This window comes from Pelecanus crispus, chromosome Z, assembly GCF_030463565.1.
Source record: "Pelecanus crispus isolate bPelCri1 chromosome Z, bPelCri1.pri, whole genome shotgun sequence".
Lineage (NCBI taxonomy): Eukaryota > Metazoa > Chordata > Aves > Pelecaniformes > Pelecanidae > Pelecanus > Pelecanus crispus.
In genome coordinates, this window is record NC_134676.1 from 50359979 (window position 1) to 50432067 (window position 72089).

The 72089-nt window shown below is 39.7% G+C and overlaps 1 protein-coding gene across 2 annotated transcripts; it reads right to left on the minus strand.

The window, feature by feature from the left end:
* Positions 1-15140: 15140 nt before the first annotated feature.
* SPTLC1 (serine palmitoyltransferase long chain base subunit 1) lies at positions 15141-56234 on the minus strand. Of its 2 annotated transcripts, XM_075726442.1 has the most exons (15): positions 56208-56234; positions 54161-54268; positions 44777-44871; positions 39078-39171; positions 38538-38610; positions 31968-32100; positions 30100-30229; positions 28436-28525; positions 27600-27707; positions 26095-26190; positions 25697-25793; positions 24333-24387; positions 18425-18542; positions 17464-17537; positions 15141-16980 (listed from the first exon to the last, which is right to left on the minus strand). In XM_075726442.1, exons 1-15 carry the CDS (start codon positions 56226-56228, stop codon positions 16887-16889), a joined length of 1386 nt encoding a protein of 461 aa, XP_075582557.1. In that variant the 5' UTR covers positions 56229-56234; the 3' UTR covers positions 15141-16886. The 2 variants fall into 2 exon arrangements, with proteins under 2 accessions (XP_075582557.1, XP_075582558.1); XM_075726443.1 differs by lacking the exon at positions 26095-26190.
* Between the last annotated feature and the right edge of the window lie 15855 nt (positions 56235-72089).

A 72089-nucleotide genomic window follows, 5' to 3' on the forward strand; every position in this document is an offset into this window, starting at 1 on the left:
GAGGTTCTCTTCTATTAAAAGCAGCATAGTGCTAACAGGTAAAATTATTTTAAGACAGACTTTTTTGTTATATACAATTACAAGGTTGCACTGTGTCTGAATGAGCTATCAAATGGTTTTGATCTTGCAGTGCTACTACTGGTCCCATAAATACATACTTTACAAAAAATAGAAGAGTCAAATACTTGTATTCACTTAAAGATGCTCTCTACCTCTTCTCATTCCCTTTACTGGACTTGGAACAATCTGAACGGTTATTTTGTACACAACTACGAAAAGGAGTCTACACCTTTTTTGTCCCTCTTCTAGAAGGTCTTTGTTTTTATTAAAGTGGATTTTTAAACATCTAATTATCCCATCTCTTCTGTGCAGTTATCTTATTTAAATTCTACAAGTAGAAAAACCGTGTCTAAATATATTTTTCCCTTCAAGATCTTATTATCATCCCTTTTACATTCTATGTCTTTCATTCATGAAAGAGACACAACAAGACTGGAGACTAGCAATAATTAGAAAAATGATTCATGTTTTGTCTTAGGTTTAAATTGCAAGCTCAGTCTGATCTGCCAAGGGAGGTAATTGCCTCAAGCTAGGGACAGATTAGATCACTCTCCTGAATGAAAAGGTCTTATCTCCATACACAACACAGGGAGAAGAAAAGGGACTGGAGGCAAGTGAGTTGTTTCACCTTTTATTAGGGAATCAACATTTTTGTACCTGGTCAGCTACATTGGTGGCACCATGTCCTCTTTCACTTCAGGAATCGTAAGAATATACTTCCTGGTTTGAGTCTCATTTATGCAGTTGAATTTCTGCTTAACCTGAGGCTCTGCTTACAGGGATCAGTACCCTTCACCTGGTATCAGTCAGCATTCCCCACTTTGAGCAAACAGGCAAGGCTGGATTATCAGATCAGTCACTACTGTTGTCCCCTCACAGCTGTAATTTGACCAAGATTAAACAGGAGAAAAAACTTACTTTGGTTCCTGTGCTGTTCAGAAATTGCTGAGCCACAGGTTTTGATGGAAGTTTATCTCACTTGCATAACACCAGCTGCTGTGCTACACAAGTGTGTACCTGCCTTATGTGAAAGAATCTTAAATGAACACTTCTTGATATCTTTCTTTCCCAACCAACCATAGCAGCAGCAGTCAACTTCTTACAACAAATCTAATTAAATTAAATAGCACAGTTAAATTAGACTCAGATGCTCGGAGCTATTGCATAGACTTGATGATATCTCTGAGACACCAGTGTCATTTTTGTGGAGAAGAGTTCATCTAAAAGGCCCCAGCATGTGCCAGTTGCTGCCTTGTGCAACAGCTAACGTTACGCAATGCTGGCCTGGTGAAATTCAGACCCTGAGCACAACTGTCCTCTGTCAGGTTCTCAGCAACTACCAAGCAGCATGGGAATCAACGCAGCTAAGAAAAATAGGAAGTGGGGAAATGGGACAGTTTGTTTCCAACTCCCAGCTGAAGCCCTCTGGGAATGTCAAGGATAAATGGGGAAAGTCTGAACAGCACTTTTTCTCTTGCCTGTAAATTGTGGATTATAGGGAAAGCAAAGACAATGGAAGATAATATTATTTCTCTGTGTGGTTGGTTCTGAAATACTCAATATTTAATAGCAGTTAAGTCAGACAAGAAGGCATAGACTGATTTGGCAGAAAAGCTGCTTTTTAGTCTGTAACATAACACATACAAAGGTGGTCTATTTAAACTACGCATTTCTACACTTGGATAGCTTTTAATTCAACAGGAAGCGGGGAAAGACAGCATAGATAATTGTACTTTTGAAAGGGTAGGAAAGGAATCAGGAGACTTTTGTTACATAGTGACTTACAGTGTACAGGGCTGCTTGCACTGAAATGAACCTGAATGGAGCAGACCACTTCTGAGCCACACATTGCACTGGAAATAAAACCAACTAAATAAATACATCTGGGTGGAAGGAACCATGAGAAATCGGTTCTTTCCACTGTAAAATAGGGGGAAAAACTGGAGTATTTTTTAGCAAAACTGTTGCCAGTGAGGTTGAATGTGAAACCTACAGCTTGCCATGGATGCTAACCTCATTGAGGAAGTTTCTTTGTGAACAAGAGTTTGAGTTCCTAGGACATGGAGATTGTATACTGGGTATATGCATATTTTATTAGTGATGTACCACAGACATGGTTTTATACTGATGTGTGTATATTATTGAAACAAAGAACGTTACAAGATCTTCTAATGCAACCAACCACCATTATCCCAAACCCACAGTTTTTTTCCTTTTTGTTTAAATTCTTTGGAAACCATGCCATTAAAGTAAAATGAAGAAGACCAAATTAACAGTGCAATAAGGAGAAGACAACTTAAACCAGAGTTCTGCATATATTCATTCTACTTCCAGTTTCTGTTTACATTTGCAATTTCATAAAATTATCTGTTATTGTATTCTCAGGCAATAAAATTCCAACAAAAAATTAGCTAAAACATGAATATATTCCTCATATACAACATGACCAAGTTAATGGTAACACTACTCTTGGAAATTTAGCTTTTTCTGTTTACTTTTAGTTTACACCTTCAACATTTTAAATAGCAAAAAAGAAGCAACTATTGCTAAGAATTCCAGACCAAAGCCTAATCAAAAATATCTTGTCTTTAGCATTGATAATAATGCCTAAGGACTGTGATGCTTAAGATCTTAAAGTTAGCTTTCCTATCACCTACAATAAAGTCCACACGGTTCATTTTGTTTATTTAGTAGTATATAAGGTCAAGGTGACTTCTAGGACTACTTGAAGCCATAGCTTTTTCAACTTTCATAGCATTAATGGGAATCACATTCATGCATCAGTGGCAGGATAAACTCTAAAAGAATCCATTTTTAAATAAAAAAGCAGATTTAAAGACAGATTTCTATCAGTCCATTTTACATGACTATGCAAGGATTTTGATTTGATCCACACTCAGCAGGGGTGCCTGTTATTCAAACCATGTGGTATCCGCTTGGTATGCAGGGTATAATACTGCTGCTGTCAGCATTTGCTTTAAAATCTGATGCAATATATTACAAAGAAGATTTGAACAATCATAACTAAAATTTGTTGGGAAGACTTGAAACAAAGGATTGAATGAAGTTGAAAACTTATGGAAACAATAAAATCTGAAATGTTATAAAAAGAAACTTAGTATCCACATGGGAACTATTCTACAACCTTCTTGGCAAATTTTAATCAGGCATGCCTAACAAAAGTAATACAACTAACTTCTATATAAACAAAAACATGCATACCTTCCAACAAAGGGATTAAACATTACAGTTAACATTTTTTTAGGACTACCATATATAGGAATACTTGGTGCAATCTGATGGCACTGAGCTTAGAGAAAAATGCATAGCTGATTAGCAAAATAATTTCCAATATATATCCATTTATCAGGTCATCTTTCACTATTTTCCATATTTAAGTTAACATTTATACAATGTAATTCTACGAGTTCTATTCCATCTAGGTTTATTTGCTTTTATTAAACCTTAGGAGAGACTTTTCTGTCCAAAACACATACACTGATAACCATAACCTTCACAAGCTGCCATATTTAAACTTATTTAAAGGTTTACTCCCAATGTTGCTTAATTTGGTAGACAGGTCTGTCAGAAGTTATGAAGGAGTTCAGATGAAACAGTTGTTTCCCAAAGAGATCTAAAGCTTTACTGAAAATTACACAGCACAGAGGCAGAAGACACAAGACTTGAAAACAGAGTTTGCCTCATAATAAATACTTTGTGCTACACAACTTACTGGTTCAGAGGTTTTCAAAGTCTTATGGAAACATAAATATATGCAACCCGAAGTTAAAGAAGCTGTGTTCACCTCTAAAAAGTTGTTAAGAAACTAAAATCATGGGGAGATTGATCAAAATTTTATAGAAATTGTGACAGTATGAGAAATAAAACCTCCATCTCAGGTCAGGATATGAAAACACATACCAGTTTGACTTTCAGTCTGTGCTTTAGAAGACTGGCCTTCACCTACATGAAAAAATCCTTCCTTCCCGACTCAAGCACTCAAGTCTTCTCTGCCACTTATTACTTGCATTACTTCTAACATCTTGAGAGCTAAAAAGTGATGTGGAAGCGTAAGACCACACCTTAATATACAACATACAGTGTTTCCAAACATGGGAAGAACTACAAGAAGGATATTTCAGATAGTAAAATGTATTTTGCATTATTTATAGTGACATTAAGTAAAGGAAATGAGACCAGCACTACAGGATTTGACTATAAAAGTGGTCTGGTGTTGAGTCTTTTTGTATGTTTAAGATCATCAAGACCTTAAGAAACAGAAAGGATGCTCTTAACTGAGGTAAAGCCGTCTTACGGGTGTTCTCTAGTCTGCTGTAGACAGCAATCTGACAAGTTCCTGGGTAGACAGACCTTGATCCAGTATGGTTAATCTTTTACTAACGGTGTCAGTGGAAGTCTTCTAGTATCAGGAAGACTAGACTCTACCACCAACTATTGATAGGTACTTGGTTTTACTTCGCAACAGATTACAGGGCACTTTGAGATCCTTTCCGAGATAACTTTTTTAAAAACAGCAAGATGGGTATGTGTTACTATTAAAATACATAAAGTATTAAAAAAAAAAAAAAAACACCTGTGACCACAATGAAGTTTTAAATTCTACCACAACAGGCAAGTATTTCTCACTGGCATGAACAAACACTGAAGTATCCAAAATTGTTTATGAAGATGAATACAAAGTTGAGACTGAACTGAGGACTTAAAAAATAGAGACATAATTTTTTGCTGTTGGTATACAGTCAGTATTATTTTTCAGAGTATAGATTCTATCACAAATCATGAAAATCACTTTTTTTAAGGGACATATTATTAACGAAGGATAAAGGTTCTGGTGACAGTATGCTCAATTGTTCTGCTGGCAGAAGAAAAATGTGTCTGAATTGTGCTTTTGTCACTTTATCTATCCTACTGATTGGCATACATTTACTTATTTCTTCTTCTTTTTGGCTTCAACATAGCCACTTGTACTTGCCAAGTCTGTGGTATAACCCTATGGAGATGTACACAAAAGGAATACATCAGAATAGAAAACTCAAATATTTTCCTCAGTTTAACCAACAACAAAGATTCTACAGAAACTTTTCAATTTCAACTCTTCCCCTTCCATTTGTATGGATTATTTATCATTTTAAGAAAGAAAAAGATGGTTTATTGAAAAGTAATGATGGAGCAACAATAAGAAAACAACAATGTATTAACAGTAAACTCAACTATGCTTTATTCAATGCTTCATTCTCAGCTTAGGAAGCTAGCTTTCAAAGCACAAAAGGACCAGCAAGATGTGGGGATTTTGGACTTTCTCTTAAGAAATATTTCCCCCACCTACTGTACATCTAGAACACTTATATAATATAGCAGACATTTAGTTTTGTGTTAGACAGATAAATGGCAGTATTAGAGCACAAGGTTTCTTAAAAAGCAGTGTTGTAGGGACTTGGTTGATCATGAAACACAGAACCATCAGACACAGTACCAGAACGCACAGGTCATGCATGTGTCTGGCAGTAGCTTTCTAGTCTTTGTGACTACTGATCAACACACCACTGTGTGGCAAGAAAGGCGCACAAAGAGTTCTTGCTGTAAGACAATATATCCAAAAGCAGTCTCTGAATTTAAAGATATAGCCTCCATAAGCAGCCATTACTATCTAGAGTACAGTGCAAACGCTACAAAGAAAGTTTTTATTATATGAACAGAATATTCCTAAAGTATGTAAAACTTACCTTATCTCAGTTACCCATTCTGCTCCAGTAACACACTTTCTCTCATTTCCTTGTTTTGATGGACCTACACCATCAGTTTTATCCTTAATACATGACACCTCATATTTCACTACATCATTCCTTGCATCCCAGCCCTCAGTATTCCATTATCATTTCTGAAGACCACAATAACTCACCTAGGGATAACTATCGTACCCATAGGAGGACAAAATTTGAGATCCAGTTTCAAAGTCTATTAAGTACTTCAGAATACCAGTTTGACGAGTATAAGCAGGGAGTTCAGACAGGGGAGACCTATATCCAGGGGGATTCTGAGGGTACGTGCAGTGGACTGGTTGAATCTCCAGCTCAACAATACTCCACACTCAGATAGGTACTGTACATTCCCAAACACTACCACCAACCCCAGATCCCTAAATAAGTGTAAAAGTTAGTATTAGGCACACATTGTCTACTAATGTGATCTGTGTATACTTCAATGAGGCCATCATTTTATTTTTACCACTACAGATCTTCTTTCAATTCAGGGCCCTCAGAAGCTGTGGTGGTGGTGGTAAAAGCTGTTCTTTAGGTTTTTTTTAAATCACAAGCATTGGGGAAAAAATACAATTGAAGCCATAGTTTGGGTATAAATAATGACTCAGACAACTGGTTTTTATTTTCATTTTTGTTTTCACTGACTGAGAATGTAAATTGAACTTTAGTGCTATTGTGCTTTGTTCTCCATCTCTGTGAAAATGTGTTCTGCATTAAATTGCATGGATAAACTAGAACAGCTCCAAATATCACCCTTCAGCTTTTGTATAACACAAGAGCCAAGAAAAGATAGAGAATGTGGTTTTATGACCAACAGATGGTGTAATTGGTATCATAGATGTTTTTATGTCAGGAGGTCGTAGGTTCAGCCTCCATCTGGAACCTTCTCAGATCTGCTGTGTAGCTAAATGATTAAAGAAGCTATAGTGGGTCAAAAACACAACCACCTGCCTGAGGGTAAAAGTACTGCTTTCTTGATCTAGCTGTTATACTACAGTTGCCTCCCATACTACAGTTCTCAAGCCAACCAATGCACCAGTTAATACCAATAGCATTCAACAAAATATTCAACACCAATTTGCTCATATCCTTCAAGGCTCTCAGTAACTTTTGACAAATCTCATAAACATAAGTCTAGTTTTGCTTACTTGAGTGAAAAGCTATTTTAACTCAGACTGACAAGTAATTGCAACAGGCCAAAACCCAAGGAAAAGGAAACAAGTATGCTGGGCAGACCTTTAGGGATTCAGCATTGGTCAGTTGGCCAAGATGGTTCACATCTCCCAATCAGAATTAGACACATTTGCATTCTGATAGTAAAAAGCAACATTAATACTCAACACAATTGATCTTAGCTACAGTTTCTGGATAAGGATCAGAATATCAACAAAAAATGCTCTAATCTTACAGCGTTAGGGTTATATATGGCTTACCTAGCTAAAAGGGTGTACAGACAGATCAAAGCCAGTAATTTATGCCCACAAGGTCACAAGTTTACTTCTCTTCGGGGAGAGTATTAGCAGTAATGAATGCACAAAGTCAGTGAAACCATTACTTCAGTGGAAACCAATACTTCTACATACTTGTAGTATTATTACATGGTGCACCAAACTTGCCTGAGATACCTCATGATTTCAGTACTCTATAATACTGATGCCAGAGACCTTACCTGGCTAACACTGGAAACAAGTAAAATGTTTCTGTCTAATAAAAAAACCCCATGTAAATTACCATAGTTTCATGCAGTTCTTCCACAAAGCATCCTATTACTATTCGCAAACTCTGGATAGCAGTACTCCTATGCCAGACAGAAACAGTGGTCCAGGATCTGAACTTTAGAGATAACACAGGTATGAGTCAAATGCTTTCCATTATCACATTCCATGTGCTCATACCTAAAAGAACAGTAAAGTCAAACTCTCTTTCAAAATGTCAAAATGCTCCTGTATACTGTGTTTAAAAGATTCTCCCATGCTAATGAAAAACTTGGTATTTATTAGTACTTTAAAATAAGCTTTAATACAAATTAAAAGCTAACAATAAATAGACTGGTTTATTTTCAAAATTTAAACACAAACCCTATAATTTTCAGTGAACATAAATATGAAGAAAACAACACGTGATCTCATTACTAGCTTTAAAAGTTTCTCCTTCCTTATATGACTGAACTGACAGCCTGCTAGATCTCTGCAATCACTTGCTAAAGATTCCTCTGGCAAACCTACATACCTGAGGCTGAGCTGCAAAATCAGAAATTTCAGCTGTTGATAACATGGAAGATTATGTGTCTCTTTTTGCAGATCCCTAAACAAAATATATATATACACACATAGGTCTTCAGAAAGCAGTTGCTTATTAATTGCAGATGAAGTTTTAACTGCACTTTCTTCAATGCTAAACATGTTTTTGCATAGGATGTCATTCATATTATATGTGTTTACTGGTACAAGAAAAACTGGAGACACAAGTGAGGAAAAAAAAGGTGTATTTTCTCTCTCATATACACAGAAAATATGCAGTTCTATTTATTTTTATTTACCAGAAGCAGTGAAATATTTTCCTTTAACAAAGGAAATACATTCTCTCTGCTGCAGATCACTTTTCCTAATCGCCTGTACTGTGGGAAGTATAACAAACACCACATCAATGTAATAACATATATTTCCATTCCACTCATCTCTGAATAGTTGAGACATTTCAAGTAGATGCAGGATTTATGAAAATGACTAATTTTAGCTGACCGCACCAAAATATTTATACTAGCTGCCAAGCATATTGCCTAGACATTTGAGTGCTTCTAAGTGGGAAAGATCAACATAATTATTCAGCAGCCAAGAAAACAAGTTTGTTAATTTAAGTACTTCTGTGTGAACTCATGTAGCCCGTCTTCATGGGTATATTATGTCCCTTGATTACTGCTCAGGAACATCCCACAGTTTCACGTTGTTCTTGGAGAAAAATCCATATTGAAAACACTTTACAAAAATAAATAGGCAGAGAACTGCAAGTAATGAGGATGTCATACATCCTGAGACTGTTGTGAAACACAGCATGATGCTCCTATGCTATCTGAGAAACCTAGTCTGCTCTTGCATGAACTTCATTTCATAATGTCAAGGCAGTGGATAATTTCACAGGAAAAGTGATAATCAGAAGAGAAGACCCACACGTGGATCTTAAAAAAAAAAAAAAAAACCAAAACCAAAAAAAAACCCCAAACCTGAAAATTAACCCTCTTTCACTTCTAGGTTCTTTGGGTAAAGACATGATCACTTAGAGTGACCCATTGGTCTAGAAGTTGCTGTTCCAGTGTCATCTGTAACACAGATGTTTCAAAGTTCTCTCTTTGCCATTAATGTCTGGCAAAAGCAATACTATGATGTCTGTGAAGAGTAAGAGAGCAGGATTAATCAGTGGCCTTCCAGACTGTGTTCTATCAAAGACAGACACAGCAGCTAGAACAGAGTCTGCTTTCACAAGATGCTCTTCCTCCGCTTGTCTCCTCAAATCCACCAATACTACCTTCAGGGATGACAAACTAACACACAAAGGTGTGTACTAGCAGCCTAAGACTCTTCTCAGGCTACTCCTGTTTTCTGGAAGTAAAGGGCTGTGTCAGTCCCTTCAGTCACCAAGAAGGTACTCAAATGCTAAACAGATTGGGCATTATCATTATTATATTATTATTACATATTTTTATATATTTTAATATTATTATATATTATTATATTATTATTTCATGCTGCCCATCAACAGTTCCACAGTAAACTACCTCAAAGGCAAATGTTGCTGCCATTTTTCCACTTGTGACAACAAGAATTCCTTCACCCGTGAGTTAGCTTACTACACCCTTCTGCCCTGCTGGCTGCACAAAGAATCTCTGTGGCCAAAGCAGTATACATATGCTGAACTTTTTTTTTTTTTTAAAAATTTTAAGGATTGAAGTAGCCAAAACTTGTTCAAATGTTGCCCTTTGATACCGTCTCTTAGCTCTGCTCAAAACTGTGAAGAGGGGCTTTATTTCACCTAGCTGTTTTCAACTCCTTCCTTAGCCCAGCATAACAAGTGTATTTATAGAAAGATGTGTGGATACATAATAAATTCCCTTTGTTATCACACATCGAACTCTTCCCTCAGGTTGCACAGGGTATAACTTCATTCATTTGCTAGTTTCTATATGATTTTGCGGTTGCATCTAATTTTGCTGTGAGGTTAGTCACTATCACTATTTTTTCTTGCAAACACAAACAGTTTCTGATATGCAACAATTTCCAGTACTCAGAACCAAGCTCACCATTCCCCAGTGTGCACTGCTACTCCCTAGACTTGGGTGGACCAACAACAGGTGAGCAACAACTCTGGTGACAACTAACTTCTGTAACCTAGTCTTATTACTAATGATAGCTAGGATCCTGCTATCCATTTTCTGCATTGCAGCTCCACTGCAGCACTTTGCATTCTTATATCCCATTACTCTCAACCAGCACTTAATGAGCGCTTTATGTTTCATGTTCAGACTGAGGGCCCCTCAAATACTATCAAATTCCACCTTTGTAACATCACTATCTTGCTGTCTTCACCTCATAGCATTCAAAAAATGTTTCCATTTTTGACCTGTAACTCCAGCATGTCTGATACCGCAGCTGTGATATCTTACCCACACTTCATTCTATGATTTCAAATAGCAAAAATTACTAAAATGGCAAAACTGGCTTTCTGTGCTTAGAGGTTATCACTGATGCATTTCTACAGATTTCAACTTATGCTTCAAACCTCAAATATGCATGTATTGTAAACTGCACAGCATTGACCAGCACTATGTACCAAGGAACAGATGAGCACTGGAACTAGACTGAAACTGAGTCATTACATTTTCACTGGAATCATCACCTAATAAATCAAATTCATTTGTACCACCATATTAAACCCCCAATTTAACGGAACTTTCTGCACATCCCTTGCCTCCCACTAGTCAGACAACAGCAACATGCCTCTGAATTTAGGAAATGTGGATATAATCACTAAAACAAGGTCTACTGTATACCAAACACTTTTCATGGCTTAAGTAATTTTTAAGCAACTAACAATGCATTTACTTTTGGTGGCTATCCTGGAAAATGAAGGAAAGAAAACAGGAAGATGACTGGAAAACAAAGGTGCAGGAAATAGCAAAAGCTTCAAGAAACAAGAGAGCAACTTATTCAAAAGTTCTGATCTTTTAAAATCCTTAAACATTTTAAAATTCTTATTCTCAAGATAGCAGTCTAGACATAAAAAATTGAAGTATTTAAAATTTGCTTCATACAAAGTTTGAAAATCAGCACATTTCAGTAAAGCAGTCTGTATACAATCATGCCTATGGCTGAACTTCTTCCATGTAGTTCTTTTACCCAGGAAAAGTCAGGAAATTTATTATTGCAAATGCTGATTACTCTTTGCTAGCAATTCTTTGTGTGTAGCTTGACCACAGGAATCTAAGGATGGATCAAAATTAGATCTATATTCTTTCACCAATAAAATAGTCTATCTGAACAGTGATAAATAGGAATTTTGTTACCATCAAGTATTCCATAATATCAGCTACTTTAAAGGCCACTTAAATACTGCCAGATTTTAAACCTAAAGGCTGCATACAAAGGCAAGGCGTATCATAGTCTGTTTAGATTCTGTGACAAAAGTTCACATTCACCATTGACACCAAGGCAAAACTTTACTCAGTACAAACATGATAAACGCAACTGAAGCTAGCTTATAAAAAAAAATTATCCTGGACAAAGTTAAAACAAAAAATTTAATATTTGATCTTTGAGCAATTAACTGTACAGAACAGCCATTTCATTATCTTGTTATGTGAAAGAACAGAAAAAGTCCAAACCACTGAAAAATGATAGGAAGTCAAAACTAATTCTCAGATTATCACGAAGTGCTGGTGTTACATCACCTTTTTTATCCTCTCTCTTTAGCATCAGTCTAACACATACTTATTGTAATGCACTGCATTTAAATTCTTTCTCTTCATTCCCCCCAACACCTACTGTGATGTTCTTTAGTAATCAACAAAGGGCTTGCTCCAAAAGAAACCAATTTTGAATAGTACAAGTGTCAAAAATTATTGCCATTTCCTGTCTTCAGTTATAATCATAGAACTACAGAATCGCAGAACAGCCCAGGTTGGAAGGGACCTCAAAAGATTGTCTGATCCAACCTTTCATGGGAAAGGGAGCCTAGATGAGATTACCCAGCACCCTGTCCAGTTGCGTCTTGAAAACCTCCTGTGATGAGGACTCCACCACACCCCTAGGGAGTTTGTTTTCCGGTGATTGACTGTTCTTACTGCAAAAAAATTACATTATGTCAAGATGAAACCTTTCCTGGGGCAACTTGCACTCATTGCCCCTTCTCTTCTCCATGTGGCTCCTTGTGAGGAGAGAGCCTCTGGCCTCTTTGTGGATGCCCTTTAAGGACAAGAAAACTGTGATAAGGTCCCACCTGAGCCTTCTCTTCTCTAGGAAGACCTGAATCCTTCAGTCTTTCCTCACAGGACAGGTTATCCAGCCCTTTGGTCATCTTCATGGCCTTCCTTTGGACCTTCTCCAGTCTGTCATTGCCTTTCTTGAGTTGTGGGGACCAGAAATGGACACAGAACTCCAAGTACAGTCTGACAAGTGCAGAGTAGAGTGGGATGATCACACCGCTATCTCTGCTCATAATGCCCCCAAATGTTCTCATTTTTGGTCTGCATCAAATATAAGTTAATCAGTAGATCATACATTTCCAATTCTACTTTAAGTTTTTCCTCTGACTGATACTTGTTGTTTTTTGCCGATACTGGATCCCCTGTTGTAAAATGCAGCTCAGTTATCCAAAAAGCATGCAAAGTCAGGTGGGAGCGCCTCTAATAGCAGGAGTAAATAGAGAAATCTTATCCATATAACATGGTAGGCAAAATTGCAGTATTTTCTTCTGTAAAGATCTTTCAAAGCTCGGGCATATTTCACCTGGACTGAAGAGTTTGTTGATACATCAGAAATTCTATACAGAGCCACAGCAAAATTGTTATTTGGCCCAGTGTCTAGTTTCCAACAGCAGTTTTCTGTAAGTATCTGCTACCTAAGTATTAGAAATTGGTCACGTAGAGAACTGTCCTTCCCTGATAGATACTTTCAGCAATCTGCAGCTCAGCTGATTTATTAGTTTATGTGACTTTTATTATGCATATTTTGCAATGACCTAGCACACACTGGACAGGAAACTAAAATCTGAAAAATCCATCAGTAGCAAGACAGAGTAAGTCCATTATCTTATTAGCATGAAAATTGCAAAGAACATAAAAGCACAACAAGAAATGTTATCCAGACACTTCCTTTTATTAGGACGCTGAAACAGTTTCATGTAAAAATGCTTTGTGTTAGTTGTAAATAATTCCTCTGTTTAAGCAGCATTTACAGCTCATGTACATTTCTCGAGTCATCTTAAGATGCAAGACACTTTTGCGGTAGCAACTTCATAGATCAGTGAATGCCAACACTCCACAACCCTATTTAAAATAATAAAATCCAGATGGAGTGACAGAAAGGAGACAGTTCACCATTCTGTGCAGTGACTGGGATCATATTTCAAAAGTGGGGAAAAAACAAAACAAAACAAAAAATCAAAGTTATTCAGCCATACCTCTTTCTTAATATTCTCCTTATGCATTTCACCTCTTATCCAAAAATGATTACTATAATAAACAGAAAAGGCATCTGTATTTTTTCCTATAAAAACAATGAACCTACACAAATAACAATGATTTTTAGATATACAAGGAAAATAGATCTGTTTAAAAAAGAAAATATATGTATCGTGTAGAAGTGTTTCTTCAAGCCAAAATAACTTCAAAGTATAAATTCTTTCCAGTCCATCCCAGTCCCCACATATTGCAAACAATTGTTTTCATCCGGACAATTTCAATAAATGGCCACCTTATTACAGTTAAAATGCATTCATTCTCAACTACCAGATACTGATCTTCAGTAAAAAAAAATTAACATTTATGTTTTGTCACTATTTATCATCCTGATGCTTCCACTTAGCTGAAACTCAGCTTAGCTGTTAGTTCCAAACACTTGGCAGGGCAAAATACTTAAATTAGTTGAATTAAAATTAAGAATCCAGATATTTACTTTCAGTAGAAACTCTGAAGTTCAGGATAAGGCCCTTATGTATTTGATTCACCTCACAGTATCCTGCTGAATAGCTTTCCATTTATTTACGAAGACTCCAGCCTTGCTCCCACATCTGAAGAAATGGATGAGAGAGTCCCACTTCATCCAAACATAGCCACAAAGCAACTAAAACAGGCTTGTTTATAAATTTATTAGCCTAGAGCACTGAGAACTTAAGCACCTTAACAGGCTTCTGATTTTTTAATGTCAAAAGTTTAACCAGAATCACCTGCTGTCTCCCTAACCCCAACCAACTTTCTTCCTCAGAGCCATCCTTCCCTCCATCTGCTTGCCATGATCAGAGACATTTGTCAAAAAAGCCAAAATTAAGAGTACCAGCCATGCTTAAACTGACCAGGGATATCTCCCTCCACCAGCTACATCTCATAAGTGTCTTAATTTCTCACAGAGACCATGTATATCACCTGTCAGTAAAACACACATTATAACAGTACTTCAACGGCTATCAACCATAAGGTGTTTCACTTTCGTGTGGCCTAAATACTTCTTTTCTATAAAGCTGTAAACAACAAAAATGGGCAAAGGCAGTTTTACCAATGTTTTAATGCTGGGTATGTGTTTGCCAAATGAATCAGATGACAGCATCTCTTAGCAACATACTTGAACTCGTTTCATCCGAACCACTTAGTCACAGCTTTGAAATTGCCAGAAATTCCATTCTGCTTCCTGCCACTTTAGGTGTTATCACTTCATTTTAAAGCAAAAAACAAAAACAAAACCAACAAAACAAATACAGGTATCTAAAGATTGCTGCTAGTTCTCAAAACTGCAACAAAAAGTGAATATAGATTCTGCAACCTAGTATTTCAATGCTAACTGGCGATTTGCTTACCTTCACAGGTTTACCTTGAACTCCAAAACCATTTATTATCCTGCACTGGAATCCAGGTACCTCATTTGTTCCCAGCTTATACATCAAAAGCTTGAGTTTACTTGAATATTCAGATTTCAATTATCAAACCAAAAATGGCTCACAAGCTCAAAGTATAGTGACAAGTTTTAATTTCCATTTCTTGCAATCTCTGAGGGTCTTGAGAAGGTTGATTGTTCTGCACTTTTGGTTCCTTCAGCTTCCTTCCCTACATTTCTGCTCTTCCAAATTGTTGGCTTCTCACAGGTTTTTACTCACAGTTAATAGAGAAAAATGTAAATGATGGTGAAATAGGAATACTCTTTCACATTTGGATGAAGGTTTCTCTACATTGCACAGGTAATAATTTGACTATTTCAAATAGTCAAACAACAATCACAAAAGTGCCCCAATACAACTTTAACTGGTTTATCTGAATGTACACAGGTGAAAAAGTGTTGAAAGCCAGCACAGACAGTCACTATGAACTGAAGGAGGCAACATACACTATACTAATCTGATGCAGAATATTCAACAAAATATGGTTGATCATGCAACAAAATCTAATTATAAGTAAAACTCTGAATCAAACATGATTAACTTTTTATTTAAACAATCATGTTTCTCAAAAATAGTCCTGTAGTCCTTGTAGCAGCAACCAAAAAGGCACATAAGTACAAAACAACCCAGAATACAGAACAGACAGAATATAAAATTTTGAAACGGGTATTCTTAAAGCAAAATCCTGAAATACATAGCTATAGTTTTTATTTTACAAAAAGGTATAGTTTACTGTCGTCCTTCCTTACCAGTTTTCTTTGATTGGTGTAATGTTTCCATCTGTATAATGTACATCTGTGCTTACCAAAAATCCTGACAGCATAAGCTCCAAATATTACTATCCAATTATGTGGGGATATTATGTGCACATATCGAGTTGTAGTTCAGTAGTATTTGTACCATCTAAACTCTTATTAGCTATCTGTGAGTCTTCCTCTCTAAGGTATAGCTGTTTAGAGATAAAAGCACACACCATTTTAGTGCTTCAAAAGTAGTTTGACTAAGCTAATATTTAGCTGCTGTTTCAAAACCTTGCTTCATTCTTCATGCTGCTTATGACTGCTCTTTAAGACTGGTGCCAAGCCCCCCTGACTGAACACACTATAATGGAATTACACCAGTTTCACAATTCAGAGGATTCAGCTTAGATGTTTTAAGTTAATAATATGAAAAACCTCGCCCATAATATCAAACATGCATATAATTACATATGAAATGCAGGAAGCAAATAGTATTTAATATGTATTTACCATTTAGATAATGGAATTCTCTGGCCAGCCATTCCTAAAAACTGGCTTCCAAAGATAGTTAGACAAAGATATAAACAAAAAAGGACTGAAGTTCCTCCTATAATTCAGTAATAAATGCATAATATAGCACAAAAGTATCTCTTAATGTGTTATTTTCTCCTTTTTGCCAGTATTAGGAACAGCCTATCTTCATTGGGAGGTGGGGGAAGAGGGAGATAGTTCCTTGAAATTTATTTGAAGTTCCTACATTCTGAGAATATGCAAAGAAAATGGTACATTTTAGATGTTTTGGGGGAAAACTGAATGCTCACATACATTTTTGAAAACATTTAAGGGTTTGAAGAAATAAATTCAAAACTTTTTAAGATGCACCTTATGAAAGAGTCCTGTATACAACAGTGATATCCCATTTCAAGGAGTGCTAGTAATGGTAGAGTTTGAATTGCAAGTACATTGTGTCATTCACTGGTTCCAAAATTCAGCATTCTTCCCCTCACCACATTTGTACCATTCTGGAACAATCTTGTTACTCAGTCCGGTTTCAGTGCCATCAGTGGAAGAACTTGAATATCTGAAGTCACTTGAACATCTGAAGTCACTATACAGTGTAAAACACTTATTCTGACAATTTGGGGAAAGAGGAATCCAAACCAGCAGTCTAATTCAATACAGACTGTGCAGCTTCCTTAAGAAGTGATGCAGCTTTGTCCAGTTCTTGTTCTGTTTGTTCCACTGTTATTACTACTCGAATACTACAGAAAGAAAACCAGAACGTACACAGTAAACTTCACTCCTTGCCTTCAGGTTTAGACCTTTCTTGTACTAATTTTAAAACATTAAGATCACTATGTCTAGGGAAATTACTATGAATTCAAATTCAACCCAAAAGATGACATATGTCTACACAGAAATGGTCAAACTACTTTTTTTCCCTCCCAATACACACCACAGAAATTTGATTGTTATCTTTTCTACCTGCAGATGTGCAGCTCATGGAAATGTGCCTGGTAACAGGCAACACACTGATCACTGAGATTCAGGTAGATCTGATAGTTATTTCACGGTATTAGCATCCTGTAACAGTCACTGAAAATATACCTTAAAATGGAGCCTTTCCCATTTTTCACAAGACCAACTATTCAATCCAGCCTCCTGAACAAAACCCCATCATTGTATGAAAAGAGATAGGGAGTCATATCCAATAAAATGAAATAACATATTGACTTTCTACTAACCTGGGTGGAGGAAGACATTTTTCTTCTTTGTCCAGATAGCGGGCCTGAGTTAACGCAATACCACTATTCATGCACTACAAATAAAGAAAATTCAGCAGTCATCAATCTGGGAACTTCAAATGGTATCTTCTTTTGATCACCAAATACTTTTAACTAACTTTTATGAGTTTGGTGTCAGGATAACTGTTAAGTTCTTTCCCAAATGGAGGTTTTAAAGGTTGTGCAAAATCATCTCTAATTTTCATACAGCATAAACTCATAAAACAGGTTAGGGTGTAGCTTCTTTAGCTTTCTATCTCCAAGTAATAAGACAAAAATGCTGATGTAAGTAGGCTATTAAATCATATTTAAGCATATTTTCAAGGAAATCAACTTCAGTTTCTTTTTGTTGTGTAGTCTTGTTTACAGGCTGCCCGAAATACAAAACCTCCTCATCAACCTTCATCTCCTTCATGTGAGAGAAAGAGAACCAATGTATATTGAAGATGGAAAAAATAGAACACACAAAACATGATTCACACACAAAAAAAAGTAAGTTCATGGACTCAAACAAGCAAAGTTACAGAAATCTAGACCTCAAACAGTTAAAATACACCACCAGAGCTCTGTTCAAATGACAGCCTTTATTCTTATGGACATCGTAAAAGTTTTCTAAGCAACAGTTTTACATGCAAATTTAACTTGACTTTTGAAGTACATAACAGGAAATAATTATTTTCTGAAGTAAAAGTTCTAATATATATTTTTATCCAGTGCTACAGACCTAAACATCTCCAGCAAGAAATGGTTAGAAGATGGTCTTCAATATAGCCCTATAGTCAGCAAAGGAACTGAGTTTCTTGCAGCATTCCTGCAAGACATTCCAACAAGTTACCCAACAAGCCTCCCTACCCACATGCACTTCATTCATTACTCACATTCAAAGGCAATGATATATGTCAATTGCTATTGGGACACTTACATAATCCACAACTCGTTTGAGTAACTTCACATCATTTTCCCGAGAGCCACAGCTCTCTTCCAACTGTAGGTGCAATGCTGGAGAAAAAGATTCTCCCACTACTTTTAAGCCAGAAATCCTAAAACAAATAAAAAAACCTTTAATGCACATCCTACCCGAACACATGTGTTAAAGTTCTTGATAGTGTTTCCCCTTACTAGGTGGCAAGTGAGAAGAGAGGGATATTTCACTTTACTAATACAAATACAGACAAAACATATGTGCATTTCAGCTTGCAATAGGTAAAGATAACAGAACTTATCAAGTGAATGTCTTTCTGAAGGAGTTTACTATATGTAGTTTCAGCAAGTTTGTGTAACAACAGCGACTCCTGCTTTTGCAAAAAGGATTAATGATTCAGAAATTGTGAACGGACCCTTACAAAGATGTAGAAGAAATATTAGCATTAGGCCTGTATGTTGCTGATAAAAACACAGCTAGCTAAGTCAAGTCTTTGGAGTTTATATTAAGAAAATAAATAATAATAAATCTTCTTACCCACTTATGTGATAAGAAGAAACAAGGTTTATTTTTTTTGGCAAGACTTCTTATTTTAATTATTTCTTGTAGAAAATCTTTACAACATCATCTGTCACTTAGAAGCCCCTCTACAACTAGTTATATTACTAGAATTGGTCCCACATCTATATGTAGGGACAGCTGTCAATTGGGTTCCTAGAATTTGATTGAATGACTGACATTTGATTGTCACTGTCCTGGCACAATGTATCATCATATTGAGGACTGAGTTATTGCCCTCGAAAAAACTGTATCCAATACCCAAGCAAGACCTCTGGTCTCCAAAATTAACAGTTCCCATAAATGCATGTCCATCATCAGCCGTAATTTTGACTTCCTGACTTTGATGAGCTTGCCTCACACACATCTTAAGTTTATACCCTCATTTTCAAATAAGTTTTCTATTTTTACCAAGTTCAAGACCCAGCCAGAGCAGAAGAGATGTTAATCCCATAAACACCAAACTGCGGCCTATAGGAGAGAGAATTGGCACTACAAACACACCGAATCATTTATAACCTTGAAAAAATAAAATTATACTCTAGCATGGAAAGCATCTTGCATTATTTCTATAATGCTATTTAAATTCACAGTCCATTCCAGAAAGACAAATCAAACTGATATTCTTCTTCAGCCACAAAACTGCAAACACTCTGGTGTCATTCACCTACACTTGCAAACTAACCAAACACAGGCGATTTCTTTAATACATAAGCACACAGACTGCATTTATCTCAATACTGCACAAATATCTAGGGATCAGGGATACAACATTTGGTAATGTAAAGAACAAGGAAAAGCAGTCCAAGGTCCAGCTACAAGGTAGAAAGACAATACACAGTATAGCTGTATAACATATCTGTTCTTAGTTATGTTCCCTAGGAGTGACCTGATTTCTAAGAAGTAGCGTTGTACAAGTAGGGAGATGAGAGTAGAAGTCAGACAAAAGTTTCACTGTAATTTAAATCAATTTCCTGGAGAACAGAGTTTGAGACAAAACAATTAGGTTTTGTTTAGAGACACACAGTTTTACTTCTAGTTATAAAACAGACATAATTCTTTAACTGAAATAGATAATCATAAACCGTCCCCCTCCAAAGAGTAAATGGGAAAAGATGAGTAGGAAGCAAGCTTTCTATCACTTCCATTCAAACTGGGTCTTTGCCTGAACAACATGCTTTGTATTTGCTACACGCTTACTCACAGAGGCTGCTTACAAGTTTCAAACTTAATTTTAATCTTAAAACCTTTTCTGTCAGTCACAGCTGCAGTAACCTGAATGACATAATTCATCTTACGATGATGAATGACATAATTCATCAGCCCCATCAGCCTGGGGGATGAAGGAATTGAGAGCAGCCCTGAAGAGAAGGACTTGGGGGTACTGGTAGATGAAAAGCTGGACATGAGCCGGCAATGTGCGCTTGCAGCCCAGAAAGCCAACCATATCCTGGGCTGCATCAAAAGAAGCGTGGCCAGCAGGTCGAGGGAGGTGATTCTGCCCCTCTACTCTGCTCTGCTGTGGTGAGACCTCACCTGCAGTACTGCGTCCAGCTCTGGGGCCCTCAGCACAAGAAGGACATGGACCTGTTGGAGCGGGTCCAGAGGAGGGCCACAAAAATGATGCGAGGGCTGGAGCACCTCTCCTACGAGGCCAGGCTGAGAGAGTTGGGGTTGTTCAGCCTAGAGAAGAGAAGGCTGCGGGGAGACCTTAGTGCAGCCTTTCAGTACTTAAAGGGGGTCTATAGGAAGGATGGGGACAATCTTTTTAGCAAGGCCTGTTGTGACAGGACAAGGAGTGACAGATTTAAACTAAAGGAGGGTAGATTTAGACTGGATATAAGGAAGGAATTTTTTACAATGGGGGTGGTGAAGCACTGGCACAGGTTGCCCAGAGAGGTGGTGGAGGCCCCATCCCTGGCAACATTGAAGGTCAGGTTGGCTGGGGCTCTGAGCACCCTGCTCTAGTTAAAGCTGTCCCTGCTCACTGCAGGGGGGTTGGGCTAGGTGGCCTCTAAAGGTCCCTTCCAACCCAAAGCATTCTATGATTCTACAATTCTACTTTACCCGACTATTTGAATACACCCAGGAGTTTAACACGAGGTCTTCCAATGACAATACTTTAACTTGCATGTAAAGTATTAACTATGTTTTTCTGAGCCTCTGCCAAATTAAGATTCAACAAGTATTTGAGAATCTAATGCACACACACTGTAATTTTCCTGAAATCAGAATTCACTTTCCTAAGAAATGCTGGGAAAGTAAAACAAAAATGTACAACTTCCACACAAAAAAGACAGCAGTCTGAAAGATCTGATTTTGAAGTAGCAAAGGAACAGAAACAAGCCTCCTGAACTCTAACACTCCTTTTAAGGCTAGTTCTACATTAGCAAACTAAATATGCCTTGGACTGTTTTCTGGCCCTGTGGTGAATGGGTATGGAATGACTCACATCCATACTTTTAAAATCTAAGTCTCCACGTCAGGGTGGCCACATCCAAACTGACTACTGGGAAGAGCTCCTGGCTCACACCAGCTCTTGAACTGTATCCAGGAGTCCTTTCAAAGAGCATTGCTTGGCCTGGGCCAAACCCATGCCACAGGTCACTCCAGCAATTTGACAGAGGAGACAATCAAGATCGAGTGCCCAGGAATGCTTCCTGACTTTAACGTACCAGTATGGATGTAGCCCTGGGGAGCTCCCTCCTTACAGCTTTCTGCACCCCAGCTACAAGACTGGGCTGCAGAACTGAGTGGCAGGCCAGGTTCTTGGCAGTAGGGAACCCTGTGTAGCTGGGCTGCTCTGAACACCATAAACATTTCCATCAGTTTTGCTAAGAGAAAACTAGAATGAGGTCTCACTGAAAAAACACGAAGTTTTTCTGGAAGGAAAAAATCTTTAAAAATAATTCTGCTTTCCTCCAATGAAAACTTGCTTTACTGGAAAATTCTCAGCCAGGTGCAGGATATGCAATAAGTAATGAACTATTTAAGGGATGCTACCTACTACTGTCATGCTTTTTAAAAAAATGTAAAATTCTGTCCTGTCTGTCCTGTCTCCCTGCAACAGAGCTTCTTCTTTTGTATTTACTAAGACGCTAGATATTTTTAAACACAACACAGAAATCTACTTTTTCTAAGATTGTTAAGGAAGTTAAGAATATTCCTGATTTGTGTTAATCATTCCATCTCTTACTGCATTTTCTTATGCTTCATAAACTGCCATAGACAGTAAGAAAGTAGTCCTATGCAGGATTCAGAATTCTTCCATTTCTTCCACAAACCAGCACTTGTCTTGTACCCAGAACAGGAATAAACACCAGTCATTCCTCTAGCTTACAACAGGACGGTTTCTTCCCCCACCATAGCCCATACAAAGACCAACATCTTTTTTTGAATGCTAATCATGCACTGGCCCTTATATAGCAAGTCCTAAATTTCATGAGTTAGTTTAGACCTTGGCTAAGAAAGATTTCCTTTACTTTTAATTTGTTCCTCTCACTGCATTTGGTCTATTACGAGAAAGGAGAAAAAGGTATGTATTCTTTCCCACTTTCTTTGTATACAGTTCTACCACCATTTTATGCTCTCTTTTAAACCGACAGTTAGTTCCACTCTATCACAGTGAGAGTACCCTGAAGAACTGCAGTCAAGCAGCAGCCATGGTTAGGCAGGAAAGATGAGTGCATTTAAGATCACAGCATTAAAAAAAGCTTTTTCTGAAAACTTTGCCTCTTCTTCGAACCATCACACACTTTTTCTACTGTGGTTATTAATTAAAGAAAAACACACTGTACCCTGCAAATATTACTTCAAACCTTCTCTCTGATACTACTTTATGCAAATGTTAGGATAGTTTTCCAGCTACAGGGCTCTCCAATTACCTGGTGTTGTTAAATCTTTCAAGTCCTTTCCCAGTATGACCTAGAAGAACTTTGCAATTTTTTTGGACCTCTATATTACCACACCATTTTCCGTAAGGCAAAAATACAAAAGTCCTATTACAGACAATTAGGCATTTTGCCTACTTGTTGATTTGTGACTATACTAATTACTGAATTTAAATGAAAAAGTAGAATCAGTCACAGGATAGAAAAGTACCAGCCGTGGCTTATCCGCTTCTGTTTTGTGTTGAATATTAACAAGTAAAAGTTTGATATTTTTTCCTTACTTTTTTTTTCCTTTCAATGTATTTATAATTATCACCTAAAAATGACAGGTAGAGAAGAATATTATAATTATTCTCCTTTCAGCTCAATCATAACATTCTATTACTAGCAAAGAAGAGACACTAACAGTTTTCAAGTTACTCTAAAATTGTAATTTCAAGCGTAGAAGCATCTGGGTATCTTTGACCTGAAAGCCTATGCATTTTAAACCCCTGCTGAAACAGAATACACCCAAAGGAGAGAAGGATTATTTGATGGTAGGATTACTCCAAAGAAGTTGAATGTAACTGAAGTTCTAACATAAAACATTGGCTAAGCAGGAAACTGCTTATTTGAAATAACAAGCAACTCACACTGAATAACTAAGTGACTAATACTACAAAAAAGTCAGCTAGTATAATCAATCATGCATTATAGATTTTATGTGTGTTTAAATGTTATTCATTTCTGTAATATGTCACAGAAAACTGTTGAAGAAAATTAATTGTAAAATACCAGCTAACATATCCATTCTGCACATTAAACAGTTGTTGAATAGTCACAGTAGTTTCCATATATTTTAGTATCAAAACCTGTCAGGTAAAAAAAGAAATTACTCAGTATAGCCATCTTTTAAAACAGGATAGTGTTAGGAAATTTTAAACAGAATCCTTACTTTTCAGATAAATTCTAGCAGTTTTCTATGTGCCTACAGAATAATGAATATTTCTATTACTATTTAACATTCAAGTCTCATGTAAGAACAATATTGTACTAAAGGTGATTGCAAGGTGCATTGAATTGTCTGAAAGAGTATCTGCTAAACTACACCCCAAATGCTTTTACTTACGCATTCTTTTTCAGAATTCTTATCAACACTTCATACCATTGAAAACTAGCACACTGTCCTAAAGACTTAAGGGTTTGCAAACATCGTCACTAGCATTAAGGTATAATCTCATCTCAATACCTGAAAAAAGGATTTTAAAAACTTGGGACTCTTTTTAGTAGCATAACAGAGACAGTTAGAAAAGGATGACTTTCTTCCTTTAATACATACATAATTTAGTGTACATTTCCCAGTCTAAGCATCTGTAAAACCAGAAACAGATTTGGGCACGGAGAGTTCTTTAAAATTGGCATTACAAAGGCATGGTCAAATCAACAAGAGCCAAACTCCCCCCACCCCAAAATACACTTACCCCTGTAAAGCTTTGTGAATTCGTTCGCATTTAGCCCGGAGAGTCTGAAAAATGTCTACACACACCCAAAAAAAAAAAAAAAAAGAAAGAAGGAAAAGGCTTAGATATCCTGTTTCTACTTTACATTTCTATAAGGCTAAGATTTCAAAAAAAGCATTCGGAAGGAAAGCTAAGATATACGTATCTATTGAAGTGCTAAGTCTCTTCACTAGTCTTCGTAATGTTCCTGACTCCCATTTCTGCCAGGAAATGACAGGCTTTTAAGAGCTTCCCCTTATCTCATTACTCCAGCTGCATTGGTTCATGATCATATGGAAAGGATGACACAAACACTTGGTAATGAGATTGAAATGGCAGGTGCAACTTGTTTATATCTATCAAATATCTACAGCCATACAGACTCTGTTCCTTGATCCTTTCACCAACTCACTGCAGATTCTTAAAAAGGAAATTTTGACTCCTGGATCTGCAAACCTTGGTTCTTTTCCTCAGCAAAGGCTGACCCTCCACTACAGCTTACAGTCCCGTAACTTACTCTTAATTATTTCTTGCTTTTGTTTGACTTCTGAGGACTAGGAGTGGGCTACCCAGTAGTTTTTATTCATTTGTGATAAATTAAATACTACCTCTCTCTGCAGATGTCCTCCAATCTGCTGATGCTAATGAAGGTTAAAACCAAATACACACAGATTTGGCCAATTTTGTCATCCTCATACACTTTTCAATCCCTCCACCCCCTAAAAAAACCCAAAACAAACAAACAAAAAAACAAACCACTTTCTTTGGTTCTAGCAACAAGGGCAATTCTCTAACTCCTAGAGCAGAAACTCCTGCCTGCCAGCTTTATCCAAATGTCCTGTACGTGGTCCTGCCAAAATTGCAGGTGTTTGCACCATGATCATTCCTGAGATTCTTCTCTGGGAGAAGGGGAAAAAAAAAAAAAGTAGTGAAAGCAGAAAGGAAAGGCTTGTTCAGTCCTGAGGAAATATATTCTCATTTGTTTCTCTTTAACCTTCCCTTCCTCCATTTGTCTTGAAGGAATTTGTTTTCAAGAAGAAGTATATCACTAGTCAATAAAGCAGAATAATAATTTCTCCTTTGCTTAGTGATAACTATCTCTGTCCCTCCTAGCCTCAACTAACTTCCTCATTTTCAGCTGGAAGAAGGAAAGGGGAGGAAACACTGAAGAAAAGCAAGATGGGAAATTATATGAAGAAAAAAAATCATGCATGTAAAATTAATTAGCTGAAAAAGAGAGAGGACTTACAAGAGTAAAAGGGTGAGGAATCAAAATAGGGAGAAGTATGAGTTATTAGTTTGGGGTGAAGAAAGACTGAAGAATAAGATTTTCCTGACTTAAGTACCTGGATTATCTTCCATAATATTCAGAGCCTCAATAGCAGCAGCAGCTAACAAAGGAGGTAGGGATGCAGAAAAGCAGTAGCCTTGACCAGACAATCGCTGTGGGGGAAAAAGAAAAAAAAAAAAAGAAAAAATGTCACTTTTTTATTTATAGCATTATAGACAATGTTTTAAAAGTTAACTCACATACATCTAAACAACCTCTCCTCCACACTTACAGGTTCTTGGAAGGATTTAAAAGTAGGTCTCCAATTCATCTACAATATTGCATAGAACCAGAGAGTTTCTGTATGGAATCAAATGTTGCATTATAATTTGTATCATAATACTCCTTGCAAATTGATATTAGTAACTAAGTAACTAATCCTGCCACACCATATAAAAATGAGACCTGGCTTACCTGATGGTCAATAATAAAAGATCTTCCACAGCAAAATCCTCCAATAGAAGCCAGTGAATTTTCCATGTTTGCACTAATAAGATCTATATCATCAATCTGCCAGTTAAATTAACAAGTTATTAAGAGATGCTTTTGATCACATAAATACTATTTATAAGATAAATCTATTAAAGATGTATCTTGTTTCATATTGTCATGAATACTACAGAAGATCCACCGAACTATCACATATGAAAATGAAACTACAATTGAAGTAACAATTTTAAGCAATACAAAAGGACTTTAGAAATTGAGATTTACAGATCTGCAGATAATTTACACAGGATCACTCTTTTCCAGCCATTGTAATGTGAAGAACACAGACATAAAATCCAAATTATATAGATACTGGTGACAATTCCTCAAAGCATTCAGTGTCACAGTGTCCTGTAAGAATGGTAAGTAGTCCCACTGCGGTCAGGAGTTAGAATGTGATTAAAATTGGGCATAAGCCTAGCTAAATCAGAGCCTGAACCTTAAAGACACAATTGTCTTATTTCACTTGTTTGTTGCAAACAGTTTTTGCCATATTTGATGACCGCTACATACAAATTCCCATTCTGAGGAGACAAAACTGAAAGATTATGTTTATAAATGAATTTAACATAGAAGTCAATTAATCAGATGGGACTTGGCAATCATCACAGTAGCACTGTTTGTTTCCTTTTCTAAAGCTGTTTTTCATTTTCTCTTTTCCACATTTGGTATTAAGATATTTAAAGTGAAAACAATAGGAGATAGGGGAAGACAGAATGAATTCTCAAAATTTGATATTTCACTTCCAAGCTGAACTCAGACACTGTAAAATGTAGTGGGAGATGCTCCATGCCAAGACACTGGCAACCAAAAGAACAATTCTTCCCTCCCCAGCTCAGGTGGCTGTGGTAGCAAACAACTGCAAGGTTACCATATTGGATTTCAAAGTACTCCTCAGGTGCATAAACACCACAAAAGGTAGACTCTCAGAAAAATAGTTTGGCTTAATCTGCCAGTAAAGTAGTAAGACAACATCTTTGAAAGGGCCATCAAAAGCTTTATCCTACTTTTCCCCACTGGAGTAAAAGGCAATAGAGCAAAGTAAGCTGGCTATACACTGAGAGGATTTTTCTGACTTACCCCCAGCCCTCAAAATATTTCTGTGTAAGCGTGACACTTTTAAGTGTATGTGGCTGGAAAATACTGCAATCATCACCCCACTGAGTGTCCAAAAAAAGGAAAAAATTATGCACTGTAAAAATTCTTTTGTTATGTTCCTCCCTAAAGATAAGTAAAATTATTTCAAGTAAGCACGTGAAAGGAAAGTGCCAAGACCTGAATGCTTTAAAACTGATAAAGAAAAGTATGTTTCAAATTTCTATTGTACACTGCTAAACATTGTTAATGCCACAGGTATAAGAAATCAAGTGTGCAATTTGCTTTTGTACATGTCTCTCGTTAACAACAAAACTTACAAAAAAGGCACTTACGTTTATTCCAAAGTGTTCAGTAATTCCTCTTCCATGTTCTCCAAGGACTCCAAAGGAAAGGCTCTCTTCCAAAAATATTCTAACTTTGTATTTATACTTCAATTTTATCTAGAACAGAGCAAGTGATATAAAATACAAGTCAAGCCCACCAGAATTTGGTAACAAAACAGGTGGGGGAGATAAGGTAAAGACAGACAAGTACGGCATCCCGAATGCTGCAAAGATGTCAGGTCTGGAGTTGTGTTCTGTCATTAAAACATTTTAAAAGCCTCCAGAATTCTTTCACCATGTTAAGTCTTGAGTAAATTTCATAAATGCTCATATACCAAATTTTTTTTTTTTTAAATAGGCTATCAAGTACTTTCAAGATGATGCATTTTCACAGCATTTCTTCCATTATCTACTAGAATATAGCCTGTACAAAAAGCCAATTTATGCTGAATAATAAATGTTTTCCTTGGAGTCACTGTTTATGACAGCTGTGTGAGGGTTTCTTTGAAACTTTTTTTTTTAAAGATATAACTTAGTTTAATGATTTAGTATCATACAGCATAGCTGAAAATACAGTATATTTTACAGATTAAAAACTAAGAGCATAACCAGATATTAATCTGCAAGCCTCATTACCTATAGCTTCCAAATCCTAATCCTAATCAGAAGTTTCAAAACAGTGTAAGATTTGGGATCGCCATTTCATGAATGACTGAGAAAGCAAGAAGATAAACAAAAAACCTGCATGCAGAGCTTTTCTATGTAGGTTTAATTATATGATACTGCTATTTCATTGCCACATGTTTTCATATGCAGAGTTTAAAAGGGAAGCTGAAACCACTTACCAATTCTGGAAGAGGGCAAACGTCTCCTGTGTTCATATACAATCCTTCCACTACAATAAACCTTCGAGTTACACGGGCCTTGCGAGGATTCTTCAGAGAAAGATATGGTTTCAGTTCATATCAATTGTTACTAACAAGCAAAGCTCTGAAGATTTTTTTGATAGGGAAGGAGAGCAATGGGAAGGGAAGGAAGATAATGTCTCCTTTTCAAGTAAGCTTTTACTTCAGTTTAAACTTAGTACTTCTCATTTGAAGCAAAAACTGAAGTGCCTCATTGGACTAGTTTTCTTTATTTTGTAGTAATTTTAAAGCTTTTAAATCTTCACAATATTTAGGATGCCTTGTTTGCCAACAAATCATAACCAATCCATTTGAACTTTCTGAATAAAATACAGACAATACAACTACAGACAAAGTACTACAAACCTTAACCTCTATTACATTCATCATTAGTCTGAGCATTTAGAAGCCTTTTCAGTAAGTGGTTTGTGCACTAGGATTCTCAGTGCAGCACAAACCTCTCACAAGGAGTGTCTTCATATAACACATCCAAAAGTATTCATAAGTTGGAACAATTCTAGTGGTAAGATCTACCCTTTCCTAGTCAGTACGTCTTAGTTATACACACATGGTCTATATTAAGCCCTTGGCCACCAACTTTATGTTCACATTCAGCTAATTGTGAAGAAACTTTAACCATGTAGCTAAATCAAAGCACTCTGCTCTAACAAACCAAATGGGTTACACAAATTGCATCACTAGTCTATCAACCACATCTGAAAATTCATGTAAGAATTATGACAAAATGTATTTTCCATGAAGGTATGTTAACTAGTACGTTGTCTATAAATTTGCTATTAATCAGATCCATTACTGATTTAAACTGATATTAAACTGATTGGCTTATAATTATGCAGTTTCTCTACTTTATTTCTTCTATGTGTTAGCACGAAATCAACTTTCTTCCTGTTGTCTGTAACTTTCCAGCATTCTGTGAACAAAGCACATAATGGTGACAGCTCTTTGGCCTATTCTTTTAAAATTAATTTGACCAAGTTATCTGTCCTTGCTGATCCTGATTTTAGTAGCTGCTTTTGGACATCCTTTTGTATTACTGTCAGAATGAGAAGCAAGCCATCAAACTGACCCAAATTTTTCAAGAAAGAGAACATCTTAAGAGTTGAGTGCAAGATAGGGGGAGAGTCTAAGAAAAAAAAATCATGTTGATTCTATAAATTAAAGGGTCAGGACTAGCTGCTTTTGTGTTGATTTTACAGTGTGGCATTTGAACTGATAATTAACTTGCATGATTTATTAGGCAAATGCAGTTATACAGATTTCTAAAAGACAAAAAAAAGCTCTGTAACAGTATTTAAAAAAAACATAAAATAATCTCACACTTCAGTCATCTGCCCAAAAACATATTCCCCCACTACCAATGCCTGTGAGCTTGTTTCCAGTGGTTACACAGACAAGAGCAAATAAATAATTTAAAAAAAAAAATCCATCTTAATTACATAAGCGACATTAACTGCTCAATAGGGATTTATGAAAACCAAATAACTGCCTATAAGCATCGCATCCATTCAATCACACAACCCAGAAAAAAAATGTGAGGGAGGTGGCCTCAGAAGAGTACAAATATTTCTTCAAAGGAATAGTACCTTTTGATCTTCAGTCTCTTGTTCTTTCAACAGTCGTTCAAGGTCAGCCATATCATTATGCTTAAATAACTTGATGTTACTACGAGATGCTTGTAATCCCTTCTGAATAGCAAAGCAGGCAGCTTCATCTCTGTAAATACAGCAAGCCCTTCTAAGTTTACACTCGGTTTAACAATTATTCAAAGAAAGCTGGCTATTAGGACTGTCCTGCTTTTGAGCAGATATCTGTACTTAGGTGTAGTTAAAACCAGATTTATTAAAGCAGCACACATTTTATTTATAATTTGAAAACTCATTTCTAAAGCTTCTCAACTTTCCTATGCACTATAACCACTAAAAGCAAGCCAACAGCTCTTTTCTTGAAGTGTACACTGGTCCTTTTGTTTGTATGTGACAGCAGTTTATTTGAGCACAGCATTCCATGAAGTGGGTACAATACCATGGTAATTATCCCAGAAACCTCTCATTCCATTTGCTCTGTGTCTTAGAAAAAAGGTGCAAAGATGTGCCTGTAACATTTATAGTGGTCCTCCAAGTATTCAAAACCTGCTTTTTAATATCCTTTGGGAATTACCATCTCATGGTTCAAAGAACTATCCGCCATTTTTAGGTGTTGGAAAAGCAAATCTCTGAGCATGATGGGGTATGCGATTTCACAGCTGCTTAAGTCGAGTAATCTTTTAAAAGTGGCAACTAAATCAAACCTTCTACATGTGCTAAATGCAGTAATTTCAGGCAAGTTGCTTTTAAATATGGTGAGGTCTTTTGTCAGTGAGAAGCTGAAACAGTACAAGATACCTAACTCCAGGATACACTGGCATCTTGAATAGTGTGCATGATCCTGGTAGTTCATCTCAAAAAAGCTGATGCAGAAAATGTTCAAAGACAACCAAAAAAACACGATCAAAGTTATGAAAGACCTTCTGTAAAAGAAGTTAAATAGGCTGCAAGCTTTACCCTTAGAAAAGACAGCACTGAGGAAAGATTTTGGTAGACAAATACAAAAGTATCAGTGTGTTGTGGCTGAACCCCAGCATGCAGCTAAGCCCCACATAGTCACTCACTACCCCCATGGAGAAGATGCATCAGTTCACTGTCTAAAAATCAAATGCATCAATCGAAATTAGTAGGTGTTATATTCAAAACAGGTATTTCTTCATATTTTTTCATAAAATGTTCAAGTTAAACTGTGAAATTACATGTCATAGAAGCATTCTGAATATTAAAGATCTACAAAGGTACTAAAAGAATAGGAAGGCTTAAGAAAAATCCATTAACTACTACAAAATCCAAACCCTCCTGTTTGGCTCAGAAAGTTTTGAGTATTATTACATTGTTTCTCCTGGTTTTTTACTCTTCCCTAGACAAATTATGACTGGCTGCTCTCAGGGACGAGGCACTGGGCTTGCTGAACCCTTAGTTTGACCCTGCATAGCTGTTCTTGTGTTATTTTAATATCTACCAATATTTATCCAACTAATCCATTGCAAATATACGTGAGGGGAACAACTGTCCTGAAAGAAAGGTGAAAAGGCAGCAGTAAACAGGAGAAAAGCAAATATGACTGTACAGCTTCTTAAGAAGACAACTAGGTATTAGACTTCTGTTAGTTCATGCATGCACAAGTTTGTGGGTTTTTTTTTACAGCTGAGTGCCCAAGTCTGCTCTTCCATGATAAAAGCAGTAATTGATCTGATTTGGAGTATTCAGTGAAGAAAAGATATTTGAGCTTTGTACAACAAAATACTTGATCAAAACCAGCATTATTTTCTAAATGGTTAACTTAATATGATTAAGAATAATGGAAAAGAAAAACGGAAAGGAAAACTCTTTAATCTGGAATTTCCAAAGTAGAAAACAATACTTACACAAACACAATGTCCCCTCTTTTTGAATATGCAGGAATAGCACTGGCAATTGTTGCAAATCCATATGAGTATATAATAGCTTCCTCTGTCCTCATGAATTTTGCTAGTCGTTCTTCTAATTCTAAGTGCACATCTATTTGAGAGAAAAATTGAAGAGATCTTAGATAGTTTACTTGTTTTCATATCAGAAAGACTATCATTGCTTTTAGCAATCATCTAATTGAAGCAAACAGAATGCGTATTTGTAGGAAGAGTGTTACAACAAGTCACTTCCCAAAAACCAGCTGCAACCAATCCAGCCTTACTTAAATTGACAAGTAACCCAATATTAATCAGAAGCTTTGATAGATCTGAAAATATTTATGTAATGTGGTTCTCTCATGTTCTTATGCAATGGTAATTAAAATCTAGTTGTGATTAGACCACAAGTAAATGATGAAGCGTTCCTGGACTGTGACTAGGGAGCACAGTTACTGCAGTCAGACAACAAATAGCTATCTAATTTATAGCGATTAATGAGGTCCTGTTGGCAGACTGTCAGTTTTTCCAAGCTGATGCTTCCACTGCATATAGCACAGCTATCATTATAACAGAAAACTGCTCTTGTGAGGCTGCAATCGCATACCATCTCCTGAATGCACTTCAGCCAATTGAAAAGGTCACCATCTCCATGCCAGAGATTACTCACCCTTAAGATCAATTGACACAGTTGCACACACAAGCATTTCCCAAACCAATTTGGTCAAAGTGACCCATGTTGGAAACAAAACACCACTAAATCAAAAGATTAAGAAGGGTAATACCACATGGCGAGTGGATTGTTGCTGCAGAAAGGTGAACACAGCATTAAGTACTCTGCATAAGCAGAATAACCTGTACCAGACAGTTATTTTAATTGTGTAACTCTCTTGCCACTACCTGCTTGCGCTAGCAAATGTTAGTCAGAGAATTATGCCTTTTACAAACTGGAAATAAATAAGATCAAAAGGCAAACAGAGGTCCTTAGTGTGTGACTTGAAAGATCACCATTGGCCAAATGTTACTTTTTTTCAATTATCGAAAGTAAAATCAAATGAGGCAACATCAGTTGAAAAAACAGGTTCTTCAATAGCCCATGAGGCAGTTATGTCAGTGTTGCTATTTCTAGCCAGGTACCAACAGCAAGGGTGAGGGAAGAAAGGGCTTTGTAATAATCTTAACTTTGCCATACTAAACAAGTATCTAGCATAACCTTTCCCCAGAAGGGCACATCCACCTGATTAATGTATTTATACAATAAAAGCAAAAGGTATGTCTTCAAACAACACCCTCCCAATCACAGTCGAGAGCAATTTTATCTACAGACTGCAAACTATAAATCTTCAACAATCTTTTCCTTTACCTGAGCATCAAAAAACGCAATGGAAAGGAACTCTTATTTGGTTTTCCACTGGTTTTAAATGGAAACAAAAAGTTTAATCACTTATTATCTGAAAGTTTTCTGTTGCTCCCTATCACTTTGATCCAGCTGTATTAGATATACCAAACATTCAGAAAAACCTAGAACAGCCTTTCTTCTCCAACGTCTTTGGAAGGAAGGATACTGACTGGAGTTATCTAATCTACTTTCTGATAGAGACTTTAGGTGGTCCTTTTTCAGAATCTTTGTATATTTTTCTTTACTGTTACATGGACTTCAGGACCAATGAAACAATCTCCAGTCAGGCTTCAAAACAGGACGGATGAACTTCGATTCAATTATTGAACAAAAAGCCTAAGAAAGATCTTTTTCTGGCAGCAAGCACCAAAAAAAAGGAGACTGGCCACATGGTACTTAAAACATACAATGTAAACAACATTCAGCCAAAAATGTTCCTTCTTGAAGCCCTGCCAGTACTGAATAACAAATTAGGGGAAACAAGGACTTTACTACTACTTTGAGTGCCCAGCTATTGATAACTAGTGGGGAAAAATGTTTTTTTTTTAATGTAAAAGACCACCTACATCCTTTAACTAAAAAAAAAAATGGAAAAGATGACGAGACCAGACCAGTTAAAAACGACAACTTGCACACTCCTCTCTGAGCTTTACTCAGCAATGACCACCACTACACTGAGCAGGGGCTAGGTAAGAAACAGCGGGTGAAAGAAATACTGTCAGCAATAATGAGCTAATGAATATAACCAGATCTGTGTTAAGGAAAAAAATTTTACAGGCCTAGTAAATTTTGCCAAGGGCAAGAACATTTAAGTTCAGAATGACGTACAGCACGCACAAATTTGATACATAAGGGAATGAATGTTTTGTATAACTGTGAGGTTGAAAAGTTTAAGACAGTATTAATTAAGGCTTCACTACCATTCCACCATGATAAAAACAGAATACTATCTGACTCGCCTTTATTGCAATGATTTGCTTTAGTCTGGTTACATCACTTGGATTAGCCTAGCTTAAGTGAAAGCTGCAAACACTACCTACGGTACATTTCCAGAGAGCAAGATACGATTGGAACAGCTTTCTACATAATTTTAAAACCTTAATAAAGCTATTATTGTCAATAATAAGGGATTGAGAGCAGACCTGCGGAGAAGGACTTGGGGGCACTGGTAGATGAAAAGCTGGACATGAGCCGGCAATGTGCGCTTGCAGCCCAGAAAGCCAACCGTATCCTGGGCTGCATCAAAAGAAGCGTGGCCAGCAGGTCGAGGGAGGTGATTCTGCCCCTCTGCTCTGCTCTGGTGAGACCTCACCTGCAGTACTGCGTCCAGCTCTGGAGCCCTCAGCACAAGAAGGACATGGACCCGTTGGAGCGAGTCCAGAGGAGGGACACAAAAATGATCTGAGGGCTGGAGCACCTCTCCTATGAGGCCAGGCTGAGAGAGTTGGGGTTGTTCAGCCTAGAGAAGAGAAGGCTGCAAGGAGACCTTATTGAGGCCTTTCAGTGCTTAAAGGGGGCCTATAAGAAGGATAGGGATAATCTTTCTAGCAAGGCCTGTTGTGACAGAACAAGGAATAATGGATTTAAACTAAAGAAGAATAGATTTAGACTAGACATAAGAAAGAAGTTTTTTACTATGAGGATGGTGAAGCACTGGAACAGGTTGTCCAGAGAGGTGGTGGAGGCCCCAGCCCTGGCAACATTGAAGGTCAGGTTGGCTGGGGCTCTGAGCACCCTGCTCTAGTTAAAGCTGTCCCTGCTCACTGCAGGGGGGTTGGGCTAGGTGGCCTCTAAAGGTCCCTTCCAACCCAAAGCATTCTATGATTCTATGAATAACTGCTATGAAGTCCCAGTTTAGTGCCTAGCCATGTGCTCGCATGCAAGTCACAAGCAGAAGAACTGAGACCAAATCCCACATCATCTTTTACACATTTTATCAGGTAGCCAGTCCTGATCTTCACAGCAGTACTAAAATTGTGGCTGCTAGGCAATCAACATTAGCCTTAAAAAAAAAAAAAAAAAACCACACCACCAAAGAAGTGATACACCCCGCAGCTGTCATTAGGGAGAAAATAACCATAAAGATTCAGTTATGTGTGAATATACTAGTATTTCAAGCTTATCATAGGATAAAGGCATGGATGCATATTTCAGGGATGCTGCACAAAGCAAAAATGTCTTAATAGGGACTTACTAAAACTACGAAATCCCTTCAAACAGGCAGAGACATGAAGAATCAAGTCTCCATTCTAAATAGGTTGTAAAATGATATCTACATATCCAAATAAAAAGATCTCTAATATTGGTAAGAGATATCAGCCCATAAGAGGGGATTATTCTCCGTGACAACAATTGGCAATAGAATCATAGAATCGTTTAGGTTGGAAAAGACCTTTAAGATCATCCAGTCCAACCACTAACCTACACTACCAAGTCTACTCTAAGCCAATAGGTAGACTAGACTAAACCATGTCCCAAAGTGCCACATCTGCCCGTTTTTTGAACACCTCCAGGGATGGTGACTCCACCACCTCTCTGGGCAGCCTGTTCCAATGCTTGACTACCCTTTCCATAAAGAATTTTTTCCTAATTTCCAATCTAAACCTCCCCTGGCACAGCTTGAGCACATTTCCTCTCATCCTATCGCTAACTACATGGGAGAAGAGACCAACACCCACCTCACTACAACCTCCTTTCAGGGAGTTGTAGAGAGCGATAAGGTCTCCCCTCAGCCTCCTCTTCTCCAGGCTAAACAACCCCAGTTCCCTCAGCCGCTCCTCATAAGGCCTGTGCTCCAGACCCTTCACCAGCTTCGTTGCCCTTCTCTGGACACGCTCCAGCACCTCAATGTCTTTCTTGTATTGAGGGGCCCAAAACTGGACACAGTATTCCAGGTGCGGCCTCACCAGCGCCGAGTACATGGGCACGATCACCTCCCTGCTCCTGCTGGCCACAGCATTCCTGATACAAGCCAGGATGCTGTTGGCGTTCTTGGCCACCTGGGCACACTGCTGGCTCATGTTCAGCCGGCTGTCAACCAGCACCCCCAGGTCCTTTTTGGCCAGGCAGCTTTCCAGCCACTCTTCCCCAAGCCTGTAGCATTGCATGGGGTTGTTGTGACGCAAGTGCAGGACCCAGCACTTGGCCTTGTTGAACCTCATACAGTTGGCCTCAGCCCATTGGTCCAGCCTGTCCAGGTCCCTCTGCAGGGCCATCCTGCCCTCCAGCAGATTGACACTCCCACCCAACGTGGTGTCATCTGCAAACTTACTGAGGGCGCGCTCAATCCCCTCATCTAGATCATCGATAAAGATATTAAACAAGGCTGGCCCCAAAACAGAGCCCTGGGGAACACCGCTCGTCACCGGCCGCCAACTGGACTTAACTCCATTTACCACTAGTCTCTGGGCTTGGCCACCCAACCAGTTTTTTACCCAGCAAAGACTATGCCTGTCCGAGCCATGAGCTGCCAGCTTCCCAAGGAGAATATTATGGGAGACTGTGTCAAAGGCTTTGCTAAAGTCCAGGTAGATGACATCCACAGCCTTTCCATCATCTACCAGGTGGGTCACCAGGTCATAAAAGGAGATCAGGTTGGTCAAGGAGGACCTGCCTTTCATGAACCCATGTTTGCTGGGCCTGATCACCTGGTTGACCTGCACTTGCCTGTTGAGTTCACTCAGGATGAACCTCTCCATAATCTTTCCCAGCACTGAGGTCAGGCTGACAGGCCTGTAGTTCCCCGGGTCCTCCTTCCGGCCCTTCTTGTAGATGGGCGGTGTCACATTGGCAAGCCTCCAGTCATCAGGGACCTCCCCTATTAACCAGGACTGCTGATAGATGATGGAAAGTGGCTTGGCGAGCTCTTCTGCCAGCTCTCTCAGTACTCTCGGGTGGATCCCATCTGGCCCCATAGACTTGTGAGTGTCCAGGTGGCATAGCAGGTCGTTAACTGCTTCCTCCTGGACTATGAGGGCTCTATTCTGGTCCCCATCCCTATCCTCTAGCTCAGGGGCCTGAGTACCCTGGGGATGACTGGTCTGGCTAAATTTTCAGCCTGGACTGAAAAGGCAGGAGGCATTAGTCCACAAGTTTCTTTGAGCTTTTCAGTGTTTTTGAAGGGAAAAAAAAAAAGCCTGTATGAATTCCAACAGATCACTGCTGAACTGTGATCAGTGAGGAAATCTCACTTTCTAAAAGCTCTCTACTAATCAATGCGCTACCATCACCTCCTTTAGAAATGAATTACAGTTCTGGGCTAATGAACAATCTGTAAGATTAATACCAGAGACTCAACTTCATTATGATACATAGACTTCTAACAAATCCAAGTAGGTGTAGCACCTGGTCGATCACTTAAAGGGCTAGCTTGATTAACTGAGAAAAGTTCAAGTTAGTCTTAAATTCAAGTCAAGGCTATAGGAAGCTAGCTTGATGAAATCATCTGAGTACAAACATGCTGTGAATTCCATCGCCTCTGGGAAGAGACCGGAAAGTTCACAAGACTGAGTTGATGGGTTTATCCTGCAACTGTGCAGTTATTCATGTATTACACTTTGGTTTCCATGCAGTATTTCAAAATACCAATGCCTGTAAATAACTATTTGCAGAGGCTGATATTTAAGAACTTAGTACTTCTTAAAAAAAAATGAAAAAACCGTTAGTAATATCGGCTCGTGTCATAAAATCTCTTAACTACAACATTAAAGTAGTCAGTAAAGGAAAACTTCATTCTGACTACAGCATCAGATAAACTTAACTAATCATCTTTATCATAGAAATCAGACTGCCCTCTTGTGGTCTACTTAGAAACTTGTTATTAATTTACACTTAAATTCTCTGTGTATGATTAAATTCTAATATGTTTATTTTCTCTTTCTACTATGCCGATCAGAACTCAACAGGTTATATTTAGCTTTGTAACTCTCCAACACCACCATTAGAAAGAGTAAGAAAACACATAAAATGAATAAGAAACAAAGCTACAAACAATAAACTCTACCAATCCTGAACAATCACAGTAAAAAGTGTGTTAGAGGGTAACTGTTCTTCACAACGACAGAAATAATTTGCTGCTTATATGTAGGACTATTTTGGCTGATTTACCAAACCAGTCTGAACACCCTTCAAGGCAGACCAAAGAAATTACTCACCAAAAGTACCATAGAATCCTCTAGGTCCACAAGTGCCAACACCGTATTTCTTCAGAGATGCCTGGGCCGCACTCTTTAACACAAAAGAATTACACAAAATATTTATTGCTACACTAGATCTTCAACTCCTCCATACACTTCAGAATGACAATTTTATACCAATGTACACAGGCCAGCTCTTGCACCATGTAACATGACCTGCTTTACAAAACGTATATTAATGTACTGAATTCTATTAATTAATTTCACATCAAAACTATTTTAGACAAATCTTTAACAATCATTAATTGTATTCTAATGATTAAGGACGTAAGATACTAATGTAACTTGATAATCAGCTCATATGCAGTAAGTACACCAGATTAAACTTTAGTAAAAACATAAACAGCACAGAATTACAAGGTTTATAATCTTCCTTGCTGCTTTAGAAGTATAATTCCTTGACAAAGTTTGTGCTTTCTGAAGTCATTCTTGATTTCAAGATAACATACAAAGTAAAAGAGGACTAATCACACAAACACAGTAATTAGAAGAACTCACCTTAACCTTTTCATTATCCAAAAGTCCAAGAAAGTTAAATGATGCAAAGTTTATACATTCCTTTCCATTAACAGTGATTATATGGGTGGGAGGACTGAAAAAAAAATTACAGACCTGTTGTTATGAATGAACATTTGCCATTTTCATAAACAGTCAAATAGTTCAGGAGTTCTGTTTTTCAACAGTGAAAGGCACATAGCTTTTTCAAGATTCCGTCTTTCCAATTCTTCCTCTGCAGCTGCCAACCAATACTTAAGTTCAGTGTCAAGTCACAAATACACTACCATACTCAGCAAAAAAGTGTATTCCTGTAGTTTAATAAAGAAACCATAAATACCTTCCTGAGATATTTGGTTTAATGATTCGTTGTCGAAAACTTAATTCATACAAAGGTGACTCCTGAAGAAAGAAATAAAGCTTCTCGTTTAAAAGCAAAGTGATATCTATTTGAAGGAATACTACAAATAAAAACACAATTTCATTGCTACTTCCTTCCATGATAAAAATTAATTTAAACCCAATGTTTTTGTCATAAAGCAAACCCGCAATACTGATCTTTTATTGAACAGGGCTCCTGAAATATAGGTACTAGCTGTAAGCAGACAAAAGTATTGTACTATCTGTCATCTCAAGTTTGCAACTCTGTTTAATCCATAGCAGTTTGAATAACTCATGCAAGCAGGAAACACAGAAAGTGTGAAAACACCCAATATTAACAAATGAACAAGAGCACAAGATATATGAAGCAAAGGGCAGAGAAATTTTCTGCCCTAAAAAATTACGATTTAGTTAAACAGTTATTAAAAAAATTGAAGATAGAAATAGCTATTACCCCTTTAAATGCAAGCATTACATCTGTGTGCTATATTCTAAAAGCAATCTTGTTTTGGCAATTATTCACTTCAATACTACAAACCCAAAAGTTTCAATTAATCACTGAGAGTGTTGAGAAGTCTCATAGCTAAGCCAAATACAAAACCTTATGTCTGCCCATTTCTGTATGCATTGTCAAATATTACAGTTGAGATCCTATACTATTCCTCAAACACAATAGTTTCAACAAGCATTTCCCATGTGGAAACTAGCACTGAGCAATTTTCACAATCAGAATTAAACACGGCTGCTCAAATGTCAAATGCCTGTGCACAGCTGCTCCAAATCTGGTTGCTGACTATATTTCAACGGGTAGATTTTGTGTGTGAAGCAAAAAAACTTTAAGTCCAAGCTATTCACCACAAGTTAACACCACACTGAACTACCTGAACTTCACTTAAAAAACCTCCATTATTTTATTTTATATGTGTTCACTTTAAAAATTAAGCACATTGCTTCAACCAAGAAACTGCAAAGCTTACAAAACAGCTTTGGAAAGCTTTCTACTTAACACAGTGCATGTGCCGTGCATCTTCATCATTGTCACTCCATGGTGTTACTTAACGTAACCCGACAAAGAAGCAGTCCTGCATTACTGCAGTGCACCTTCTGCACAGTAGTAGCATTATACAAATGCGCAGCAAACTGCCTTGGGGAACTGACTGCCATTAAAAATATACCCGGATCTGTTCCTCTGTCTTGCTCCTCAACAAGCTGCACTGAATATTGTAAGTCCTATTAAGTGAAACAACTACTTAGGTTCGCAGGTATTCACAAAAGCAGACCTATGCATTTTGGCACTAACACAAGGTTATTCCCAGCATACTATTAAACATGGTAAATTTACAACAATTTGCACCTGCAGCTCCACCTCTCAAACCTATAACATACACTAATGTTCACCAACAACTTGCCCCTAACAAAGCTGCAACCTTCATGAGAACATGGCCACATTTCGCTACCTGAATTTTACCCAACCTTCTAAAGGAATGCTCATGGTTAGTCAGAAGACTCTCATGGAAAAGTTTATTCCAGTGAATAATTACATCCAAAACATGGATGCTAACAGTATCACAGACTCACAGACTCGTTTGGGTTGGAAGGGGCCTTAAAGATCATTTAGTTCCAAATCCCCTGCCATGGGCAGGAACACCTTCCACTAGACAAGGTTGCTCAAAGCCCCATCCAACCTGGCTTGAACTCTTCCAGGGATGGGGCATCCACAACTTCTCTGGGCAACCTGTTGCAATGCCTCACCACCCTCATAGTGAAGAATTTCTTCCTCATCTCTAATCAAAATCTACCCTCTTTCAGTTTAAAGCCATTACCCCTTGTCCTATCACTACATGCCCTTGTAAAAAGTCCCTCTCTGGCTTTCTTGTAGGCCCCCTTCAGGTACTGGAAGGCTGCTATAACGTCTCGCCGGAGCCTTCTCTTCTCCAACTGTCTCAGCTTGTCTTCATAAGAGAGCCCTCTGATCATCTTCGTGGCCCTTCTCTGAACTTGCTCCAACAGGTCCATGTCCTTTTTATGCTGGGGGCCCCAGAGCTGAATGCAGTACTCCAGGTGCGGTCTCACGAGAGCACAGGGGGAGAATCAACCCCCTCAACCTACTGGTCACACTTGTTTTGATGCAGACCAGGATACAGCTGGCTTTCTGGGCTTCAAGTGTACATTGCTGGGTCACATTTTGAGCTTCTCATCAACCAACACCCTGAAGTCCTTCTCCTCAGGGTTGCTCTCAATTCATTCTCCACCCAGCCTGTATCTGTGCTTGGGATTAACCCGTCCCATGTGCAGGACCTTGCACTTGGCCTTGTTGAACTTCATGAGGTTCACAGAGGCCCACCTCTCAAGCCTGTCAGTGTGCCTCTGGATGGCATCCCTTCCCTCCAGTATGTCGACTGCACCACACAACTTGGTGTTATAGGCAAACTTGCTGAGGGTGCTCTCAATCCCACTGCCCATGTGGCCAACAAAGATGTTAAATCGCGCCAGTCCCAATACTGACCCCTGAGGAACACCACTCATCACTGGTCCCCACCCAGACATCAAGCCCAAATTGACCAGAACTCTTTGAGTGTGACCATCCAGCCAATTCCTTATCCACCAAGTGGTCCATCCATCAAATCCATGTCTCTCCACTTTAGAGACAAGTATGGTGTGCAGTACAGTGTCAAATGCTTTGCACAAGTCCAGATAGATGATGTCAGTTGCTCTTCCCTTATCCACCAACACTGTAATCCTGTCGTAGAAGACCACCAAATTTGTCAGGCACGATTTGCCCTTAGTGAAGTCATGGTGGCTGTCACCAATCACCTCCACATTTTCCATGTGCCTTAGAATAGTTTCCAGGAGGATCTGCTCCATGGTCTTGCTGGGCACAGAGGTGAGACTGACTGGCCTGTAGTTCCTCAGGGCTTCCTTTTCTCTCTTTTTAAAAATGGGGGTTATGTTTCCCCTTTTCCAGTCAGTAGGAACTTCACTGGACTGCCATGACTTCTCAAATATGATGGATAGTGGCTTAGCAACTTCATCTGCCAGTTCCCTCAGGATTCCTGAAGATGCAACTCATCCGATCCCATAGACTTGTGCATGTTCAGGTTCCTTAGATAGTCTCAAACCTGATCTTCTACAGTGGATGGTTCTTCATTCTCCCAGTCCCCACCTTCGCCTTCTGCAACTTGGGCGGTGTGGCTAAAGTACTTGCTGGTGAAGACTGAGGCAAAAAAGTTGTTGAGTACCTCAGCCTTCTCCATATCCTGGGTAACCGGATCTCCCGTTTCCTTCCAGAGAAGGCCCACAATTTCCCTAGTCTTCTTTTTACCACTGATGTACCTATAGAAGCTTTTCTTGTTGCCCTTGACATCCCTGGCCAGATCTAATTCTATCAGGACTTTAGGTTTCGTAACCTGATCCTTGGCTGCTCGGACAATTTATCTGTATTCCTACCAGGCTATATCACATCATAAAGCCTTCTTTGCAATGTCAAAAACAAGTCATTGTAAAAGGAAAACAGTGAAACACCTAATTTCTTCATAGTTGCATATATCTCCCTTCCCCTAGTATAACACAGTTCATCAGATATCATGGTTAGGGATAACAGTTATGAGATACCGACTGACCCAGCTGAAACTGTAAATAAAAATAAGTTTCAAGCTATATTCAAAGAACTTGCAAGCAAGTCCTTCAGAAATTGTGTCTTTTAAGGACCAAAAACACTCCATTTGTACTTGGACTTCTCATCTCTTAAGTCTCTCATGTATTGAAAAATCAGTCACAGAAGATGATAAAGTTCAAAGCCAGATCACTAGTGCCTTTTTATTTTAAAGCAAAATGGGAATCAGCATGAGAATTTTGCAGACATACTGTTTCAGGAAATAGGTTTACATTTTCTGAATGAGATCTTGTACAACTAAGCTATCTTGCATAGATTAGTTCACAGAAGGCTACCACGAGAAGTAAGTGATTTCTGGACCGTGACCGAGCTGACATAGGTAACTTCTTCATTACTGATTCAAGATTGGTCACTTTTTTTGTTTGGACAAGTCTCTGCATTATTTGCTTTGTTTTTCATTTGGCAATGTTACTGGGATTATGCAAGTGTTCAGCAAAAAGAAGCATACTAACAGAAGGCACCAACTGCCTTGCATGTTGAGGGAGGAGGAAGTCTGTCTCCCCACACAGTGGGTCACAATTTTTACTGAAATATTTAATACTTCCTAAGCAGTTATAAGGCTATATAAACCCTATCCACACATTACTGCAAATATGCAATATTAAAGCACCACATACTAAGATAATTAACATTTATGTAAATCACCATTCACTGCAGACATTAACACATGAAAATCACTGAAAAAAAGAATACCTCATTAGCATCAATAGGGTGCCCCTAAAATACTACTTAAAAAGGGGATAGAAATGCTCTTGAGCTGGAATTAGGATGCAGACACTTTAATTTCTGTATTAATTCTGAAACGTGGGTTAAGTTTATAGCCCAAGTTACAATCTCATAGCTGTTGAGCAACTTACAGGAAGGTAGGTAGTTGGCAGTTTAAATCTCACAAGAAAATATGCCAAGTTTTCTCCATAGCCACTATTAAGTTTAACAGCCACAACACATTAACATTCTGTCACAGTATGTTCCCTAGCTGTAAGCACTGGAAAGTTCTAAATAATTTAAACATTTTCTGAATCAATCTGAAAGATATACTTGTTCGGATTTTTTTTAAACATCCAACATTTCCTTTAGCTCCACAGTACTGCTTGTTTCAAAATTCTGAACAATAACAGAAGGATTGTTCACATGACAGTTGATTAAAATAGGCATTCCTTTTCTAAGGCAGACTTTTCCATGGTGGCAGAACCATCAAAATGGAGCTCCTTATGACAGCAAATAATTGTGCTCTGTCATTAAATTATTTTAAATTATTAGTGTCACTAGAAGGATATTAAGAATGCTTGTATTGTAAAAGTTGCTGATATAAACAAATCTGAAGCTTGTGAAAGCATTTTCAAAGCAATTTCTGAAATACCATGACTCTTGCCTAAGTCAGCACACCTTTTAAAAGCCTTGTTAACACACAAGAAAGTATACTGAACCATAATTTCCCCACAAAACAACTTTGCCATCAAGCATCTCCACTTCTGATTGCCCAAAGAGGAACAACTTTTTCATGAAGTGTCAAGAGGCCAGCCAGAAAATCAGTTTCTTCTAAAGTGATTTGTGATGACACAGTTCCCCCCCAACCCTTACACAAAAGGTGGTAACCACTTTTGGAGGTCTAAGCCTACATATTCAAATTTATTTTGGTTACATTTACCCGGAAACAATGTTGTAGTTGAGAGCTGGGTGATCTTTTGGTACAGGAGGTACAAGAGGCTCTGGCTGCCATTCTTCAATCAACTCTTCTTTTTCCTGAACATGAGAAAAGAAACACTACTCAAAAAGAATTTCCATTAGAAAAGACATTATGCACTAATAAACAGCTGGTAACAGTTGTATGAGAAATTATGTATGCTAATGTGTATCACCTTTCTAAGACACTTAGAATTGATACTATCTCAGTCTGTTCAACTGAGGGGCTCTGAATTCTTCAAAGGAAAGAAGATGTAAAGAAAGGCAGGCCAGTTGTGCCTGTGCATTAAAGATCTCATGATATGCTTATCAAGAGAAGAGATACTAACTTGGTGTCCCTGCCAAATTTTAATCAATACTGTTTCATTCAAACTATTAATTATTAAAATCCTCCTATACAATTCATGTAATTTAATACAAATTACATAATAATTGAATATAAATTGCCTCACTTTACATTCTCAAGTCTTCCACAGTGCTGTCTAAACAACTGTGGCATTATACTTAGCAAAGTAACACATACTTGAGCAGGACACAATTGAGCATTTGGCAGTTTTTCTCCAGAAATGGTAACAGTAACTACTAAACCATGTATCCCCCACCTAATGATGGAGGAATACTGATGCACATTAATTTTCAAAGTGCTTTGGAAAACCTCAGTTAGATGATTTTCCAAAGGACATGCAGTGGACCAGCATAACAGATGCATTAGACTAATTCCACATCAATTAGCAACCACTCAGGTAAATCACCAAAATCACCCTTCTAGCATGAAAGCAGAACTTTCCCAGAGGATTATTTATTAGTACAGCAAGACATGCCTGGTAACATATTTGTTAACAAACTAACTTTGAATGGTATGACGACAATGGGTTTATATTTCTCTAAAAAAGCAGTAGAATATTTAAGGCTACTTATTTCAATACCAAAATATAAATTCTGCAACCAATTTTTGAAGACATAACCAAAATATCTTTTTCCATTTTTATTTTTTCCAAATACTTTTCAAAGCCTTCGAAGTACAAAAACAAATTAAGATACAAAAAAAATCAAAAGACAATTACATTAAACAATACAATTAGTCTCCTGCATTTTCATCACTTTCCTTTAACTAAGCTAATGAATAACTTTGTTTCTAGGTATTTCCAGTGTATTAATACCCCAGGAGTTCCACAAAGGTCTATTTCAAAACACAAATTGAAAATTCAATAGCCCTGTATTTCAGAAAATACGCTCCTTTTTACATGAGCATAGTCACTTGTGTTTCTAATATTTTGCAGATGCACTTTAAATACCTTTTTATTTAACTTTCTCATGTTGGATTTCTTACTGAAATTTAACCCATGGGGCATATATTTTAAAGGAAATGCCATTAGTATGTGCAACAGAATTGAATATATTTAATATTTGAAGTGTCTACTCTCATGTTAGAAAAAGTGCTTAGTTTCTTTAACCACTATATGACAGACCCCAGCTGGAGCCTAGAACTCAGTTGTGTATGCACTGAAATGCTGTTCCACATATTAATAAAACCCCCTACTTCAATGCTTTCCTTAATTTACCTTGTACTAGTGCATGTCAAATAGCAGATTCTAATGCTTCAATTTAAAAAATTCAAATAGGTAACTGAGACCAGAGAACACAACAATAATAAATTAAGCTGTGTGTAAATGCTATTGACTACTATTAATTACTGCATTCCATTATCAAACCCCATGTTTGACATGACTCAGCAAATACCTCAAGAACCCTATGGCAGAAGACTACCAAATGATACACCCTATAAAGATTAACATGCATCACAGTACCAAAATGGTGGAAAAGTAGTACCCAAATTCAGGTTAATCTCAGAGTGGAACCACAACCATAACCCTGTATGCTAAACTCCATTGATCCAGGACAGAGAGTGCCAATTCCATCCTTGTCTCAGAACAGGTACCAGTGTTCATCTCTATACCGTACTGCAATTTTGGAAAAAAGTATCAAAGATGTAATTTAACACTAACTGTGCTAATCCACAGTACAGTCCAGTACAGGCCTCTCCCAGCCACAAATACATTCCTGTTCGTTGTGTTGGCATAGGCAGTTACAAAACCAGACAATAACCTTCTTCAGAAAAATTATTCAGATGAAAACTAACTCAGCAAAAGCAGGATGGATATACAGCTAAATTAGATCTTACAACAAAGGAGTCCGAACCTAGATTGGCTGATACTACTGGGAAACCATACCCTGAGTTACAGTTGCCCAGCAGTATCCTACACCTCTTCACAAGAGTTCAAAAAGACTTCTGAAAATCAGAAGGCAGGATGTATGCTCATGCAGTCTTCACTCTGCTCCTACAACAGTTGGTGTCGAAAGGCCCCAAATCCCTGATGTACGGTGTAGGTTGCATCAACAGTTTTGTGGCTTTTTTTTTGTTTGGTTGTTGTGTTTTGTTTTAAGCAGGAAGCAGAATAAATCAGGTGAGAAGTGGTGCAGCCGATCAGTTACGGAAGAATAAATAAGAAAAGCATTAGATGACATTAAATGCCTAAAGGGGAATGATTTAGGAAGCACAATGTTTCTTCTGTTTAAGACCTGAATGCAAAGAACATTTGAACAGCTTTTATACAACATAGTTCAAAGGCAGAGCACGCAACATAACATAGCTTTTCTTCAAAGAGGGCAGAATTAAAGCTGTGCAAGCACGTACTTAGCTTTTTGATTTAAGTCTAATTTTTTTAACTAAGGGTAGAAAATATGACCAAGCAGCTTAGCAACTGATACACAAATTCAATTAAAATCTTTTTGCCATGGGATCTAGCAGAAAGAAAAATAGTATTTATAGAAGGACACTGTAACTACAATAAATTAGCATCATACAGGTGCAGTTGAGTTCTGTGAACATAAAGATAATGAGTAATTCCTAATTAGTACTTCTCTTCCTCATTCATACTAAGTTGTAAGAAGTTTCCATTCTTCCCTTTGAAATGTTTGCAGCACACAAACTAACAGCGTATGTGACAAGCCACAGATGAGATGTGGGAATATCCTGATTTTTTTCTTAACACAATAAAATATACAGGAGAAGACTAATCCTCATTTCAAACAACACCGTTTCACTAATTGTAGCTCACATTTATTCTCCTCATCTGTTACATGGCGTTTTGCTTTTCGATGGACATCAGAACATAAACAACAAACAACTGCATCTTCACATCTTAAGTCTTCTGTTTCCACATGTACTTAGCACAGGCAGTAGTTCACCAACAGCTTCAGTGATAGAAGTTCCTTTATTATGGTGAGGGATTAGAGATATTGGTGATTAAAATGACTACCAATCTCAACCTAAAACAGCCATCCACGCTGCAGATGGGACAGTCCATGCCCTTTCCTCCTTCCATTCACCCAGTATCTCAGTACACTGGCCTGGCCTGCTGACTTTTCAGGGTAAACATGACCATCTCCCTCTGACCAAAAAGACAGAGCACAAGCAGGCTTTCATACTGTGACCCCACATTCAGAACAGCACTTTTACCTTCCACCTCCTAAATAGACACCACATTTCAGACCAATATAAAGAATAAAAATGTTGATTTTCAAACATATAGAGAAACCAGATTTCAATTCACAATATAACATCCTCAATATATATAGTTCATTCCCTTATTTCTCCTCAGTTCACTGTACTGAAAACATCCACTTGATGAAAAGAACGAACTGGAAACTTTCAGTTTCCACTGTAACGTAAGTGAACTCATCTCTCAGCTCTTCCTCTCTCCCTTTTATAATTCCTTTTAATTTACATAAATATAAATGTTAAATAAAACATAAATATCTATAAAATGTATATATTTTGTTTTTATGACTAATATACAATACACATGAAAATATATGATATAAAATGTAAGTCTTTTATAAATTATAATATACACATTTATACATTTGGGCATATATATAAACATTTAAAATATATTTATCTAAATACACACACACATATTTATAAATAAATAAAATGGTTTGGGGTGGTTGTATTTTGTTGGTTGTGGTTTTAACTTTTTAAATGCCAGATAACTTGGGTAGGAGAAATACTTGGGTGTAAACACATCCAACCCAAATTACTTAAATAAGTTGCCTTGTTAACCCTGGTTTTTAAGAAAGGTAGCAATAACGTTCATGAAGACAGCTCTTAGCTAGCACTAGTGTTTTGAAACAGTGTCATACATGTATTTGTGTCAATATCTGAAGATTAATAATATTTTTTTATTAGCTGGTCCTCAAATAACAGGACTTAATTTCACGGTTAATTTATAGAATCATAAATCAGAATGGCATAAACTGGCACAAACAACGGGCATCCTAGTTAGAAATGTCTCTCTTTCCAACTATGCTAATACTTACAAGAATCTTTACCTACACAGAGAGTCTTGGCTCAAAATGACTGAAAACTTTTACAAGAACAGACTGCATCTGCTCTTCCCTGTAGAACAACATCTGATCAATCTCTGAATGCTGTTCCCACAAGAGAGAGGTCTTGTGGCCTACAGTATTTCTCAGTCATGCATTAAACATTTGTCTCTGACAGGAACTTTCCAGCCTCCTCACTAATGCTGCTCTAATAAAACTGTTCCCATACTACTACAGCAGTGAAAATTCTAAAACCAAAGAAAACAACCATCCACAAATGGTAAGACATGGCTCCTAGTTGGTCTTCAGAGATTTTGAGAGAAAAGCTCAGTACCATTTACTGCAGAGTGAAAAACACATCTGGAGGGCGCCTTCCTTTCACACAAATGGTTGGTGTCTGCAGAGTGAGCTTATAGATAAATGATGCCATGCAATATCCCAGAGCCCACTCCAGTCCTCAGCAGCACTTTGTTGCTTTTCTATAGGTTTTCTTTTGGGTGAAATGCCCACAAAAATCTATATGCCTAGCACCCTGCTTGGCCACAGACTTATCTGTACTTCCCCAAGTACTTATTTGTACTTCTCACAAGTCTATGGGGCCAGATGGCATCCACCCGAGAGTACTGAGGGAGCTGGCAGAGGAGCTCACCAAGCCACTTTCCATCATCTGTCAGCAGTCCTGGTTAATAGGGGAGGTCCCTGATGACTGGAGGCTTGCCAATGTGACACCACCCATCTACAAGAAGGGCCGGAAGGAGGACCCGGGGAACTACAGGCCTGTCAGCCTGACTTCGGTGCCAGGGAAGATTATGGAGAGGTTCATCTTGAGTGAACTCAACAGGCAAGTGCAGGTCAACCAGGGGATTAGGACCAGCGAGCAGGGGTTCATGAAAGGCAGGTCCTCCTTGACCAACATGATCTCCTTTTATGACCTGGTGACCCGCCTGGTAGATGATGGAAAGGCTGTGGATGTCATCTACCTGGACTTTAGCAAAGCTTTTGACACAGTCTCCCACAATATTCTCCTTGGGAAGCTGGCAGCTCATGGCTCGGACAGGCATAGTCTTTGCTGGGTAAAAAACTGGTTGGGTGGCCAAGCCCAGAGACTAGTGGTAAATGGAGTTAAGTCCAGTTGGCGGCCGGTGACGAGCGGTGTTCCCCAGGGCTCTGTTTTGGGGCCAGTCTTGTTTAATATCTTTATCGATGATCTAGATGAGGGGATTGAGCGCGCCCTCAGTAAGTTTGCAGATGACACCATGTTGGGTGGGAGTGTCAATCTGCTCAAGGGTAGGATGGCCCTGCAGAGGGACCTGGACAGGCTGGACCGATGGGCTGAGGTCAACTGGATGAGGTTCAACAAGGCCAAGTGCTGGGTCCTGCACTTGCGTCACAACAACCCCATGCAATGCTACAGGCTTGGGGAAGAGTGGCTGGAAAGCTGCCTGGCTGAAAAGGACCTGGGAGTGTTGGTTGACAGCTGGCTGAACATGAGCCAGCAGTATGCCCAGGTGGCCAAGAACGCCAACAGCATCCTGGCTTGTATCAGGAAGAGTGTGGCCAGCAGGAGCAAGCAGGTGATTGTCCCCCTGTACTCGGCACTGGTGAGGCCGCACCTGGAATACTGCGTCCAGTTTTGGGCCCCTCAATACAAGAAAGACATTGAGGTGCTGGAGCATGTTCAGAGGAGGGCAATGAAGCTGGTGAAGGGTCTGGAGCACAGGTCTTATGAGGAGCGGCTGAGGGAACTGGGGTTGTTTAGCCTGGAGAAGAGGAGGCTGAGGGGAGACCTTATCACTCTCTACAACTCCCTGAAAGGAGGCTGTAGTGAGGTGGGTGTTGGTCTCTTCTCCCATGTAGTTAGTGATAGGACGAGAGGAAATGGGCTTAAGCTGCACCAGGGGAGGTTTAGGTTGGAAATTAGGAAAAATTTCTTTATGGAAAGGGAAGTCAAGCATTGGAACAGGCTGCCCAGAGAGGTGGTGGAGTCACCATCCCTGGAAGTGTTTAAAAAACAGGTAGATGTGGCTCTTCGGGACATGGTTTAGTCTAGTCTACCCTTGATTGGCTTAGAGTAGACTTGGTAGTGTAGGTTAATGGTTGGACTGGATGATCTTAAAGGTCTTTTCCAACCTAAACGATTCTATGATTCTAAATCCCTAACTATCAGGAACTTCTAGTCACAGAGAAGTACTCCACCTTTTTAGTTAATGATTTGGAAGATTTCATTATTTTGGAATAGAACCAATAGGAATACCTACAAACACTGTTATGAAAGGATGACACTCAGTCAGTTGAAAGCTCATTCCTGCACTGGATTTCACAGTACTCTTGCTACACATTTGACTAAACCCCGAAGCCACCTTCAGGGTGGATTTCTTCACTGTTTTAGAAGTATGATTCCTAAGTGCACTAGGTTGCACAATATATCATCTGCCTCCGGTTCCCCAGGACAGACTGGTCCTGACAGATCACATAGTGGTATCCTTCAGTAATACTTACTGTGTGGAGCCAGCTCTGCCCTGGCAGCATTCCCAACAATAATTCACAGAGAAACTCCAAGTATCATTACATGAGTGGTTGACATAAAGGTAGCCTGAGCTCCACCACCTGAGCTGGCTTGCCTCCAGCACCTGTACCTGAGCAATCCAGTATTTCTTTCTGGTGTGGTAAAGACTGGACACCACAGCATGAATCAAACTAGAACAAATCAGAAAGCAGATGAGCAGTCTCCTTGCTGAAGAGCTGGCATGTTACTACACGCAGCTCAACACAAACACAAGAAGCCTGGCTGTGTGGGATCCCATATTGTATGGGATTGGGCTGGCTGGGATGGGGTTAATTTTCTTCATAGCAGCTCATATAGCCCTGTGTTTTAGATCTGTGACGAAAACAATGCTGATAACAAACTAATGGTGTAGCTCTTGCTGAACAGCGTTTTGCACAGTGTCAAGGCCTTCTGTTTCTCACTCTGCCCTACAGTGAATAGATTGGGGGGGTGCACCAGAGTTTGGGAGGGGACACAACCAGACAGGTGACCCGAACTAACTACTGTCATCCTGCAAAAGTAGGATTGTTATTAAGCACGATCCATTTCCAAATGTTTTTCCCCCTTTTGACCCCCTTCTAAACCCCTACTTCCACTGAGCTGCAGCAGACCAGCTACACATGCAATCTCCCAATCGCTCATCACTCTCAGACAAGAAGAGACAGAACAATTTTCTTCCCTGCGTACCACTGTTCCAGATTTGGCTGAGCACTTTCTTAAACCACTTCAGCTTCAGCAAAATGGTCTGTCAGTGAATGAAGGAGATGACCTGCAACTGGATGATAACATTCAAGATACACATAGAAGTATCTGAGTGTAATCCTTACTCTATAAGGAAGAAGTAGGTTTCAGCTTTTTCAGGTCACCAATTATGCACGAGTAGCAAAGAGCCTTTTCCCAACACCTACTGCTGAGAGGATAAATCTTTCAAAAGAAAAAAGTTATCCTCCAAAACACCAGAGATCTAAACCATGTGATGCAGGAAAACTCTACTAAATGAACTGTCAGTTTCTGAATGGACAGCCAGAGGCTACTTTAAAGCTGCAGCACGTCTTCCTAGACAATCTGAACATTCAGCACTTCACCACATTGGAATTCCCTTTGCATACACTCCTCTGTATTCTTATCAAGGGTGGCAAGCTTCAAGAATCCCAGGATCAACTCAAACCCTTCCAAGCACAAAATTGAACTGGCCTTTCTTGATTCCTCCTCAGCTCACTTCTTGCCTCCAATACTAAATGCTTCCAATAAATGCATGCTAAAGTGTTCCCTAGAATACTCTTAAGCTCTATAAACTCTAAGTTTAGTAAGCACTCTCCAAAAGAGGACAGTGCCTGCAGATTTGCTCACATTTACAGCCTTGCACCTATAGTCCCTGCATCCTGTTCACTGTTGCATTACATCAAGCCCACATGCTTAACGTGTATGCTTAACGAGAATAAGATCAAAAAGCATGCAAGCGGATGATACAGATGGGAATGACAAGGTAAAATACCCATAAATCTGTTTCACAAACCTTCCTCAGTACCATGAAGAAATTCCAGTGTTTTATCCCATTCATAAAGGATACCATTCCTCTGAAGCTCTAGCAAACTAAGCTTGTTTGTTACATGGGACTCCAAATCCTTCAGATCAACCCCTCACACACACAAGGTGGTTGTCATATTGCAGTACATCACTGTAGTTCATCTCTGACCAAGAAAAATGAATGTGTCCTTGTTCACCTCACTATTTTCACATTCAGAGAGTGCATCCAATCATCCTTTGAATATATCCAATGGCATCTTCTAACATTATGCAGCAAGCCCCATTACAGACCATGTCTCAGACAAACTAGTCCAGGGACATCTCCAAAACAAACTCTACTTATTCCTGATAGTCTTCAGCTCCCTCCAGAAGTCAGGGAGAAATTCCAGTCTTCACAAACAATTACAGCTTTTTTGAGACAACTGCATTGCAAAAGAAGAAAACCGCTGCTAAACTACAGAGTTTTCTGGAACTCACTTAGCGCTGTAAACTCAGAGCTATTACTCACAAATACCACATGTACAGACTGATCATTTTCCTAGTGTACACTCTTACAGTTTATTTTGGTTTTTGGTTGGTTTTTTTTAGTATAGCTTCCATTTTTAAAACCAAGACATCCACTGAGTAGAGCTAATGGCAGCTTTTCATAGCTTAGCAGTCACGGTCACATCAGTTCTTTTGTATTTCTCAAGACTTTCAAACACAGTGCTACTTTAAAAGCACAAACTGAAGCATTTAAGCAATAAGCAGTTTCTTAGTCCAAAGTAAGCCTACCCTTTGAAATGCTAAGAAAAAACAACACAATTTGTGATGCAGCAGTGGTTCAACAGCCAAATACATCAATTGCTATAAACTGCTTCTCTAAAGAAAAATATTTTTCCACCATACCTTGGGTGTTAGATCAGATCGCTCTTGAAGCTTGTATGTCTTGGAGAAAAGAAGTCTGATTATCCACAGAATTAGAATTCCTTCCAAAATGAGATGGTAAGCAGGAGCCTGAAAATAAAAGCACAAAAATAAGTCTGCACAGAATTCTATTTGAATCAGTGTCACACTTTGCAACCATTTTGTCTCTACTAGTACACTCAGAGAAAATAAGATGATCATCAGCTGATATGTATTTCTAAATCAGTAAAAATTATAATTATATGAAAGTGGATTGCTTTACAACAACTAACTTGAGTTTGAATGGATTTATTCTGCTGTTAATGAACAAGGCACGCTCTAAATGGACATGCAGCTTCAGTTCCACACATACACATAAACTGAATATTGAGAGTAAAGGCAGATAAGCCATACCAGTTGCACCAGTATCTGTGAAGGGAGACAGCTTTCACAACAAGCAAGTCTCCTGAGAGCCTGAAGTTCTGTGTCATCTCTATGCACCCACTTCAACACTACATTCTTATAGTCCACCAGCAGCAACAGCTACTATTATTTACAAAGAAACCTAATCCTGTCCTCACAGTCCATTTTTGTCAGTTTCACAGGCACTTTGAGCAGGTATAACCCAACGCAGTCACCAGACAAAGTTTTGCCCCTGTGTCATTTACTCTTTTGTGCAGACACAACATTTAGGAACATATACAGCAAACCAGAACAGAGCGTTGATCCAAGTTAAAGTTAGCCTCTTTGGGTGCTTGGAGGGAGGGAAGTTAGTTTTCTCTGGCAGCACAGCCAGTTTAAAGTAAACGGAGAGTTGTGGCATCAGCATTTGACATCTAGTTTTAATGATAGGTTTAGTTATACCATTTCAGAAAGGCTCCTGTCTACACTGTGGATGTCTACTGTTTTTAAAAGACTCGAAGTGCACACATAGTGCACTCCCTCTTCAACTCAGTGGAAGAGCCCCCACACATCAACGTTTTCTGGTGGCACTGGACCTGCCAGAAAAGGAAGCAGAATGCACCAGACATCCAGAAACTAAAGGAAACTAAACACAAGTTTTTAAAACCAGTAAGGAGTCCTATAGTGTATCAAACTGCAAATAATGAATTTATCATTTGCAGAGTACTTTTCAGTTCACCAAACATATTAAGAATACATATGCACACTGTGACACCTAAAGAACACATAGTATAGTAGCAAAGGTGCACACAAACTAATTCTCTCTGCTTTTCAGTGCCTACAATTATCCTGAATTCAGCGTACTAGACTGCCCTACCAGCTTCAGTAGCTAAGCACTTCTATACTTGTACCGCAAACCCTAGTATAAATTCTTAAAAAGTTACCAACCTTTGCCAAAGGAAGGGAGGGAAACAGACTGTTGCTACAAGAACACCACCTGTCATCACGACACCCCTTTTTAATATCATGAAACAAAGTGCGGATACAAAAATGTCGTGCTGATTCCCTCCAGGAGAGAACTCAAGCATAAACACTTAGAAGTTGTTTCTTCCGCTGTAAGTAACACTTGTAAGTTACAAACCCAGACCTTACACTCAAAGAACACTGTGAACCTTGTTAAGGATTAATGCTCTGGTATACACCTTAAACGTAGCTTTATAAACTTGAATCGAGAAAAGCGTAAGCGCGTGCATCTATTGTTTTTCAATATCTAAGTACGGTGCACATACATATATTAGCAATTTCGCGATCGCAGCCTTACATAGGCGGCACTGATCCGCAGCCAGCTCCGGGCCAGGCACAGCTTCACCCTGCCAGCCCCCCCCACCCCCGACACCGAGCCAGCCTCGCCGGTTACCGGCCCCGGGGCAGGCCCGGCCCTACCTTCCCGCTCCCTGCGCCCGACACCAGCGGCCCAGGAACGGGGCGGCCTCGCAGCCATCACCCGAGCTCCGACAGCCACGGGACGCCCGGGGGCCCTGACGCGGCGCGGCGCGGCTCGGCGGCGGGAGCCCTTCGGCGCACCCCGCTCCCCCGATCCCCGCGCCGGCCCTCGGACAGCCCCCGGCACCCCCGCCCCAGACCGCACCTCGTAGAAGGCCTGCACCATCTCCACCAGCACCCACTGCTGCCCCACGCCCGCCGCCACCGCCGCCATGGCCGCCCCTGCCCGCTTCCGCCTCTGCGGCCCGCCCGGGCGTCGCCACCGCCCCACGCCGGCGTCAGGGGCGGGCCCACGGCCGCCAGCGGGAGAGCGCCCCCCTGCGGCCCGGCGGGGCGGGGCGGGGCAGGGCGGCCGAGGGCGGGCCGGGCAGGGCCGGGCGGGGTGGCGGCCTGGCGCCGCGGGGTAAGGGCCGCTTTTCGGGAATTCGGTAACGGGGGTTTGTAACGAAACGCCTTTTCTGGCGGTGCGCGTGGCCGTCCCGTGCTCCTGCGTGGGTGACTTCGCAGCTACTGCCCCCACGTCGTCGCCCCAAGCAGCTGTTTCCTCTGGCGGCCCTGCTGAGGGAGCGGGGCCGGAGCGGGAAGGTGTGTTAAAGGAATGAAATCAGCTAAGTTGAACTTGCCGAAGGAGGCTAACCTGGACGTGTCGGTGTGTATTTCCTCTCCACGTTTCAAAGCCGGTGCTGTCTGTTGAACCTGCTGGCGTAAACCTGGCGTCGCTTTCTCCACACCCATCGGCTTCTTGGGCCCCACGCTGTCCCAGGCCGGAGCCGGCCGAGGGGCAGCGCCTGCGCTTCGGTGCCTCAAGAGCAAACATTACGCTTGCTGCCTCTCTTCCTGTGAGTGGTGACCTCGCTGCTGTAAGGAACAGTTGTTCCGATACTCGGCTAATGAATTGATCTGCAAAAGCAAAACGGAGTATAGTGGAAACAATGAGTAAATTCAGTAAGAGAAATTACAGGTTTAAGAGTCTTGTCAAAGTGGGCAGTCATAAAAGCTGAACGTTCTTGGGGAGAGAGAAACCTCGTGAAGAAAAAGAGTAATGGTGAAGACCTTGCATGGATGCACCTGAGTGTGGGGAGGTGACCGAGTCCTTGTGTGCAGCTGTGCAGGATTTGAGCAATTGCCTAAAAGGCAGCGGAGAGGAGGGGCAGCTGGAAAGAAGTTTGTTTAGGAAGTGAGGAGGGGCAGCTGGAAAGAAGTTTGTTTAGGAAGTGAGGTAGCGCTTGATGGAAAGGGAACAAAGGACATGGCTGCTAAAGGAGGTGTTTGGGAGCTGTTTCACTGAAGCTAAGCAGCTGTGGAGGGCTTCTGATGGTCTTCTGGAAGAGCACCGTGGAATGGCACCCCTTGGGGCTTCACTCAGTAGTCTTCACCATGGTTAGAGGAGAGGAACCTGGGGCAGCAGCTGATTAAACAGATAATAGCAAAAACCTTGGGTGTTGTGGCTAACTACAAGCAAACAATGGTATAGTTTTACAGTAGTGGTTGGTTAAAAGCAGCAAACTTCACTTTCATGCTGACTGAAGTGCATAATAGTTACTCTTCTCCCTGAGTTTCTGAACTTAATGATACACTTGTCAAATTCCAGGCTCTACACAGTAAAGAGAAAAAATGTGGTTTGAGGCTTTCTGAAAAGTCAGGACAGAGACAATAAATGTTCCTTTTGTTTTTTAGCTGCATGAAGATTATTCTGTTCACTGTTAAGTACTTCTGTGGCCATTGCATCATGCGGGAGAGGAGTCTTGGGAGATGGCTGCTACTACCAACCTCAAAGAATGTGTCTGGTATGCATCCCAGTCCCAAATTGCCCCCAGAAGAGTGGGCCACATTAGTTGTCTTGGTGGGCTGCAGATTAAGTTACACTCCTGCCCTCGACATCAGATTATGACTTTCATTGTTTGACATACGTATGTATGATTGGGAGACTAAGAAATTGATTTTGTGAAACACAGGGTGAATTGTTTCCAGCTTGAAATAACGTACTAACCAGTAATTCTTCTGGCAGTGAATTTGGATTTCCTGGTCTGGATTATCATAGGGCTGGGTCTCTTATAATAATGAGCCTATCCCTATTGTTCAGCATTTTCATTGTTCCAACACAAGGCAACTGCCACTAATTGCTTAAGGCTGCTATACTTCTGACAGCAAAAAAAGGGGAGGTGAAGGGAGAAGTCCTCTGCAATGGCATTTTACAGCTGGGAAGAAAGGGGAGAGGAAAACCATCTTAAGTCTGTCTCTGAAGTTAAAGTCCTGGCAAGAGGTATTGAGATAGTCCCTTATGGAAATTCCTGCTCTGGAAGTGTCAAATTTTGTCTTCCTCTCCCCTCCGCCCCCCCATATCCTCCAGTTGCACGGTATTCATCACTGCTCTTCTTCTGGACCTTCCTCACCAACCCGCTTGTTTCCTACACCCTGCTTAGAATTCCCAGCTCAGTTCCCCTGGGTCAGCACTGGCATGCTGATTATCTGCAGTTGCTCTCTGGTCACTCCAGAAGCAGTAAAATGGGACTTGGTATGGCTATCAGGAATTTTATTTTTCCTAAATATCACACAGGTAGCCAGTGCCAGTTATCTTTGGTCCTCTTTGCTCTATTAACTCTTCTGCTGGCTTCTTAATTCTTACTCTGTCAAGTGTGAGACGCATAGTAGGAGCTGGCAGTGGAAGTGAGGGAACGATGTCCACCCTCTTTCTGCACTCTTGCATCTCACCCCTGTCTCCTTTCGACCTGGTACTTTATCAACTAGAAAGCAGGGAGAACAGCAGTAGCAAGTGATGCATAACTGTGAGGGGATGGAAGTGGTTGCTGACATACTACTTGTATTGCTGTGTTGGAGATACGCACACAGAGGGGATGGTAGGAAGAGAAATGTGGGAACTGGTGGGAATAGGTCCTGGGAGTCATTCACTTCCCCCCTGCCTCTTCCAACCACACACTCAGAAGGGGATGATGGCTGAGGAAATTAGGGACATAAGGGAGTCTTTGCAGCCATTCTCGCGTGTTCTCAGTGGTGAAAGCTTAGCTTATATTATTGTGTTTTTCGTGTGCCTAGTTGTAACTTGTTGGCTCTGTGGCTACCCGCAGAAAATAATCAAAAAACCAAATAAAGTGTTGGGAAAGCAATCCTGTACTGGCAAGGAGAATAGCAGGATAGCACTAGTTAGTCTTTTTTAGTTTTTGTTGGTTTGAAACCTCATGCTTAACCAAGATGATGCTGGCAGCAAGCACAGAAAATGTCCGAAGTCAGTTGGAAGCTTAGCTTTGAGTCCAAAAATCATGTCCCAAGTCCTAGTGTGAAGCAGAAAGATGTCTCAAGAGTACTGTGCAAGTGCCAAGAAGAACTTGAATATCAAGTTCTGTAATTTACCTGATATGCGGAGGAGTAATTGTTCACAAGGCAAGCAGAGCACAGGATAAATTTAGTGGTGTCTCAAGCCATGCACCGCTGCCTCTTGGAAATGTCCTTAATCCTAGTCCTGTAGTGAATTATCTCTGGATTAACTTCAGCAGCAGAAACCTATCTTAGATCTGCCTGGGAAACACCTGGAGATTGCAACCTTGACACAAGCTTTGTGTAGGAGTAAGGGTACCTAGTGGTCAGAGCACTGATGCATTCTGGCTATCCCAAACTGTACCATGGCACCCTGAGCAACTGTATTGACAAAGTGGCATAAAGTGAAAAAGCCATTATGTTTTCCTGGCGTACAACAGGGACCAAATTTGACCTCAACTGTTTGGAGTTAATGACTATTGTAACTGTGTAAGAGTGGCCAGAGTCCTCTTTTTAAAACATATTCAGCCAAAGGTGGACCTTCGGAACAAAAAGCTAACTTATCACACAGATGGATGTAGGCACAGCAGTCGGTCTCCTGCTTACACTTCTTTTCAGTGCATGTTCCCCAGTGGGCTTGGCAGCATTGGGCTAAGCACCTAAGTTTCCAATACGTGGCAGAACTAAGTGTCTTGAAATGGAATGGACAACAGATAGGCCCAGTTCTGTGGTGACTAAAGAAAAACATGTATTAGAAACTTGTAAGTTGCTCAGCCAGGCTGCTGGGACCCCCAACAGAACAGACGCTGTTTAAATGGGAACGTTTGTCTTGTCTTGCAGTTACCCATATGCAGTGTTGCAATACTACTGTGGCAGAGCTACATTTTGTATCCTTCATGGTTAAATCCCACATATCTCTGATTCAGTACTTCAGACGTATTCAGGTTGGGGATTTGCAGGCCAGAACTTTCTGCTGGGCTGGTTGCCTGTACTGCAGAAGGAAACAGATGGGTGGCTCACCTGTTTCTCTCCCCTGCCTCACTATGCAGCTGAACTAATGTCCACCTTTTACTTCAAAAGCTTAGACCAAACAGCACACAATTTACTCCAAACTGTGTCAGTTTAAATCTAATTTCTTTTAGAGGCACTGTATTAAATAGGACAGCTTGCAACTTGTGTTCTTCACTGCTTGTCCCACTTTTTGCTCCCACTGAATTGAGTAATTGCTGCCTCCCACAGCGTATTTGCATTAGAAACATGGCAGACATGATGGGCAGACTTGTACCTGAAGTCATTCAGATGGACTTAAAACAGGTTGACCACAACAAAGTCAGGATCACTTCAGGAAGAGAGTAATTCAGTCAGAATAAATGATGCAGTATATTGTGAAATACTATCAGCTCTTCATATGCAAATTGTCCAACCTGACTAGATTCAAATACGTGTGCAGAGTGATGCGTCATAAAGGTATGTGTCTGCATCAGACTGACTTTTTCTAGGCTGAAAAGTAAGTTTCATATGCTATTTTTACAAAGTGGTCTAATGGGCTAGTCTGACATGAATTTTAGGTAACACACATCATATGCGCCATATGCAATGTAGAGCTTGTGACCTGCAAGATGAGAAAGAAAAAACACAATTGGCCTGAATTCTAGCCATTGGTAAGGCGGCCAACAGAAGCTCATGAGGTTTGTCTCCGAAGGTTCATGTCCCACACCTCCTTTAACTACCACCATGCAGGCCTCCTATCTTGAGAATGAAACTAGAAGAGAAGCAAAGGGATATTAACCCTGAGTCAATTCAGCTTATTTACCTGAAGATTTGGACTCGTACAAAACATCTAAAGCTTTCTCGTCTGCAGTCTTTTCCATGCTTACTATTTAGTCACAGAAGTTCTAAAGGAGGACTTCGCATCTTCTGATGCTCTGACTAGGTGAAAGGCTGTCTCCTAATGCAGCCTGAAGAGCTCTTTAACCTTTGTGTGGTTACATAAAGGTCACACTGGTTGGTACAAACTCCTCTACTTTTATACTACTGTTATCTGCTGGCTGTCTCACATAAAAATGGGGTCTCTAATGAGTGCTTTTATGACAACAAACAGTGGAACCATCATTTGCAGGTTATTCTGATGCACAGAGCCTTAGACATTGCAGTACTGAGAAGCACGAAAGTGTGATGTATGCAGCCTTCACATAATTACAACTAGATGCCTCAAAAAAGGATCCATTAAAAAAAGTAAATGAGCATGAAGCTGCCCATTTAAATGTGTGAGTATGCTTTGAGTCCTAGATGGAGTTGAGAATTTGGTGGTTCTAGTCAGATAGTGGAGTCTTCTGAAGGAAGATAATTCAGTCCATTTTTTGAAAATGGAGCAGTGTGTACTGTAGATTTCATTTGCCTGCAAAGAATAGGCAGATGAATAAGCAATTACACAGTCCTGATGTTATAGGTAGGTGGCTACCTCCTACTTCAGTTTCAAAAATCTTACTCAGAGCCTGTGAAAGATTGTGTCTGTATCAGAGATAAGCTCTTTCCTGCACTGGACTGTGACCATAAGTGTTCCCCAAAATTTCAGGTTTAGAGTGCAGTGAACCTTATGGGAACAGTGTGTGCTAGATTTAAAGCTGCATTTTTAGGATTAAAATGGCAATTTTGTCCTCTTGATACAAAGAAATGCAATGGATACCTATCTTCCAGCACCAGCCTTAATGAATTCGCTTTGGATCAAGTACCACAAACCTGGTTCCTAGTCTTAAATTTGAAAGCATGTTAAATCCATTCAGGTAGCAGATCACATTTAAAGATAATGACAAATTTATCCTCCTCATTCTTCCACAGTTAATTGCCAACAAATCTTTTTGATGAAAAGTAGAAAAGAACTTTTCAGGCCTGGAATATTGCAGAGCTCGGATCAAAATAGGGATGAAGTTGTGCTCTGTGCAGTCGCTATTTTTGTTGGCCTTAGGAAGAATGGATTGACAGCAACTAGCTGCAGATTTTGGTGAAAGCAAAAGCGTCTCTTGATTATACCTTCATTGTGGTGCATATGGCTCAATTTCTGGTAGCTTCTTACATCCATGTAACACTGTGGGGCATTAAAGTATTTTAGTATCCCATGCTGTCTTAACATCCTCAGGCTGAATGTTTATTTCCAGTTTTAAGTAAGCCATAAATCTTCACAAACCATTTCCAGGAGCTTTGAGAGCAGGTTGAGCTGTCTATGAGAAGATAATCTTTGTTTTTCTCCTTAATGACTAGGTTTTTTCCCTAAGATCTGCAGAATATTCAGTGCTCTCAGTAACTTGATTTTGCTGAGTGTAGCAAGCATTGATTACTAATGCATTCAGTGACTCTGTGACACCTTCTACAGATGTTGTTGGGTCTTTTTCTGTTTGTTTTTTCTTCAGTTCAGCTCCTTTGCTCTTCAGGTGGTTCTGCATTTTAGTGGTAGCAGTGTGGTCTGCAGCATGTGATTGTGAAAGTCTTACTAGCATACTTGAGTTTAGGAACAAAGGACTTCAGATGGCATTATCAGAGTAGAAAGAATTTTGAAAAGTTATCATAACTTCAGCATTTTAATGCATGGTTTTCACCATGGAGTTTGCTCCCTTGAAGAAGTACTTGTAAAATTGCATGTAAAAGAAGCAACTAAATTTCAGCCAGAAAAACACAAAGTAGTCCTTTGCCAGCTCATTGTTCCTGCCAATCTACTGAAGCACAGAAAGGCACTGCGTTATTTACAGATCCACGTAGCGCATACCAGAATACAAGCTGAAATTCTTTGTGGTTATAGGTAAAACGTGTGTGCATGTGTTGGCACAGCTAGCCAGGCAATATGTTGCATGTGTTTGCTACCCAGAGAGTTGCAACATAACTGCTACAAATTCAGAACAGATGTGGCTGAAAACATTTTTTAATTGATAGAGCAATGCTCTTTCAAGTTCTGAAATTCTTACCTGGCTGTTAAACTGTGTGATTTTACCTGAGTAAGGCCTGAGTGAAAACATAGTTCCCTATTCAACTGCTGTTTCATAGCCAATTAGTGGAATACAAACTGTGTTCTCCATTATTAAGCATCCATAGTCACCCCACATGTTTCACAAAACTAAGTAATTGTAAGCAGTTGACATCTAAAAGATAAAATAAACTGGATAAAATGATAGTGCTGGGAAATAGAGTGACTGAGAACCCCTCCACACACTTTTCCCACGCGAAGTAATTATTGAAATGTGTCTTTCAGAGGGACCTGAACACTAGCGTTGAACAGGGAATTGAGATGACAATGCGTTCCTTGTTAATGGGTGAATGTTGGTGGCTTTATAAAATAGATTCTGATCTTTCTGACATGTCTGAAAATCTAAGTGAAAGTCTGATGGAATCAAAGAAAAAAGTAACTTGTTTTTTGAAGCTTTTCAGAATTTCCCAGTCCTCAGCATCATGAAACATTTACTGGTTTTCTAGCTTCACTTCTGTAAGATGTTTGCACTGGAAGACTTGCATGCAATTGTTTGCGTCAACTACTAAAGCTAGTGCACAGTTTCAAGTGAAAAAACTGGCAGAATTTAGCTTGTGCTCCGTCTGAAAATTCTCCTAATTATTCCTGATTATCCTAATAGTTTTTTTCCCTTCTCTTGAAGGAAATGGCTGCAATTTTGCAGCTATAATGGTAGGATATTTTAAATATAAATTTCCATTTATACCATTTTTTCACTTTAGAATTCATATTAAAAATAGGACAGCTGATCTCTTAGAACAGTTTTCTGAGAAATGCAGTGGACTGGAGCTTCCCTAGCTTGTGCCTTTTTGGTTTGGAAAACAAGCAAGCTAGTTTTCAGTTGCTGTTTCTTCCTTGTGACTTTTATTTCTGTACTCCTGGGTTATATTCTGACTGATTATTTAAAAGATGACAGTAGTCTTAATTAACATGTAAGGTGATAAAGCAGCTTAAATTCCTTTGGTCTTTGCTTAAACATAGTAATGAAATTGAACAACTCTCCAAAGATTTTCATTCATTTTTATTCTGATTTATAATTTTTACCCTAAGACAGGAAAGGACAAACATGTTCACTATCTAGGCAGTTGTCAAACAGAGAAGAATGTGAGATGAGAGCTTAATTTCTCTGACAAGCATCAATAACAGAGACCACTAATTGATGCGAATACAAATACTTGATTCTTTGGGGGAGGGGAAGAAATCTGCAGAAAAGTCTGATAAATGCTTCATTCTTGAAAAAGATAACCTTTTGCTAAATTTCTCTGCAAAGAAGCTGATCAACTTTATCAGCTCTGATGGTTGCTATCATGGAATCATAGAATTGTTTAGGTTGGAAAAGACCTTTAAGATCATCCAGTCCAACCATTAACCTACACTACCAAGTCCACACTAAACCAATCAAGGGTAGACTACACTAAACCATGTCCCAGAGTGCCACATCTACCCATTTTTTGAACACTTCCAGGGATGGTGACTCCACCACCTCTCTGGGCAGCCTGTTCCAACGCTTTACTACCCTTTCCGTGAAGAAATTTTTCTTAATTTCCAATCTAAACCTCCCCTGGCGCAGCTTGAGCCCATTTCCTCTCATCCTATCTCTAACTACGTGGGAGAAGAGACCAACACCCACCTCACTACAACCTCCTTTCAGGGAGTTGCAGAGAGCGATAAGGTCTCCCCTCAGCCTTCTCTTCTCTAAGCTAAACAACCCCAGTTCCCTCAGCCACTCCTCATAAGGCCTGTGCTCCAGACCCTTCACCAGCTTCGTTGCCCTTCTCTGGACACGCTCCAGCACCTCAATGTCTTTCTTGTATTGAGGGGCCCAAAACTGGACACAGTATTCCAGGTGCGGCCTCACCAGTGCTGAGTACAGGGGGACAATCACCTCCCTGCTCCTGCTGGCCACACTATTCCTGATACAAGCCAGGATGCTGTTGGCCTTCTTGGCCACCAGGACACACCCCTGGCTCATGTTCAGCCGGCTGTCAGCCAACACCCCCAGGTCTTTTTTGGCCAGGCAGCTTTCCAGCCACTCTTCCCCAAGCCTGTAGTACTGCATGGGGTTGTTGTGACGCAACTGCAGGACCCGACACTTGGCCTTGTTGAACCTCATACAGTTGGCCTCAGCTATTCGATCCAGCCTGTCCAGGTCCCTCTGCAGGGCCATCCTACCCTTGAGCAGATTGACACTCCCACCCAGTTTGGTGTCGTCTGCAAACTTACTGAGGGCGCACTCAATCCCCTCATCCAGATCATTGATAAAGATATTAATCATAGAATCATAGAATCGTCTAGGTTGGAAAAGACCTTTAAGATCATCCAGTCCAACCATTAACCTACACTACCAAGCCCACCTAAACCAATCAAGGGTAGACTAGACTAAACCATATCCCGAAGTGCCACAGCTACCTGTTTTTTGAACACTTCCAGGGATGGTGACTCCACCACCTCTCTGGGCAGCCTGTTCCAATGCTTGACCACCCTTTCCGTAAAGAAATTTTTTCCTAATTTCCAGTCTAAACCTCCCCTGGCGCAGCCTGAGCCCGTTTCCTCTCATCCTATCGCTAGCTACGTGGGAGAAGAGACCAACACCCACCTCACTACAGCCTCCTTTCAGGTAGTTGTAGAGAGCGATAAGGTCTCCCCTCAGCCTCCTCTTCTCCAGGCTAAACAACCCCAGTTCCCTCAGCCGCTCCTCAGAAGACTTGTTCTCCAGACCCTTCACCAGCCTTGTTGCCCTTCTCTGAACACGCTCCAGCACCTCAATGTCTTTCTTGTATTGAGGGGCCCAAAACTGGACACAGTATTCCAGGTGCGGCCTCATCAGCGCCAAGTACAGGGGGACAATCACCTCCCTGCTCCTGCTGGCCACAGCATTCCTGATACAAGCCAGGATGCTGTTGGCCTTCTTGGCCACCTGGGCACACTGCTGGCTCATGTTCAGCCGGCTGTCAACCAGCACCCCCAGGTCCTTTTTGGCCAGGCAGCTTTCCAGCCACTCCTCCCCAAGCCTGTAGCGTTGCATGGGGTTGTTGTGACCGAAGTGCAGGACCCTACACTTGGCCTTGTTGAACCTCATACAGTTGGCCACGGCCCATCGGTCCAGCCTGTCCAGGTCCCTCTGCAGGGCCATCCTGCCCTCCAGCAGATTGACACTCCCACCCAATTTGGTGTCGCCTGCAAACTTACTGAGGGCACACTCGATCCCCTCATCCAGATCATTGATAAAGATATTGAACAAGGCTGGCCCTAAAACAGCCCTGGGGAACACCGCTCGTGACCAGCTGCCAACTGGACTTAACACCATTTACCACAACTCTCTGGGCTCGGCCACCCAGCCAGTTCTTTACCCAGCAAAGAGTATGCCTGTCCAAGCCGTGAGCTGCCAGCTTCCCGAGGAGGATATTATGCAAGACGGTGTCAAAAGCTTTGCTAAAGTCCAGGTAGATGACATCCACAGCCTTTCCATCTTCTACCAGGCGGGTCACCAGGTCATACAAGGAGATCAGGTTGGTCAAGCAGGACCTGCCTTTCATGAACCCATGCTGGCTGGGTCTGATCCCCTGGTTGACCTGTACTTGCCTGTGGAGTTCGCTCAAGATGAACCTCTCCATAATCTTCCCCGGCACCGAGGTCAGGCTGACAGGCCTGTAGTTCCCCGGGTCCTCCTTCCGGCCCTTCTTGTAGATGGGTGGCGTCACATTGGCAAGCCTCCAGTCATCAGGGACCTCCCCTGTTAACCAGGACTGCTGATAGATGATGGAAAGTGGCTTGGTGAGCTCTTCTGCCAGCTCCCTCAGTACTCTCGGGTGGATCCCATCCGGCCCCATAGACTTGTGAGCATCCAGGTGTTGTAGCAGGTCGTTAACTGCTTCCTCCTGGAGTATGAGGGCTCCATTCTGCTCCCCGTCCCTGTCTTCTAGCTCAGGGGCCTGGTATCAAAACCAGGAAGTAAAATAATCGAATCACTTTCTATCCTGGTAGGTTAGCTGTGTTTTTCAGTTGTAACACATTTACTTTTTGTCAAAGAGAGAACCATTGAGAATATTTAGAGGTACTTCTAAGCAAATCTTAGTTTTTTCTGTACCTGGAAGGTAAAAAGTCTTGGTCTGATTCTTTGGATTGTGTCTGTATTTATGCAGGAAGAAAAGGAAACCCTGAGGTAGATTCTGCCGTGTTCTTCCTTCAGTAGTCCCTTGGATTTCTGTGTTCCATTTTGTGATGCCATAACACTACCTGTGTTTCCAAGCACAGCTGGTGAAATGAGAATCATACATTGTTAAATTGCCCAACAGTCTTATCGTGAAATGGGTGGCTTGTGCAAGAGGAGTTTTTACAGTCAATTCATATTTCAAGGCTTTTTGTGTATGGATCTCATCAGGAAGTGAGTGAGACAATAAGAATTTGGAGTTGTGGTACCAGCATTCCCAGACGCATTTCTTCATTCCATATGGAGAAACAAATGTGTAAAAACCATTTCCAAAATTACAGTACATTTTCCAAGTGATTTTTCTGTTAAATATTTTAACCAAAATTGGACATGTGTGGCTAGCTACAGAAACAAGGCCCTTTTTTCCCCTTTAACCATGCTTGTATTGTCTCACAGAGAAACTTGTGCAAAACTTCTGTATCAGATCGTTGTCCCTAAGACTGCAAAAGTACACTGCAGGGTTTGAAAGAACATCATTATTGGCTAGATCCTGAGACCCCGCCACCAAAGCAGTTCTTGGTGAGTGGTGTAAATTTCTATAACTCCACTGAAGTAGCTCTGACAGCTAACAGTGGCTGTCTGCTCTAACTGACTCAAGAGGATTGCTCCCGCTCCCACATACTTAGAAGAGTGGTAGTGTTCCTAGTATCCAAAGCTGTGAACTTACGCTTCCTTAAAGTAGTGCACACTCAGAAATGAATTCTGCTACCCTCGGAAATGCAGGGTCAAGTACAAGACATCAAATCCAAAATTTTCCAGTTACTTTACTTGCTTTCTGATTTAGATCTCTAACCTGCTAAAACCAGGATCTGAGAATGGATATTTAGGTGCTCAATTACAAAAACCAGGTTCTGTATTAGAGAGGAAATGTATTTAAATCCCAGCCAAGAAATCCCAGTGGAGTGTCTTTTATGGATTGACTCATGATTTTTGTGGTAAATTGGCAAAGTTAACTAAGAATAATCATCTTATCCTCATTTTCTTTGTTTGAAAGCATAAAATAAAAACTGAATTGAGATTCACAGGATTTTGATATTTTCTCTTGATCCTTCAGTCTTGCATTTATGAAAATATAGAAGCAACGTATTTTGCATATCCTCAGACCTTTGTGGAAATAATTATGCTGTTCAGCTGATGAAAACTGTTCATGTAATTTTGCAACTGCTAGCCTTTTTTACAAATGCGAAGTGATGGGCACAAGGGGACATCTGCTGCCAGCGAGAGGCAATGCACTGAAGCCACTTGACACTAGAGTTCATGCAATAGCATTGTAGGAAAGTAAAAATAACAGAGGTCATTATGCTTACATTACACATTTATGCCAGACTCCAGGAAAGATCTGATTTTTATGTGTGTGCGCTTGTTTTTGTGTACGTGTGTGTTAGGAAAGGGCAGCAAGAAGGCAAGATGGAGTAGCTGTAAAACCAGACCTTATTTCTTGACTCGTTCACCTCACAGCTGTAAGAAGGGCTTGCTCACCCAGATGTTTCAGCAGCTGTTTGAAGTGATGGTTATGTTCTTTGGTATAGCTGTTGCAGTCCCTAAAAATCCTGAAAGCCCTTTAATTCAGCCAAGCAAGGTGCTAGCCTAACCCTAGAAGGTTCCTACATGAACAATTGCGCACTGCAAGTGAACAGTAGGACCAGGAAGTTTTCCGTTTGGGTCTGACCTGGCAGTGGTCCCATTGCAACTAAATTATTTCTAAAGTATATGTGACTTGCATAGGATTGGTTAGCAGTCTTAAGCCGGTCCCTAGCAAATATATCAATGGGTAAAAGGCAACAGTAATACTGACAAACTTTTCTTAAATCTGTTCCGTGTGGAAAGGGTGTTGTCAGAGTGATTGTCGGGAGGATTTTAGATAGGGGCATATGCATATTACACTGGAAAAAACAATGTACTATTTATTCCTGGCACCTCATCTATTTGTAGTTCTATAACTTTCAGATGACGCAGTTACATTAGTTTTCCATTTGGAAAAATCTGTACCGTGGTCTCTATCATTAGACAGCTGCTGAAACTTCTTTCAGACATACATTTCTCTTTTTCTATGGTGTTTTGAGGGGGCTAAGAACATGCATTTCCTATCAGTAAGAGTATTCCTGTTAGTAAGGACATTTAACCTAAAAGCCAAGAGACAAACAAGTTACTGTAAAGCCAAAACTAAGACATTAAAAAGAACCATGCTGCTCATGTCTGCCACAGGGATTTTTCAAATATCTTTTGACTTCCTAGTATAGCACATTGTCAGTGTATTCACTAGCACAATTGTAACAGCATTTCATGTGCTTTACTGATGAAAGTATTGTGGCAGTCAGGAACTGTTTAAGCTTAGCTAGCTAAAGCAATTTCAGCTAAGGCTAAACAAGATAATCACAGGGATCTGAAAAAATGTGAAAATTATACCGGTGCTCTGAACTAGATGGGCTGGCTCTGTTGTTTAAAAAGCAAACAAACACAAACCACAAAACAACACAAAACAGTGTAGGAGAAGGTTCAGGACACCATACACCCTCACTCCTTGCTAGATGTTGATCTTGTTAGATGGCAGCAGTGATTAAGTGTATTTCCTGTGAGTCATTAATGACAGAAAGAAGTTGCATACACTACAAAATTAGGCTAGCACAAACACTATACATATATCTTCACCTTAATACTGCTCAGAAATGTCACTGCTTGGTGCCTTGCACCAAGTACCTGTAATACTGACGTAATTGTGTGTCTCTGGATTTCCACATGAAACTCAGGATATTGGGGGTTGATCTCTGACACTCCTATGGGTGCGGATAAGACCATCTCCCACCCACAAGGTAATACTGCAGTTGTGCTCAGAAGACTCTGGAGGTGTGCTCTGCCACCCACAAAGGGAACATTGCTGACTCGGCAATGTTTGTCAGGCTGAGTCTGAATTAATTTCCCTTTTTTGGGGCCAAAGCTCTGATAAGTTAATTTTCCACATGTACTGCAAAAAAAAACCCAACAACAAAAGCAAATCCTCTTGAAACCAGAACTCTTTGCGGCATGTTTCCTCCCTGGGGGAAGGATGAGAGTACAAACAACATACAGCAGATGTTAGCCATGCTGTTTTAAGCCCTAGCAGGGGCTCAGACACCATGGGGATAGGTGCTGAGTGAGAACACACAAGGAATAGAAAGGTGGTCTTCTCCAGGTGATTTCTGAGGAGGGCTGCAAGGTGCTGAAATGGAAAGACGCACCAATGTTGCAGAAAGCTTTTACGCTGGGGTTGTAGGGAAATAGACTGTTGAAGGGGGAGCTTAACATGTGATGAATAATTCATTCATTACCTGTTTTTTATTTTTCAAGCCATAGCAGTTGGCCCACAAACACTTACTGGCTGTTTAATACATTTAAATTTAATATCAGCTAAAGGTTTTTCTTGGTTTTCATTGCTGGTTGTTTTTTGGGGTGGTGGTTTGTTGGTTGGTTTTTTTTTCAGGAGGAGGAGAGCTGGGATATTTTTCCTTTTAGCACTATTTATCCACGTTCTAGTCAAGGAATTAGTAAAAATTGTATTTGGGTGAGGAAAAGCAGAGGGAAAAAATCACAGTTGCCAAATTTCAGTTTTGGTAATAAGTGGGGACCAGAATGAAAACCAAGCTATTATCTAATCCCAGGCCCAGTTTTAGGGGTTAGACGGTCAAGACAGTTTTCCATTCTTATGAAACATGCTTTATATTTTCTTCTAAGACAGTAAACATCAAAGTCCTAAAGCAATAAATGACCCAAACCCATCATTTTTTATCCTTGATCAAACTGTCAATTATATTATACTGTCAAGAGCAATTTTTTTGGTAAGGATTAAATGCTGACACCATTTCACTGGAAAAATTTCATTCCTGTATCTGACATACTGCCCTACATTCTTCCTGTGGCTAGTAGTTCATTCCTGAATGTTCTGCTGTGAGGCATGTTATCTTAACCATGAGGCCTTCCCTCCTTTCTCCAGTATTCCATGTTTCTGCTTTTTGATGATCACCCCTCACCCTCCCAGGTTTAATACATTTGTATTACATATGACAGCTTGCTCCACAACTAAAACCTCAGTTTGCATATATGTGTGTATATATGTATCTTTCCCAGCACGCTAATTACTTTTCTCTTTGACTTCCTGCAAAACGTCAGGAAGTATGTTTTGAGCAATTTCTGCAGTTAGTCATGCTGTGAGCAACACTCTATTTTCTCAAGTCTTTTAGAAGTGGTGCAAGTATGTCTTACCCAGTGCTTCCTAAAAGTTTCAGGTTATATAAGTCCTAATCTTGTAATTATTGGAAACTACAGCTGTGAAGCATTGACTTAAAAATGCGTTAACTTTGGACTGGTTTCATTAGGGACAGTCTTTTATGGTTATACAAATATTTTATGGTTATGCAAGTGCTTTTAAACAACATCATGCAAAAGGAACAATGTAAAGTAATAATATCCTATTATCAAAGGGTGTGAGTAGAACTGGCAATCCTTGCTTAAAAAAAAAGTGATGTGTAATTTGGAACTGAGCTAGATTGTCACTTATGAGGGCAGAGCATGAGATT

What these genes read in the sequence shown, in the direction of transcription:
- SPTLC1 (XM_075726442.1), bottom strand. Translation starts at nt 56,228, where the DNA reads ATGGTGCAGGCCTTCTACGAG. An exon ending in ATTCACAAAGCTTTACAGGG is followed by an intron (nt 18,543 to 24,332) that starts GTAAGTGTATTT and finishes TATTTGTTTTAG; the next exon opens with GATTTCTGGCTTAAAAGTAG. An exon ending in TCAAACGAGTTGTGGATTAT is followed by an intron (nt 17,538 to 18,424) that starts GTAAGTGTCCCA and finishes CTTTATTTGTAG; the next exon opens with TGCATGAATAGTGGTATTGC.